Source organism: Staurois parvus, unplaced genomic scaffold (assembly GCF_062004578.1).
Source record: "Staurois parvus isolate SC_StPar_1 unplaced genomic scaffold, SC_StPar_1.0 ptg000230l, whole genome shotgun sequence".
Classification (NCBI taxonomy): Eukaryota; Metazoa; Chordata; class Amphibia; order Anura; family Ranidae; genus Staurois; species Staurois parvus.
In genome coordinates, this window is record NW_028318026.1 from 6,411,930 (window position 1) to 6,474,967 (window position 63,038).

Sequence of the window (63,038 nt, forward strand, 5' to 3'; positions counted from 1 at the left end):
AAAATTCTGGTAAGTATTTGATAGGAAAGCTTTTGTTATCTTCACACTTACATATGAAGAGTAAGAATTTGCATAATTGAGAGGTTGTTATTCAAATAAACGTTTGATGGAAACTTTGCCATCTCTGCAAAATACATTGGAGTCAACGGGAAAGGGACAATTAAGATATTTGGGGCCAGTGCAGTGTTCCAAAGTTTGTCTCTTTCCTCCCTTTCTTCTCTTCCTTCTTTCCTTCCCCTTGCCTTTCCTCCCCCCCCTTCCCATTTTAGTCTTTTCCCTTCCCCTCCACCCACTTCTCTTTTTGTTATTTTATTTTGGACTCTTCTGTTTTCTTCCTTTATTTCTTTGTTGACCCAGAAGGGTAACAGCACTGGTACTCATTTTTTCTTTTCTAATATTATTATGAGTTTCGCTTTGACATACCCGAAGGTAAAGGCTTCTCAGTGCCTTTGTCAAATTTGTATCTCCTCTAGATCTGACCTGCCGTCCTTTCCAATGCAACTCATCTGCATATGGACTCATGGACTATTGCAGTCTTGTGTGTTTTTTAGTATATTTGGTGCCAGTATAGGCGCACTGTGACCCTGTGGCAGGCGCAGCACCCTTTGGTGCCTAGTGCGCTGTGGCATTAGAAAAATTATGCAATTGCTGTTTCTTTGATTGATTAGACTGACTTTACTCTGTAATTCCTCCAATGCCGCTCTATGGATGCAGTAGGTTTAAAGAGCACACCAAATACTTTGGTTAACTTCTTTAATAACTTCAATCTTCTTCATATAACACTGCTTACAATGGCTTATTTCTTTCATATTACAATGGTTTCATTCGTATTACATTGGGTTGATTCGATAGATTGATAAATTCACTTGGATTTATAAATTCGATATATTCGATAAGTTCGTTCGTTCGAACTATTTGGCCTGCTCTGCCTCCATAAAGCTCTTCTGATCGGAACTGTCTGTTTCCTCTTCTGACTGGTGAGCATGTGTCTCTAGAAAATCCTAGCAGGAAGTTTTACACAGGCATAAATGTGAAACTGGCTGGGATTGGTTAAGGCTCTGTACAGTGTGAGGCTGTCTGTGATTGGCTCATCTTTAACTAACTCTTAAAGGCATATTTTTCTTTTCTGCTTCTGTTAACACAATTAATATAAAAATGTCATATAACAATCAAAGACATAAATTACAGCAATGATTCTGCTTTTGGCTTTAACATATGCAGATATATACTGTACTGAGATTATTGGCAGGTTTGGTATACACATATATGTGAACCATATTAACAACTTAGGACTGGTCTTAGTTGGCCAGCTACAGACCCCTCCTGCTGCACTTTGTGCAATTGTGTTATGTTCTGTACTAAGTTCTTGTAACTTTTGTAAACTTTCAATAAAAATGTATTGAACCAGGAAAAAAAAATATTTGGATGTTATTAAGGGTGCAATGGACTTTAAATGGCTCCTGAAGGTTACAAAAGCTTATTTTTATTTTCTTTAACCTGTTCTTGTACCAATAACAGCCCCTCCCTAGCCTCTTTGTTTCACTTTTTTTCCAAAGAAACAAAAATACAGACAGAGAAGAAAGTAAAATGAAATAAATAAAAAGTAACACTCAGTGGAATAAACTAAATTACCCTAAATACAGTGAAAATAGTAGTTTCATGGTCAATCAATTTAATAAAAAATGACTGTGCACATCCCTAATGAAGAGCAGCTTTAAAAATACTGTACATCCATCCTCAGTGTAGCAAATCAGAAGGAAGTGGTGAGATAGACAGATAATAATAATATAAAATGGCATCAGACCTTGCAGAGCCCTTTGTGACTCTGGGAACTGAATTCATGATACTTTTTTGCTCTTTTGTTGAATGGAGGGACTGTAGAATGGACTATTGTAGTCTTGTGTGTTTTTTTTTGTATATTTGGTACCAGTATAGGCACACTGTGACCACTCCTGCTGCACTTTGTTCAGTTGTGTTATGTTCTGTATTGAGTTCTTGTAACTTTTGTAAACTTTCAATAAAAATGTATTGAACCAGGAAAAAAAAATATTTGGATGTTATTAAGGGTGCAATGGACTTTAAATGGATCTTGAAGGTTTCAAAAGCTTAATTTTTATTATCTTTAACCTGTTCTTGTATCAATAACAGCCCCTCCTTAGCCTCTTTGTTTCACTTTTTTTTCCCAAAGAAACAAGAATACAGACAGAGAAGAAAGTAAAATGAAATAAAAAATAACACTCAGTGGAATAAACTAAATTATCCTAAATACAGTGAAAATAGTAATTTCATGGTCATTCAATTTCATAAAAAAATGACTGTGCGCATCCCTAATGAAGAGCAGCTTTAAAAATACTGTACATCCATCCTCAGTGCAGCAAACCAGAAGGAAGTGGTGAGATAGACAGATAATAATATAAAATGGCATCAGACCTTGCAGAGCCCTTTGTGACTCTGGGAACTGATTTCATGATACTTTTTTGCTCTTTTGTTGAATGGAGGGACTGTAGAATGCACTGATGTGGAAGCTTTTACAACACAAAGCAATAAAATTAACAGAAAATAACACAAGTCAGTTATATAAGAAAATAAATGGTACAAAAATCATTATAAACAAATCACTAGGATTTGCAATATACAGTAATCTTATTTAAAAAAAATTAAATGGATATAGCATGACATTTCAGCATGGCTATAAAAATCTGTACACATCTAAATAAAAAGGCTTTTTAGGAAAACACATATTCTCCAACTGGTATCATGTTTACTGGTGCCCTGCGGGAAATGTCCTCAGCTTGCTGCTCTCAGCCTAGTTAGTAGTTATATAAGTAATGGGGAACATCTATAGGAAAGATGCTCTGACTCTTCGTCCTCGGAGTGGCTGTACTGGACGATGATTTCTCTCCATGTAGCATGGTTCACTTCCATCCTCACTCAGCAGGCTGCGGAACTTGGAGAGCTGTGGAAAACATGTTCTTCATAACTATTAAATTGTTACACATTTTTAAAATAAAAACTTTAATGGTCTGCAGTCAGTAGAATTCATCATTTTAATGTATACATTTTGAAATTTTGTATCTCTTTATTTTATTCTATTAATATACAGTAAAATCTTTATTTTCCAAATAAACTCAGCAAACCAGAAGGACGTGGTGAGATAGACAGATAATAATATAAAATGGCATCAGACCTTGCAGAGCCCTTTGTGACTCTGGGAACTGAGGATACATTTTTGGAACTGGGATACATTTTGAAATTTTGTATCTCTTTATTTTATTCTATTAATATACAGTAAAATCTTTATTTTCCAAATAAACTCGTCATGAACTCTACACTCTTGACAGAAATTAACAGGGCATTGTGGGTTTTCTAAAGAAAGAGGAGTCTAGCAGGGTCTTTTTTTCTTTCACTGTGAGAAGGAAGGAAGAGGCGTGGGTCATTCCCCAAAACTATTCAGCTGTGTGTGTAATCTTTACTTCAGTTACCAAGGCCTTTAGGCAATAGTCTTTTTTCTAGCAAAGAACTTGGACTGTGAAGAAAAGAACTGGCAAACAGACATACTAAGTCTCTTCTGCATTAAATTTCTTTACCTGCCTATACATTGAGCTGCACACACGCAGCTCAGGTTACAATTTCGGCAATACCAAGAAGAATGAAATCCTGCACATGCGCAGGAGTGACATTATCTCAGCCCCGCCAATGGAAATGGCTGAGGATTGGTGACACAGAAGCCAGGAACTCCAGGACACCCCAGCAATGGAGAGAAGATGAGTATGGCTCCTCTTTACTTCTCCAGTATTGCCCAAATGTTTATGCCATTTTGGATACAGCAGGAAAGAGAGGTGCTGTAAGGTTTTGGATTTTTTTTTTTGCTCTGTAGGCCTTCCTGTCTTGGGGATGACCACAACCTCCATTTCTTGTATGGATGTCATGGGATTCAGGAAGTAAGAGAAATTTTAACTCTAACTCACTCTATGCAAAAGTATGAAAAATTGGTCAGAGTTAAAGGCTAATAAAAAAATCTATTATTATGGAACATATTCGTTTATGTCATGTGTAGTGACAAATAAGAGATTGCTGTGCTATACTGAGCTGTTATGGCTAATCCACACACTGTGCTGCAATGTACAGTAATGCACGTTGGTGTGCGGTTTATTGTGTAAGGCACCCTAACACACATTCCCAATGCTCCTGAGTTGCAGCACACTGAGACATGCATTAAAGCACCATTGTATGTTCATCAAACATGCTGTATGTCTGATCTCTGGTTCCCTTGCATGTGTTGGTATCCCATTTTCACAAATCAGCTGACTTAGCTCAACATAATGCATTAAATGCAACACAGTGGAGCCCTTTAGTGTCCATTGGCCCTTACTTTAAGTCCCAGGCAACTCCAGGTCACATGGTATGTAATAGTTACATTATTTTACTGAGCTGAGTCTGTTAGTTGCTCTCCATGAACAAGCAAGCAATGTAATCTTTTGTCTGCTGTGAGGAAGAATATCTTTATATCCAAATGATCCCTTGATGTATCTTGACTTGTCTCCTTGACTAGATGTGACTCTTTTAGTTTGACTAAACCTTAATCCCTATCTTTAGACATCCTAAGAGGCCTGTAATACAGCTTGTCAAAAGGCTTTGTCAAATGGACAACAGACAGTGTGGGTACGCTGTGATTGCATCTCAGAAGATCGTAACACAGAGCAAGCTCCAATCAAGCATAATCCTTCTATATGGACATTAAAGGCGTACCTGAAATATATCAGACTTACCTGTCTGGAGCTGATAGTTATGGGTTCCTTTAAAACTATCCATATGACACTCTCCAGCAGTGGTGGAACAGTAAGTGATCCTGGGTAGGTCCAGAAATCCTTGCAGCCAGGAAGTAAACTTGAAGGGTCATAGTTTGTAAAGGAAGACTGTTTGCTCTAATAAAGAGACATTCAAGTTGTCATTTGTCACCAATTATATACAAAATATCAGCATTCTATTGCTTAGAACATAGCATAGGGTTCACCATACTTTAAGGCTACTTTTAAAATAATCTGCAGCAAAAATGGATTTTTGATGTGTTTTTGCCATACTTTTACTGCGTTTGCAGTGCATTTTTTTTATAGGGCATGTGACTCCAAAACTGCAATGTGGGTTGCATTTTGCAGCATTTTCTATTGATTTCAATGGAGAGGTGTGTTTTTGGGGGGTTTTTTTTGGTGCACCAAACCTGCACCAAAAATGCAGCAAGCAGGATTTAAGAAAACGCAAAGGATCCACAACAGATCAGTGTGAAGCGTTCCATAGGAATACATGGTCACACATTTTTTGGGTCAGTGTTAAGTGGATCCACCTGCTAAGTGGGGGATCTGTCAGCTGATCCCTGCTAAGCAGGGGGATGACAGGTCCGTGTCCTCTCCGCAATGCAGAACAGACATAGACACAGCCCACTGTTTTCTATGGGGCTGTCAGAAGAAAACATGTTCACTAATACCCGCTGTTCCAAAGGGAGCTATGGATGGACACAATCAGACCGTCAGTGAGAAAGGGGCCTAAGATCATAATTTATGCAAAAGAGGCATTTATTACCTACAGTTATTCACAATTTCCCAAAGGACAAAGTCTAACCATTAAAGTATCCGAGCCATCAATATAGCTGATGTAGGCATTACTCATTCTCTATTTCACAAATGATGTGTAGTCAGTGTTGGTAAACTCCTTAGCCTTGCTGTTCACTTTATTTATTTTTTTATTACTCTTTTAAATTTTTATGAATTTTGTTTATAGTGCAAAAAGAAAGCATACATCTTAGGCTCGGTTCGCCCTGCCGCAACTTGGGATCTGACTTGTGAGACCGCAAGTTCCATGACATGTAAAATGACATGTTAGTCAATGAGAGCTGTCTTAATTAGCACTACTGGAGTTGTTCCAACTTTAGAAAAAGTTCCTGTACTACTTCAAGGTGACTTCTATTCGACTTAGACTCATAGACTTTGAAGGAAGTCGCCTTCAAGTCGAATCCTCATCTATAATGATGTAATTTGGATCCGACATTACAGGAAGATTACCAAGGCATGAAGTCACAATGGCACGAAATTCGTACATCAAGTTGCATCAAAGTCATACACAAGTCGCCAGCAAATCACCAGGAAGTCTCCTGTCAAAGTTGCGCCATAAGTCGCGTGGCTTTCAGTTTGCAGTAGTGTGAACCGAGCCTTGCTCTTGGATCAATAGCACACACTCTCGCTGTTCTGAGGTGGGTTGGCTAGGAATTGAATCAAGTGGGGTACTGGCCTAGTCGTTGCTGTAGCATCCAAAAATCAGGATGGCTGCACACCTAGACATAAAATACTAAAATTGACTTTATTGTAGCAAAAAATACACATAAAGAGCACTTGCAGATGGCAGACAAGAGGAAAAAAAGGTCAACATATTTCACACTTCAAAAGTGCTTTGTCTTACTCTTAAAACATACACAGAGACATGACACATTGGGGATTTATTTACTAAAGCTGGAGAGTGCAAAATCAGGCTCACTTCTGCATAGACACCAATCATCTAACCTCAGCTTGTTCAATTAAGCTTTGGCAATTAATCCTGGAAGCTGATTGGTTTCTATGCAAAAGTGAACCTGATTTTTCACTCTCCAGCTTTAGTAAATAAACTCCAGTTTTTTTACTTTAAACTATTCCCCCCCCAGCATTTCCCTGATTTTCCAAACAGTGGTTTACAATTTTGGTTTGTTTACATAGCTTGGGTTGAGGACCTAAATAAGAAATTAAATTTATACTATATCAGCTTGAGAATTTGTTTTATTTTCTTAGTTTTCCATGAATAATATATATATATATTTTTTTTTTTTTAACATTAATTTTAGTTTATATTAGGTCTCATGAAGTATTACAGAAGAACATCTGAACTGTGCAAAAACCAGCATGTGGGTGCGGCCACCTGATAGGTACCCAAGATTGAGTAAAGGTATACAAAAGCCAAGGAAGGTGGCACAAATTATTTTTAAAAAGAGAAAAGATAATAGAGGCACTCTACTCTCCACACTCTATAGACAATAGACCAGTATAATCTATAGTGCAGCTGCCCCTTTAAGTGTAATCATATGCACATATTAAACTATTTCATATACAGAAAGCAGGAGCTTGACACTGATTCACCTTTCTAAATAATCTCACACAAAAATTAAACTAAAAGTTGTGAAACAAATAAATCCCCACAATTTCAAAAAGTCCAAATCTACGCATTTTACAGCCTGAGAATGCCCATGCAACAAAACACCTTGAGGCGCAACTTAGTTGTCATTTTGCATACAAGCCTCCTGGAAGACCAAATACCTGAGCTACAGAGGAATCCACATAGCCTGAGCCTGTAAAATTGTATATTGATCTTCTAATTTAAAGGGGTCAATACCTTTTGGTGAGTGTGCATTTTTATCATCACCTGGTGAATTACATTTCTTCTTTCATTGGCTTGCATGGTGGTGTGGAGAAACACAAGGAGCAAGTGAAAACAAGTATAAGACATGTGGTGTGGGGACACACTTGGTTTGATATATAGACCTAATATGAGTTTGGACTTTTTTAAATTTTTGGGATTTACTTGTTTCACAACTTTTAGTTTAACCACTTAAGCTCCGGGAGGTTTTACCCCCTTCCCGACTGGAGCATTTTTTTTTTGCTATTTTGCACTACGCTACTTTAACTGGCAATATCTGGTCATGTAACACTGTACCCAAACATTCAAAAATTGTTTTCGTTTTGCTCACGCAAATAGAACTCTCTTTTGGTGATATTTGATCACCACTGGGTTTCTTTTTATTACATAGATGAAAAAAGGCTGAAAATGTTGAAAACAAAAACAAATATTTTCTACTTTCGGTTATAAAACGTATCCAATTAAAAGAAATTTAAAAAATCAAATGTCTGCTTAAATGTAAGCCAAAATGTATTCTGCTACATGTCTTTGGTAAAAAAAAAACGATACGTTTATATTAACTGGTTTCTGCAAAGGTTATAGCATCTACAAACTATGGTATATTTACTGAAATTGTTTTTTTTCTTATACTTTTAATGGCGGTGATCAGAAATTTATAGTGGGACTGTGATAGTGTGGCGGTCAATATGGCACTAGCTGACACTAGATGGGAGGTACACTAACTGACTAACTGACATCAATAGTGATACTAATACTGCACATTATCACTTTCCTAATGACACTGGCTGGGAAGGGGTAAACATCTAGGGGCAATCAATGGGTTAATTGTGTGCCTAATAAGTGTAATATGTGTTGTGTTTACTAATAGATGTGGCTAATTTTTCTCCCTGCTTTGCTGCTCTGTGTGGCTGGGACTTGCTGACCGTCTTGTGCCGTACCGAATCACAGGACAGATCAGTTAAGGGTTGCACTTTTATGTGAGATTATTTAAAAAGGTGAATCCGTGTCAAGCGCCTATTTTCTCTATATGGAACAATTATTATTTGGATAAGTAGTAGTGACAAATAACGTGGCAAACAGTGGCAAGGGCTTCACTTCACAGGTCCAAGCATTATGGCAAGGGAGCCTTAATATCTCAGGTGACTCGGGTACAATAGCTCTTAGCAATGTTGTTGGTACTTTAACAGTCTCGTCACTTAAGAGGACACTTTTATATGACTTTGAGCGATATTTATTAGCATTGCTCTAACTAAAGATGGCCACGCAGGTCAGCGGTGTCCATTTGGACCACCGCTCACTTGATGACATCTACTGTCAGGGCTCTGTCCGCAGCAGAGGTGCTCGGAGACCTGGCATTCCTGCCAGTACGTTGCATGGTTGCAGAAATGCACACTGGTGAACATCTATGCTAATTGGTGAATGGATGTGAGCTAGAACAGGCATGCTCCAGACAGCCTTTATAAGGAAGCCCATCACTCTCTCAAATTGCTGGTTGATCTCTGGCTCCCCAATACCTTTGTCCTGTGTTTTCCTTACTATTGTGATCTCCTGTTACCGACCAGCTTGTTGCTGGACTTGTCTTCTCTGTCTGTCTCCTGATGTGACCTCAGTTTGGCTAATAGAAATTCTCACTTGCTCTCCTGTGCACAACCCCGGCTTGACTAACGGATATTCTCACTTGCTCTCCTACGTATAACCCCAGCTTGGCTAAGGGATATTCTCACTTGCTCTCCTCTGTATGACCCAGTTTGGCTAACAGATATTCTCACTTGCACTCCTGTGTATGACCCCGGTTATCCATCTGACTACGTCTGCTCTAATCCCCTCCTGGTATCTGACCCTGGCTCCGAACCGACTACTCTGCGGTCCTCTGCTACTCTGAAGGCCTGCTAACTCTCATGGGCGCCATCTGTCTGCAGACACCATTCCAGTGAATCAACTGTGCTCCTGGGTGTACCTCTGACAAGCGTCCTCAGTCAGTTCATTATCTACAAGAACTCCTACTTTGTGCTTAACCCCTTCTGTCCCATCTTCAGGGGAGTCTGGAACTTAGCCGCAAAGGGAAGCCCTCTCTCCATTAGCCTCCAGCACCAGGTATATGATATCTAAGGAGGCTTCAGAGAAACAAAGCTCCTCTCAACCTCAATTCCCTCCTTACAATGGTCAGCTAAACAGTGCCACCTACAGAAGGGGGGATAAACGGCACCTACCTACAAGCTGTTCACCTGCTTGCAGCAAGAAGTGATTTTGAGATGATAAACTGAAGAGGGTCCATTCTGCAAAGCACAAGGCACAGGACATACTCGCATTTTATCTTGTATGTATGTGAATTAAATGTTGGAGGAGAACCTTTTTGTGAGATTAAATAACTTTACAACAATCCACTCACAGTACTGAACTGACTCACTGAAATACTAAATAAACGTTGTGGGTCAGATCTTAAAACAACTCTGTTACTAAAGTCTAAGTGCCAGTAAAACTGTTCCCTGCAAATAAGAAATAATTACTTAAAGGGTAACTCCACTTTTGTGTTAAAAATATAGAAAATAACACAATAATATAGCAAATAGAATTGATAAAAAAAATAGTAATTTATTGCAATTAAAAATTACATTTTAAATCTGAAGCCACTGTAGTTTTCCATATTCTAAGCAATGTGGCAACCTAGAAACATTCTGTACCCTGTTGATGTACAGAACGCCCCCAGAAATGTCAATTTCTGCTTATGTGATTGGCTCACATTTTCTCACAAGTCTGCACTAAGATACAAGTCAGATTTTAGGCATTATCTGTAACAGGAATTTCAGTTTAGATGGATTACCCCCCAAGGGTTAAATACTTTAAAAATGAAGCAGAGCCTGCAGATTTTCTTATTAGAACACTGATAGTGCACCAGCTGATTATAATAATCCAGCAAAATCTGTAAAAGGACATGGTAAAACAAGCAGCTATTTCTTCACAGTAACAAAAGGTAGGAATCTGATATAAAGTTTATATATAATTTATACATTGATCACCCAGAGGGGATTGGTTTTTTTTTATTTTTAAAGAGACACTGTCACCTAGGGCAAAGTGACACTGTCGCAGCAAAGAACCCCTACCAACCCCCAACTTTATACTCTCCTTGCCTCTTCTCCCTCAGCACTCCATTTTCCATTGCAGCAGGCACTGAAATCGGTGGTGGGGGCAATCAGGGGGAACAGTGACGTCACACCCTCAGTCATATGACAGTACTCGTGCCTAGTGATTGGCTACTAACATTATCACACTCTCCCATACTCTGAAGCATTGGTTAGTGCTGCTGATTTGTCCTGCAAGGGAAAGGTGACACTGTAGCTTTAGCTCTCTTGCTGTCAATGCCACAGAACATTTGTGTAATGTATAACAATTGCAAGCTAAAGATTCTTTAGAACCCAACATGGTTTACCACATTAAAGGATCATTGGAGAAGTGTGGGCCGAGCTCAACCTTTACAGCTTCTGTCTATACACATTGTCATAATATAATCCATTGCGATTGCCCAGCTTTGAGATTTAGATTACAGATTATGGCAGAAATTAAATAATGCATCAAAAAATATGGATTAAATGTTTAGGTCCTCTGATGACATCTAGTATATAGCCCAGAAACAGCTTCTATATGTAAAAGAAGCAATGTACCTTAGTGTTAATGGAATCAAATGCATCTGTAATTTTCTCCAAGTTTATGTTATGTTCCCCAATCTGAAGAAGAAAAAAAAATAGAAATAAATGTAGATTTGCTACATAGATTTAAGGGTGACTTTACAGAAATGAGTTGTCTTATGTCAATATTTCTAATGGCATTCATAGATAAGTATATGGAAATTCCAAGACTTCATAGTATCTAAATACAGTATATTTAAGGCTTTTACTGCCAATGGGTGTATGTAGTACATCATGTCAATGATGAAATCTAAAGCTGTTTGTTTTGTGGATAGTCAGGAGAAGAAGCTAGACAAATGAATCTGGGGTCTAGGAGACTTGCAGAACTTACGTGAAGCAAATGAATGTAGAACGGTTTTAACCAATATAAGTTTATTGCGCCTGGAGTTGGACTTTAAGGTATTTTCTCTACTATGTTCATAATATATTACCTAACATACAGATATTCACAAAATGGAGCATTTATGAATCTACAGTATATAATATGTAACACCCTCCTAGGTAGGTGCTAGGGTTAGATAGAATTAGTTGTTTTTTTGATAGGTACATTTAGTTGTCACTCTGTAGTCAGAATAGCTGTAAATATTTGTTAAGAAAAAACATAGTTAGCTCACTGTATTTGGTGAGCTGTGATCATTTAGTGAGGTCTGTTCTGTGTGTTCAGGTGCTGCCAGTCTGCCTAGCTTCCTTTAGAAGTTTCTGGATCATAGGTGTGGAGTTATGTAGATGGAAGCATGAATATTGATATAGCCTCAGCCTATCCCAGACAGAGCGGTTCTAAGTCATGCAGGGTACCTGTATATATTCAGTGATCACATGGGGCTCTAGGTTCTTTTCTGTCCAGGACTGATCCAGCCTGAGGGAGGAAATGTTGCCCTTCCAGGGAACAACTGCCATGCAGCCTCAGATGGACAACCTGAGTCCTGCTATGCTGACTGAGGGGCTGTCTACTGAACTGGTATTACAGAAGAAGGCATCTAACTGCTCTTGGGCCTTGCGAGTACAGACATCCCTAAAGGATCTAACCCTAGGTTTACACCTAAGCACTTTCCTCAGCATTTTGCAGGAATGCAGTACAGTCCATTTAACATGATTTCCTATGGGACATGTTCAAATATCTGCGTTTTCACCCAGTGTGTTTTTTGGAAAGGGTGAGGGAATCAAAATGTTGCATTTTTGTTTCTATAGACATCAACAGAAAGGCTGCGGAAAAGCATGTAGTGCGTTTTTGATGCATTTTGCATTTTAAATTTTACTAGCAACAGGAAAAAGAAAAAAAAATGCAAAATGCATCAAAACGCGTCATGCAATGCAGAAACGGCTCAAGCGCAACCTACATAGGTGTGAACCTAGCCTTAAAGACTGTGTGCTGTTTAACACCCTGTGGTGCTACAAAGTCACCTGCACGTCTAGTAAAAGGAACACAGGCTGGTGTTACAAAGAGTTTTGTTCACCTGGCCTACTTTTAAAGGGACACTGGAGCTCTAAAGAAGTTACTGCTACTACTACTACTTTTACTACTGCCATAAAGCTAAAGTCCAATGTTTGATTCAAGAAAGAACTCTGACATAGTTTGCCCTGAAGGTTGAAAGTCCTCAAGGGTAAATTGTTTCTATTTTTGGAGTATCCCACTCATCTTCCTCATCTCTATCAAAGTTCTCCAAAAATAAAAGCAACACCCCTAGACTGGTTATTGGAGAAATGTGTGAAGGAGCCTTTGTGCCTGGCTGTGGGAAAAAGTACTGGGGAGGACCTGGAAAGTATTCCTGTGGTTCCTACGGAAGTAGCGCTAGATAATTTATACACTGCTCAAAAATAAATAAAGGAACACTTTGAAAACACATCAGATCTCAATGGTGAAAAATCTCATGCTGGATATGTATACTGATATGGATTGGGTAATGTGTTAGGAACGTAAGGATGCCCCATCGTTTGATGGAAATGAAAATGATCAACCTGCAGAGCACTGAATTCAAAGACACCCTGAAAATCAAAGTGAAAAAATTATGCAGCAGGCTAGTCCATTTTGGTGAAAATTCATTGCAGCAACTCAAAATGGTACTCAGTAGTTTGTATGGCCCCCATGCGCTTGTCTGAAAACATAGAGGCATGCTCCTAATGAGACGATGGATGGTGTTCTGGGTTATTTCCTCCCAGATCTGAACCAGGGCATCACTGAGCTCCTGGACATTCAATTTTTGTTTTTGCAATCTGGCATCATCGGATGGACCAAAACATGATATCCCAGATGTGTTCTATTGGATTTAAGTCAGGCGAGTATGGGGGCCATTTATTGGTATCAATTCCTTCATCCTCCAGGAACTGTCTACATACTTTCTACACATGAGGCGGGGCATTGTCGTGCACCAGGATGAACTCAGGACCAGGGGTGGACTGGCAACTCATGGGGCCCCCGGGCAATAAGAGATAATGGGGCCCCCTGTGTCTCCACCTACACTAAAGCCAAAGCCACACCCACATAACACCCCACCTACATATTACAGCTCAGCTGCATAGAAAGGGCATTAAAAATAATAAAAAAAATAATAAAACAATGTTCATACCAAGCCCTTTGGGTCTGGTATGGGTTTTGAGGGTAACCCCCCACGGCAAAATTAAGAAAAAAATGGCATGGGTTCCTCCCCAAGATCCATACCAGACCCTTGTCTGATCATGCAGCCCGCCAAGTCAGGAAAGGAGAGGGACGAGCGAGCGCCCCCTCCCTCCTGAACCATACCAGGCCACAGGTCCTCACATGGGGGGTGCTTTGGGGAGGTTCCCCAAAAAAAGCACGCGTGTGGCCCCACCTCCTTGTGACATCATTAGCCCATTGTTTATATTGACCCATTGTTTATAGCGCAAAAACAAAAAAAAACACACAGGTGATCAAATACCACCGAAAGGAAGCTCTATTTGTGAGGAAAAAAAGGACATAAATTTAATTTATTTACAACATTGCATGACTGCGCAACTGTCAGTTAAAGTAACACAGCGCCGTATCGCAAACAATTGCCTGGTCAGGAAGGGGGGGGGGGGTAAATCCTCTGGAGGGCAAGTGGTTAGCTAAAAGCAGACCTTGACCCAATAGAACTTATTTGCATCTGGCTCTTTCCTCCCTCACTCAACCACAACTAGATTTAAAAAAAACATTTTTATATGTTTCTGACATTTTTGTAACAAAAAACAAAATGGTGTAGCGCCACTGTAATTAACCTATATCTTATCTATGTGTCAGTTATTTCCCGGTTATTAATAAAAACTTTAAACCTCAAACACAAAACAATTTTCCATGCATTAATAAAATTGTCCACCTGAAACACAATCTCTCGTGTCTTTCTTAACTTTCCTCCAACGTCACAACACAAGAGATTGTGTTTCACATGGACAATTTTTTTAATGCATGGAAAATTGTGTTTGAGGATTCAAGTTTTTTATTATTAATTGGGAGTTTGAGAATGACATAAGGTGTGGTCGGCTGCGATTATTATTATTCTATAAGGTTGGTTTAGCAGCACAAAAGGTTTTTCTTTGGTTAATTTATTTCTGACATTTTTTTCTGCAGCACAGCACTTCCTTCTTTCTTGCCTAAGCAAAAATGATGGTGAGCTCTCCAGTGCTTATGTCAGAAACTGTGTGCCGCCAGATTCCAAGCATGTGAAAATGTGCCACAAGACTTTGGGATCCAGTAGAGATTTGCAGCCCATCCAGAGTTTGAGGACTGTCTGGAAGAGACAGCCAGAGGCCTAAGCCCGAGGCTAGAGTAGCGGTGCTGCATGATAAAGCCAGGGAGCTGTTATGGATATTTGGTTTTTTGGAAAAGGAATGCTGAAATAGCCCTGAATGAAATGTATGTTTACTAAGGCTATGTTCACACTAGCTTTGTCAGCAGGCATCAGACAGGCATTTGGGTAGTGTTTTTAATGCTTCTCAAACGCCTATGAAAATTCTGCACATGGCAGCACACAGTGGTGTTCACATTGAAGCATTAGCATTGCGGCAAAACTGATGCCTCATGTTGAGTCAGGAGGAGTTGAAGCCTCCTGTTCAAGTCTATGGTGCCGGTCCCCAAACGCCTGGCAAGCGATTGCGTGGCATTTGCGAGGCGTTTGTGGTGTGGTTTTAACACTTGGCAAATGCCTATCAAAAGCCTCAAAAATGCACATAGGGCATTTGGGGAACTTTTGGGGAGTGTTAAAAACACTTTTCAAATGCCTCTCTAACACTATAGGGGCATTTGGCAAGAGTTAGAAATAAGTCAAGTGTGAACGAGCCCTTAAAGTGGGCAAGAACATGTTGGAGAGTGGCAGCATTCTTCAAAAAAAAGCAAAACTAAACCCTCCTATCCTTTTCAGCCAAGGAAACTGCCATCTTAGCCTCTGTTTGATCTGCCACTTCCATAGAGCTGCACATGTGATCAGTTATGATACCAGGCATTTAATGGTTTGACAGTTTGGTTGAAAGCACAAACAAATGTGACAGCATTCCTAGCACACTGGGGATGTAACTTTTTTTTTGAACTGTTATATGATGTGTTTAGTTCCACTTTAATGCTTCTCACCTGCAAATTCTACTGCACCATGTTATAACAGAGATACAGCAGCTTTGTCAGAGAGTGGTTTTGTTATGAATGTCTTTGACACAAAATCTGGCTACTATGTTTCCTACTGCTCCATCACTGCTTAGAGGTCCAAGGTGCATCATACCTTTAAAAACACTGCCACAACACCAAGACCGTCTGGTTTGTAAGCCGCATCAACAAAACTTGGGTACTTTTCTGAGTTCCAGTGGACAATGTGAAGCTGTAAAATACAAAAAACAAGTAAAAAAACAAATATGGTATATAATGGATTGGATTCTAATTTCTGTAATTAGTTCATCCTGTTGTGTAATTGTAACTGTTGGAACAAGAGTATTGTGCTTCACAAAGCTAGTAACCGTTTTTGTCTTTAGAAAAGATTCTATAAATAAAAAGGGATGTCTGTACATGTGGTAGATTTCCCATTGAATATAGACGACAGTGTACACATACACTGTTAAAGCGATTGACAAAAATGGACTACCGTATTTGCCGGCGTATAAGACGACTGGGCGTATAAGACGACCCCCCTACTTTTCCTGCTAAAATGTAGTGTTTGGGCTATACTCGCCATATAAGACTACCCCTCTTCCAATGCACACCAGTGGGAGGAATAGTGCCCCATCATTGGTATCAGTGGGAGGAATAGTGCCCCATCATTGGTATTAGTGGCAGGAATAGTGCCCCATCATTGTTATCAGTGGCAGGAATAGTGCCCCATCATTGGTATCAGTGGCAGGAATAGTGCCCCATCATTGGTATCAGTGGCAGGAATAGTGCCCAATCATTGGTATCAGTGGCAGGAATAGTGCCCCATCATTAGTATCAGTGGGGGGAATAGTGCCCCATCATTGGTGTCAGTGGGGGGGTGGAATAGTGCCCCATCATTGGTGTCAGTGGGGGGTGGAATAGTGCCCCATCATTGGTGTCAGTGGGGGGTGGAATAGTGCCCCATCATTGGTGTTAGTAGGGGGGAGGAATAGTGCCCCATCGTTGGTGTCAGTGGGAGGAATAGTGCCCCATCGTTGTTGTCAGTGGGAGGAATAGTGCTCCATCATTGGTATCAGTGACACCAATGATGGGGCACTATTCCTCCTACTGACACTTGCTGACCCTGTTCTCGTATGGTGCTGCTGCAGCCAGCATATGTGGTTGCAGCAGCACCTCTACATTGAACACTTACCTGCTGGTCCTGCACTCGATTTTCGCGGGGCCGCTTGGCTCCGCCCCCTCGCCGGTGATTGGCCGCCTGTGTGCCTTTCCTGAGCTACAGTTCTGGAGGCCAATCACCGATGAGGAGGCGGAGCCGAGCAGCCGCGCGAACATCCAGTGGCCAAACTGAAGGAGCAGCCGCGCTTCCTGGACCGGATCGTCGTGGGACCGGAGCCAGGTAAGAAACAGCAGCCCCTGCCCACCCCTGTACTTATTGTCCCTTCCGTTGGAGGGGGGGGGGGCGGCGGTGGCACCGCGCCGCCCCCCCTGAAAAGTGTCAGTATGCCGTATACCGGCGTATAAGACGACCCCCAACTTTTGAGAAGATTTTCAAGGGGTAAAAAGTCGTCTTATACGCTGGCAAATACGGTATATTAGAATTACATTCAGGTACAGTTGTCATGCCTCTGTGGTAGGGAGTTCTTGTAGATCGCCAACTCGGGGTTGCCCAGTTCGCAGAGTCTAAGCCCCAGCCTGCTTCTTCACCAAGGCCCCTGAAGGTGGGGAAATAAAACCCACAGAGTAGCAGGTGACGCCCATAGGTGAGCACAGCCAAACCATACATGTGAAAGGAGTCAGGGTAGGAAAAGCACTGCAGCAAGAAGATAAGAATGCACAGGCAAGAAACTGCACGCTAACTTGTGACAACAGTCTGCTTTCACCACTGCAATTGGTGCTCAACCAGAACAGTACTGCACCTAGGGAGGAAGTCAGTAGAAACCTGGTTTCTCTATGGTTTCCTAATCTCCTGAGGCAGCATTCCAGTTGCTTATGCTGCATCCATGTCAGGTCAGGTGGCCATCTTGGGTCAACAGAGCCTTTTTAGGTCCCTACTCCCAGGATTTGGCACGCATTCTGCAAAGAGGATAGTGCAGGAAAAGAGCACCCATCTGTAAGGGAAAGTGTTTAGTGGCAGTGTGAGGAAAGGGCTCACCACTGATGGTGCTGTGGCTCACCTGCTCTATGGGCTGCAGTACTGGGACTTACCAGCAAGTGCCTTTCAGCAGCCAGGATCTCACCTCCTGCAATCAAGCCTGATTGCAGGAGGTGTACTTAAACAGCAATTAGGCCTGTGATCAGTGCCTTGGTGTTTGTTCCCTTGAGCCTGTTATCTCCTGTTATCCTGTTTTCCTGAACCTGCTCCCTATTATCCGCTCCATGTCCTGTCTGCCTCCCTGTGACTCATGCTTGATCAACTGTGTATGACCCCGGCTAGCCCTGACTACTCTTTTGTTCCGCACATGTATATATTGGGTGAAGGTTTTTGTTATTTGGTTGTTGCTTGCACAGTGCGTTTTGTATACTGGTGTGTCTCACAATAAATTATATTACATCACTTCTGAAGTCTGTGTCAGTCCACACATCTCTGGTCATATCTGGTTTACTGACAGGCAGGGAGAAGTTCCAGATGAGTATTGACAGATGAGGTACATGCCATCCTACATCAGAATCCTCCTCATTGAGACCAGATTGGCCAGGCAACATTCCTCCCTCTAAGAGAGACGCTGCATCAGAGCCTGATGTATTCCCAAATTAAACAGACCTGTGAGTGTTTCCTGGTATGACTCTCTCCTGCTGGACCGTTTGTCAAGTTGACCCTGTTTCTTAATACAAGTTTTTGGTTATCTGCATCCAAACTGCTGCTGCACCTACCCACACTCTTAATTTTTGAGATAAGGGATTGCCAATTACCTGTGTTCATGTGGACTGAACATATAACATCAATAAGCATACATTGAAAGTGCCCATTGTGAGGATTTTATACAAAGAAGTTATTCTATTTTGGGTCAATAATTACAAGAACATTCACATATGTTGTAAAGTAATTACATTCGACAAAGATCTTTGTGGGTTTTAAAAGGTATGTATAGGTCCCCCCTCCCCCATCTACACCGCTAAATATCAAAAAGCCAACATGTCTTTAGGCAATCTTTCCATAGTAGGTAACCAAAGATGGTCCTTAGTACATAGAGCAGAGTGACTTCTTTCTGGGAATTCAAGCCTTTCCAGGTTCACTTTAGCTGGCATGCACAGGGGATAGGTTCCTCTCCCTATGGCCAGCTCACTGAGACAGAGATGTTACTGTTTCCCAGTTAGATACCACAGATCCATAGACTGAATGTCACTAGTCCCACACAACCTCTCAGCAAGTGTTAGAACCAGCAACCACAAGCTGTACACCGTCAACACAGGGCAGCTCCAGAAGCTGACCATTCAGGTTAAAGTTGAAGCCCATTTTTGCAGCAGGATGTCCATTATGCCTTTACTCCAACTGTATCCCAAAATGAAGAGTTATATCCAGTTGCCACTTGATTACTAATATACTCTTTACTGTACTGTATGTAACAAAATTTCAAAAGGGTTGCATCTCCTTTTCCTATGCATTCACCTGTTCTCCGTTAAAGAAATCATAGTGCTTGCAATGTTCCCTTTCAGGGAAATCTTCCTCCCCACTTAAGAGGTAAACAGTCTGCTTGCCTCCCAATCTTTTCCAAAGAGAAGTGCTGCTCCCACCGAATAGGAGCTTTAACAATTACATGCTATAGTTATTTTTGCTGTTCAACACAAAACAAAAACAAATGCCAGGCTACTGAAGCACCCCCTACCCGCCAGAGAGTCGGCAATGGGTGCTCCTCTGACAATGGTAGATCAAAGCCAAGGTGACCCTCCTAAGCGCTGGTCATATGACAGAGTCGATAGGAGGACTGCATCTGGGCTAATGAGTGGGTTTAGGGGAGGGGGGAATCCTTTCCTGGAGGTCTCTATTGGGAAGGGGAGAGGTAGTGTGTCTGTGATTGGGGTGTACTGAGAGGTCTGTATGGAGGTGGGGGGTCATTACTGAAGGGTCTGTGCGATGTGAGCATCTTCCTCTGCAGCATTCACCTGTGAGCCCAGGAAGTCTTGTCCATGACAATCTGGGCTTTTAGAAAGTAGGCTGAAAGAAACAGGAGGTCATTTAACATAGTAGAGGACTTGTGGCCAGCAGCACAGGCTACAAAGAGCAGCATTGGAGCATGGAGAGGGGGAACAGTACCCTGCAAACTTAAAAGTTGGCTTAACAATGTGAAATTGGATATTAAGCTTGCAGAACCATGGACCCTTTATCTTCTTACCTCAGCTGCATAGTCCGTACCATTCACCTTATGTTCAGCTCCATAATCATCACATGGTCCCCAATGAAAATGCAGCTGGCGTAGTCTGTAGGTTCCATGAAGTGGTCCACCCCTCAACACTAAAAGGAAATGATGGGATACATTTTTTCAGCACACATTTATATATTTGTAAAAATAATCTTTATCATTAAAAGTTATTAATATGTGAATCTAATCACAAAATATTGTATAAGCTTTAACATAGTATATCTTGATTTCAGCAAGGCATTTGATACAGTTCCACATAAGAATCTACTACAAAAGTTAGGACTTACATTTTGTCGTACTAACGCATCTGATGTTATTGTGGCGATCTCCCCACTGAACTATTGTGTTCTGATTGGGGATGCCGATTGGATGCTGGTTTTTCAGCATACCCTTACGACAGAAGCCGGTTGTGAGACCAGCTTAGGTCGGACGAGGAGTTGTACACACAGGCTGAAAGTTGACCAGTTCCTGCCAAACCAACCATTTTTGGCTGATTTTCAGCCTCTATGTACCCCGTACTATATATGTCTTTGTTGCTGATGATACAAAGGTGTGCAAAAGGGTTGATATCACTGGAGGTGTATGGAACACAATTTGGCATTGCTGGAAGTTTGGTCAAAACAGTGAAAACTGCAGCTCAATGTTTCTAAATCTAAAAGGGAAAAATAATTTCTTGAGAGAGTATAACATTCAGAGTACAGTGTTGGCCAGCACTACAGAGGAAAAAAGGTTTGGGGGTACCTATTTCAGATGATTGCAAAATGAACAAACAGTGTGGCCAGGCAGTGAGGCAAGCGAATTGAATTCTAGGATGCATTACTAGACGGGTCACCTGCAGGATGAAGGAGGTCCTGATTTCCCTATATAGATCTGTAGTAAGACCTCATTTAGAATACAGTGTCCAGTTCTGGAGACCTCACTTACAAAACGATATTGATAAAGTAGAACAAGTCCAGAGATGATTTACAAAAATGGTGAAAGGTCTGGGGGATATGCAATATCAGAAGAGACTTCAAGAACGTATGTACAGTCTGGAGGAAAGAAGGGAAAGGGGAGACATTACTGAAACCTTTAAATACATCATGTGGGTGAATAAGGTTCAAAAAGGCAGGATTTTCAATATGAAAGCAAGATAAAGAACACGGGACATGACCTTAAGCAAGCAAGTGGAAAGTTAAAAACTATTCATAGAAAGTGTTATTTTACTGAAAGGACAGTTGATGTTAGGAAAGGACTTCCACCAGAGGTAGTGAGTCCGCTAACAGTAAAAGGCTTCAAACATTCTTGGGATATACATAGATCTATACTCAGATACTCAGACAAAAAAAGTTAACTTAACCACTTGCCTACTGAGCACTTTACTCCCTTTGTGCCCAGGACAATTTTCAGCTTTCAGCGCTGTCGCACTTTGAATGACAATTGCGTGGTCATGCAATATTGTACCAATATGAAATTTTTATAATTTTTTTCACACAAATAGAGCTTTCTTTTGGTGGCATTTAATCACTTCTGGGTGTTTTATCTTTTGCACTAAAAACAAAAAAATAGCAAAAATGTGAAATAAAAAGGTTTTTCTTTGTTTCTATTATAAAATTTTGCAAACACTGATGTGTGTTGATGAGGCTGCACTGATAGGCAGTACTGATGGGCACTGGTAGGCACTGATAGGCAGCACTGATGAGGTGGCATGGATAGGCAGCACTGATAGGCTGCATTGATGAGGTGGCACTGATGAGGTGGTACTGGTGGGCATTGATGAGGAAGCAGTGATAATCCTGCACTGATATGCAGCAATGATGGGCACTGATAGGCAGCACTGATGGGCAGCGCTGACTGGCAGCACTGATGGGCACTGATGGGCGCAACTACTGGGCGACACTGTTGGGCAGCACTGATGGGTGGCACTGCTGAGCACTGGTGGGAGGCACTGATGGACACTGGTTGGAGGCACTGATGGGCACTGCTGGGTGGCACTGCTGGGCACTGATCATCAGGGCACTGATGATCAGTGTAGATGTCCTCTGAGTCATTTGCCCATTATTGGCAGTACTTTCCTCACGCTGTGACAGCGTGAGGAAAGGGCAACCGATAATCGGCAACTGTATTTACTCTGTGATCTGCTGTGTCATTGGACACAGCTGATCATGTGGCAAACGGCCGCTGTGATTACATACAGTATATTAAAAAAAACGGGCAGACTCGATGGACCACTAGGTCTTTTTTCTGCCATCACTTTTCTATGTTTCTATGTAACATATTAATGAGATTTCAAAAGCAGTTTCAATATTTTTTAATCAGGAGCCATTATTAAAGTAATATTGAATATTATTTTAATAATAATAATAATTTTTAGCTCAATTAACCATGCCAGACCAGCAATCTCCGCCTGCTCATATATATCGTCCAAAATATCAAATGTCAGCAACAAGGTGCAAAATAAAATTCTTCTTTATTGTATGCAATGAGTAAATTATTCCATAGAGCAATAAACACTAATGCGTTTAAGTAAAAAAAAGATCTTATTCATAGAATTTTTCTTTTTTTGACTGAAACGCATTAACGTTTATTGTTTAATGGAAAATTTTACTCTTTGCATACAAAAAAGAAGAATTTTATTTTTTACTTTGTTGCCAACATTCGATATTTTGGACGTTATATATGAGCAAGTGGAGACTGCTGGTCTGGCATGGTCAATTGAGCTTTAGCCTGAGAAATGCATGATCAGGTTGTAGCATTTAGCTTTAGTTTTGGAACTACATTATTAAAATAATACTTGGTGACCTCTTTGCATACAGCTTGCCTGTCACCCAGTCCTGGCACTGGGTGCCAGTCTATATAATGATTCACTGATGAATACCTAGAAGCCTTAAAACATGTGTTTACCCCAACATTTCCTGATATATGTCTGCTGTACCATGTTCTTGGATGAAAAAGTATCCTGTTCTCTTTGTACTGCTTCCTTTGTGTGAAATGCCTGGTGATCCTGCAAGTCCCTCTGCTTTACTATTAAAAACCGAACATATTATGCATGAAATTACAGTGTGGTAAGTTTTCTGGCTGTGCTGGGAACTCAGCCTGCTCTCATCCAATAACCAGATGTCTGCTAATTTGCCACCCCCGCACAGCCATTCACTGGGATAACCTGTGTACTGCAGTTGCTCCTCCTCTAGCTTGCTGAGCTCTTTATGCATCTGAGAACAAAGGGTATGTGACCATTTGTGGGTATGTGAATCCGCTACTTGTCTCCTGATTTAGTAAGTGACCTATTGTTGCTTGTGGTTTGGATGTACCATCCTTCTCCCCCTTCTCTATCTTCCCCTTCATTGGGATTGTCTTTCTTTGTTCTTTGGAATATGATATAATTTGACTTGGGACATTGGGAGGGGCTTTGGATATGGATGCTCATTCGAGACCACTCTGTTGACTTCCTATGTGGGTGCTGTTACCCCGCATCACCGTCTATGTCGATATGTGAGTTTGCGGAGAACAGTTTTCATTTTGTAAGGTTTACGGTGTTTTGTGAAACTTATACTGTATGATTAATGATTTATGTGTGTATATACTGTGTATATATATATATATATATATATATATATATATATATATTTTTGTTTTTGTTTTTTTCCTTAGCTAAGGCATCTGATCTCCACGCCTCCAATTTATGGGTCCTGAAGAAGCTAACAAGCAAAACTCGTCGACCTTTGGAGGATATTATGCTATAGAAGATTATTGCATTACTATTTGAACTGGTTAGCCATGTATTGTTTTCATACAATGTCATTGCAAGATGTATTTCAAATAAATAGGTACATTTATAAATACGAGTCTGTCTGATATTGTACCAGTAAAGTCCCATTATGTTCCTTTTTTCCTTTTTCTGAATGGTATGTGACCATTTATAAAAAGGTATTTATATTTGTTTATATGTATACACAAATGTTTGGCCTTTCATTTCTATTTTGAACTGAAAGAGTTGATTTGCATAGTGAGATATTTTACATATAATTTAATTTGTTTCTTTTTATCTAACTGAAGTTCTTACTTGCTGTCTGGGTTTCTTCCTCTCCCAATTACATCATAAGAAAGTGAGGGTCCCAGAGAACAATAAAGATTTCTAACCCATTCCATTTTATCCAGTGGCTGGATATTCAGATTCTTTCTGTAGACCGTAGACTCTTTTATAATATGGAAATATTTTTAGTACATGTCCTTCAATAGAATCCACACAAGTTCTGGGATGCCAACCAAAAAAAAAACCCAAAAAACAACAACTTGTTTTGGAAATTGGAATCAAATACGGTATATCTTTGCAATTGGTCTTTTATTTCTTGAGAATAATTTATTTGCAAAATAATAATTGAAATAACAATGTAGGACTTTGTGCTGCATATACAAAATATATAACTTTATGCTATGTTTTAGCAATTTGAAAATCTGCAGCTCAATTCCGTACAATAAGAATATTGAATTTTCTTTGTTGTAATAAATTCAGGTATAGAACAGAAATGTGATAGAAGACAGGAAAGACATTTGCACAGGTCTACACCTTGTGTTTGGCTTGTATACAGTATGCTGCCCTCTTGGAGTACATTATTGTTTTCTTTTGTCTAATATTTAGTGCTGGAACCTCTGGAACCAGCACATACACTGCTAACTTCCACTATGCAGATATAAATGGAAAACAATGTTAGTATATGGGATGTGCTGATGATTAAGTAATACATATAACAAGACATTGCTGTGCTATAGTCATTTCTATCAAATAGAAAAATCTTCCACTTTGTGCAGATACTGACTGAGCTGTCTGCCAAAGAGATTGAAGTTGGAGGTGTCAAGACAGGAAATTTTATGGGAGGCCAGTGAGTGATTTCGACACCTGCACCCACACAATACATCAATGTACATGGGTGTTGGTGTTTTGGACATGGATATGCCAATCATGTTTGAAGAATCTGGAATGCAAAGCTTAGACTGGATTATAGGGAGCAGTGTATTCCTGATATATTGTTGCTTTTTTATCTCAGATCATGTCACATACGTCAAATGCTTCCCACACGCAAGTCACGCTAAAAAGCATTTAGGCCCCTTGATTATGACTCATTTATCAGTCTTATGCCCACATACACTGACCTTATAGTAGAACTAAATGCAAAACTATTTTTTTTCCATTTTCGGTAGAGTTAGGCTAGGTCAGTGGTCGGCAAGCCGCGGCTCGCGAGCCACATGCGGTTCTTTACACAGTTTAATGCGGCTCTTCTGTGTGCCGGGCGCCCGCTCCCCTCCCTCCTCTCGGACGGCCGCCCCAAAAGTCAGGACTCTGCAGCTAGCCCAGCAATGGGCAAACTACGGCCCGGCGGACCTTTTAATCCGGCCCGCGGAGCGTGGCAAACATTGGCTGTCAGGATGTAGGCGGGGCAGCGTGACGAACTCCTCTCCTCTCACAGTCCGCCCTGAAGACCGGAACGGCGCGGGAACACGGCGAGAGGAACGCGCAGAGCAAAGGTAAGTGAATTGACACAATATGGGGAATGAATTACTATAGGGGGGATGAATTACTATAGGGGGGATGAATTACTATGGGGGATGAATTACTATAGGGAGGATGAATTACTATATGGGGGATGAATTACTATAGGGGGATTAATTACTATGGGGGATGAATTACTATATGGGGGATGAATTACTATGGGGGATGAATTACTATATGGGGGATGAATTACTATGGGGGATGAATTACTATATGGGGGATGAATTACTATATGGGGGATGAATTACTATGGGGGATGAATTACTATATGGGGGATGAATTACTATGGGGGATGAATTACTATATGGGGGATGAATTACTATGGGGGATGAATTACTATATGGGGGATGAATTACTATGGGGGATGAATTACTATATGGGGGATGTATTTTCAGTTTTAAAAATGTGGCTCTCAAAATAAATTTCAATCGTGGTTTTGGCGAGATTTGGCTCAGTTGAAAAAAAAGGTTGCCCACCACTGGGCTAGGTGTATAGAATAACATTAATTATCTTGTTACAATGGCATCTGAAAGTGGGTGGGATATCTTAGGCAGCAAATGAAGTTGATGTGCTGAAAAAATGGGCGTAAAAAACGTAAAGATTTGATCGACTTTGACAAAGGCCAAATTATTATAGATAGATGACTGGGTGTCAGGCAGGGCATTCTAGTAGACAAGATGGCTCCTCTGGATGGACTTCTGTGCATCTTTACAGGCTAATCCATGTTGCTTCTCGTGGACATAGAAATTGGGCACATGTTCATGAATATGCGTGCGCACAATGGTGTGCATCGGCAGGCTCATGTGCTCTTGTGACTAGGGGCGGACTGACCATTTGGAAACTCGGGCACTGCCCGAGGGCCCGGGGTCAGTAGGGGGCCCCATGAGATGCCCTTGGTACCTTTTTCATAGGCTTTTTTGAGTGTGGGCAAGGACACAGGGGCCCCATGATCCCCTATTGCCCGGGGGCCCCATGAGTTGTTAGTCCGCCCCTGCTTGTGACAGTGCGCCACTGCGCAGGATCATTGCTAATTTATCTTCAGCCTTCGGTGTATCCTGAGATCCTGAGATTCTATATCCTGTCTCCAGTTGCTGACCCAGCTTGCATAGTTGCCAACATTCCCAAAAAAATGTTTAAGGACATCTTTTTTTTGCCGTGTGTCCAACAAGCCATTGTAGGTGGAGCATGTACTTTAATTAGGGGTGGGGTATTCATTTAAAACAGGTGTTGCCCTACAAGAAGCATATCATTAACAAATTCATTTATTTGTTGCAGCCATATGTAGTGCCTTCTACCCTATACCATTTCTCAGATATTTGGGAACTACAAGTCCCAGCATTGTCATTTATTACATACGAGAGACAATTTCGGGAGTAGGTGCACTTTTGTTAATAGTGTTGGTAATCTGAGGAACTACAAGTCCCTGGGTGGTGAGATAAACTTAATGCTGAAAATTTCTGTGACGTTGCAGACCTGGGACAATTTTGTCTTCTTTAGTGTTGAGTAACTACAACACCCAGGATACCCATATGATTATTTTGCACACATATGTTCCCAAAAGGGAAAATGAAAAAAATACCAAAACAAAAACTGCATATAAAGCACTTCAAATACCTTGCAAACTTGTGACTTGTAACCTGAATATATTCAGTTCACCACTTATGCAAGTCTCACTCCACCACAACTCTTGTGCTCTTACCTTATAGTTAGACCTAATTGATATTAGGCCATAAGCACAATCCCTTTTAGGTGGGGGTCTTATATGTCACAGATGTACTCCTTGCTCAGGTACCCAGGTACTCCTTAATCCTCCTCAGCAATTAATAAAATAACTGTTTCCTGGCTCCATTTGTTTAGATGCAGGGGGACCGCTGCAGAAAGGAGACTATTTTTCCATTTTCGGGTGCGGAGGAGTAATCTTCATGCAGCGGCTCCAAATAGAAAAACAAAACTCCCAACCTCTTCTATAGCTATCCGCAGATTGATATTAAAGAGGACGGGACTTTAGTTTATCTATTGGGGGCTGCTTCATGAAGATTACTCCTCCGCACCTGAAAATGGAAAAATGGTCTGCTTTCTCCAGTGGTCCCCCCTACAGCTAAAGAAATGGAGCCAGTGAAAGTTTTTAATTTTTTTAATTCCGGGACACAGGCCGGGACTGAGCAATGGTGGGACAGAATCCAAAAAATCAGGACTGTGTCGGGCAATCTGTGACTGTTGGCAAGTATGGGCTTGTCTCCCTGCATTGACCTCCCTGCATTGACCTCAGCTTGTTTTCTGACCACCGCTTCTGTCTGCTCCTTCTGCTACTGTTCCACTGATTGGTTCCTGACCCGGCTTGTATCCTGACCACACTTCTGCCTGTGCCCCTAAACCTGATCTGTCCTGCCAATGTATGACCCAGCCTGCCTGACAGTGCTATTCTGGACCACAGACCAATAAAACAAGGTTGCCTGGTCTGATGAATCACGTTTTCTCTTACATTGTGTGGATGGCCAGGTGTGTGTGCATCGCTTACCTGGGAAAGCGATGACACCAGGAAGTAATATGAACAAAAATAAAGCCAACAGAGGTAGTGTGATGCTTTGGGCAATGTTTTGCTGGGAAACCTTAGGTCCTGTCATTCGTATGGATGTTACTAGACATGTACCACTTACCTAAGCATTGTTGCTAACCAAGAAGCCCCTTCATTGAAACTGTATTCCCTGATGGCAGTGGCATCTTTCAGCAGGATAAAGTGCCCTGCCACACTGAAAAAATGGTTCCAGAATGGTTTGAGGAACACAACAAGTTTGAGGTGTTGACTCGACCTACAAATTCTCCAGATCTTAATTCAGTTGAGCATTTGAGGGATGTGCTGGAAAAACAAGTCCAGTGCATGGAGGCCTCATATCTGCTCTGCTATGATGGCTTGGTGCCAGATACCACTGCATACCTTCAGAGGTTTAGTGGTATCCATGCCTTGATGGATCAGAGCTGTTTTAGCTGCAACAGGGGGACCTACTCAATATTAGGTAGGTGGTCGTAATGTTATGGTGGGTGGTCACAATGGTAATGACTGAACGTCCAAGATTCACACAGTTTTCTTATTGGATTTAATTGGAAATCCTGGGTGAAGGTTGTGTGAATCTTGTGTAAAAACATAATTTTATAAATAGACCCCTTAAATTGAACCAAAACCTTAAGAATAGGTCTTGTCTAAGATAGATCTCCAGCTAAACAATAAATCCTACAGTTGAAAAATTCATATGTGAACTGTTATATATGCCAAAATATCTGTGACAGATTTCACATCCTGTAGTCATTGTCAGTTCTGCCACGCTTCATAGCCAAAAAGAAAGTCTCTATTTCCTATTAAAATTCTGTAGCTTCCTTTGTTTCCTGCTTATTGAATCATGAAAGACCATCATTATATCATGAGAACCCACCTGGGCTCCCTGTAAGCTGTCCAAGCACCCAATGACATTAATATTATTATTATTATTATTATACAGTATTTATAAAGCATGGTCTCTTTAATACAAAATTCTCTTTGGGAGCAGCCAAGTTGAGTGATAAATGTACTGCAGTGTCCAGGCACAGTGTCAGTGACATAGTTCCATGCAGCTTCAGCTAAATTGTTAGAGGTTTGAATAGTTTCTGTGTTTCATAATTTGTTCTAGAGCATCTTGATTTTTTTTTTGTGTGAATAATTACAAGTAAAGTCATTTTTTTAAATCCAATTCTAGCTTGATATTTTTAACTGCATATTTTGTATTGCTCCCACTAATGGTGTGGAATATGGTGATATTTTACAAATATTTTACATTGTACAACTAGTACAAAAAATATACTGTACGTATAATAAAGCTCTTGTAGTAATGACTTTTGAACACTAGATGGCAATAGTATCAGCTATATTTTTGTTCTTTTGAACAACAGTAACTATGAATAAAGTACATACAATTCAAACATTCATTTTATTTTTAATCCAGGTTCCCAGCTTTCCATATGGCATTTTCTTAGCACAATGAGGAAGGGGTACAGATAATAATAAATGGTCATATCAACCAAATTACATAGCTCCCAACTGTTCGTTTTCAAGGGACTGTTCCTGATTTCAAGGGGCTGTTCCTGATTTGGAACACAGTCCCTCTATCCCTCTCTCCTCATCTGTCCCTCATTTTGGTCTGATCTATATAGTTGTACACAAAATGCACTTTTTATCTTTAAAAAAGTTTTTCCTGGTGCTAAACCTTTCATCCAATTTCTAAATTGCTGCATTTGTAAATTCCAAAAGCCAATGTAAGGAAAAGTAGTGGTATAAAAAGCACTATAACTAATCGTTTTTTTAAAATTCTCCTTTAAGAGAGCATGACGGGATGTGTCCTATACCTACATACTTTTGCTAATAGTGAAATTTCCCGGCTCTTTGCTGTGCCCGGGGAGCCATACCTGTACAGCCTGCCATGCAAGTGAATGGCTGTATGTGGCTGTACTTTAATGCCAGTGCTTAAAGACAAGCATCATTCAGGGAGGAAGTACAGGTATGTCCCCTCAGAAGCGTTCCTCGTGCGCACGATGCAATCTGTGACCGAGATCACAGATTAGGGTGCAGGGACACTGTGATTCACTAATCACAGTGATCACATTACCAATAGTAAACAACAGCTGTCATTCATGACACCATCGTTTTCTAATGTCATTTCTATCATTAGTCACAGTAATCACATGGTATAGGGCCAATCAAAGTGGCTCTTTATCATATGATAGCTGTGTCCAATCACAATAATCACGGTAGTACTCATTGGCTGCATGTTTGCAGCTGAACAGTGTCAGAAATTATTGCTTATACAGTATAGCCACCATGACATTATAAGCAATCACAGTATACATTTAAAAAAAAATACAAATCACCCCTCCCAGAGTAGTACAGTATCACTGGTGGTGGCAAGTGAAAACAAAACAACAACAACAAAAAAAAACAACAACAAATATCTCTCTCTCTCTCTCTCTATATATATATATATATATATATATATATATATCAGCAATTCTCAACTAGGGTGCCGTGAAGAGTCCCCAGTGGTGCTGCAGCAAAATGGCAAAAAAATTCCCCAATCCATCCAAAATACATTTTTCTCGCCAATAGTTACCCTATTTTCTTTACAGCGGTACTGGTCCACTGAGTCAAATCAGGTGTCACATGCACTCAGGAAGCCCCGCGGGCATCCCGCTCGCATCTTGCCAACCGATGTCATCATCGGTTTTTAAAAGCCATCCCAGTGACTTTCTGGGAGGCATGCAGGGCTTGCTGTTTGCTCTCTACTATGCGGTGGTGGAAGGCGCCATTCTGTCAGCAGCTGGGGTGCCACATGCTGGTGTGAGAGGGCAGAAAAACACATGGGGAGAAGTATATATACTGTATATATAAAATCTTTTTTTGGTTTGTTCGCTATGTGGTGTCAATTACTTTCTAAATGATGTGCTGCACTTCCTTTTATTTTGTATGCTGCTTAAACATTGCCTGTAATGCGAATGAAAAACACAGGTAACCTGCGCTCCACCAACACTGTGGTCAAACTTCAGCAGGGCAATGTGTAAGCAGAATACAAAAGAAAAAGTAGTGCAGCACATTTATAAAGTAATGAAAACCACCTAGCAAATTATGTATATATATATATATATATATATATATATATATATATATATATAATATTTTTTTTTTTTTTTTGCTAGGTGGTTTTCATTACTTTACACCCCAGTCAAACCAATTCAACTTTAAAATCACTGGAAGTCGCATGATTTCAAAGTCGGATGGCATTCCAACTTGAGTTGCAACTTGCAAGACATCTGCAGCTTGCAAGACACAGATGTCTATGCAAGTCACACCTAAAGTAGTGCAGGCACCAAGTTGGAATTGCACCAATATGACATGACATGATATGTTGTACGTGTGGACAATAGGGTGTGACTTGCCATACGATTTGCAAGTTGCATGGCATGGCAAATCGCATGCCAAGTCGCACCCAGTGTGACCAGGGTCTTATAAATGTTGTGCTGCACTTCTTTTTATTTTAGTATTCTGCTTACACATTGCCCTGCTGCAGATTGCCCACAGTGTGCATGCAGCACAGGGTACCCGTGTTTTTGTGCACGTTACCTACGGTAAAATTTTGATTGGTGTGCCCTGGGATTCTGCCAAATTTTACAGGGTGCTTTGGTTGAAAAAAGGTTGAAAAACACACACACACACACACACACACACACACACAAACACACACATATATATATATATATATATATATATATATATATACACAGTATCTCACAGAAGGGAGTACACCTCTCACATTTTTGTAAATATTTTATTCTATCGTTTCATGTGACAACACTGAAGAAATGACACTTTGCTACAATGTGACCTAGTGAGTGTACAGCTTGTATAACAGTGCAAATTTTCTGTTCTCTCAAAATAACTCAACACACAGCCATTAATGTCTAAACCGCTGGCAACAAAAGTGAGTACACCCCTAAGTGACAAGGTCCAAATTGGGCCCAATTAGCCATTTTCCCTCCCCGGTGTCATGTGACTTGTTAGTGTTACAAGGTCTCAGGTGCAAATGGGGAGCAGGTGTGTTAAATTTGGTGCTATCGCTTTCACTCTCTCATACTGGTCACTGGAAGTTCAATATGGCACCTCATGGCAAATAACTCTCTGAGGATCTGAAAAAAAGAATTGCTGCTCTATATAAAGATGGCCTAGGCTATAAGAAGATTGTTAAGACCCTGAAACTGATCTGCAGCACGGTGGCCAAGACCATATAGCAGTTTAACAGGACAGGTTCCACTCAGAACAGGTCTTGCCATGGTCGACCAAAGAAGTTGAGTGCACATGCTCAGTGTCATATCCAGAGGTTGTCTTTGAGAAATAGATGTATGAGTGCTGCCAGCATTGCTGCAGAAGTTGAAGGGGTGGGGGGTCAGCCTGTCAGTGCTCAGACCATACGCCGCACACTGCATCAAATTGGTCTGCATGGCTGTCATCCCAGAAGGAAGCCTCTTCTAAAGATGATGCACAAGAAAGCCCGCAAACAGTTTGCTGAAGACAAGCAGACTAAGGATATGGATTACTGGAACCATGTCCTGTGGTCTGATGAGACCAAGATAAACTGATTTGGTTCAGATGCTGTCAAGCGTGTGTGGCGGCAACCAGGTGAGGAGTACAAAGACAAGTGTGTCTTGCCTACAGTCAAGCATGGTGGTGGGAGTGTCATGGTCTGGGGCTGCATGAGTACTGCCGGCACTGGGGAGCTACAGTTCATTGAGGGAACTATGAATGCCAACATGTACTGTGACATACTGAAGCAGAGCATGATCCCCTCCTTTGGAGACCGGGCCGCAGGGCACTATTCCAACATGATAACGACCCCAAACACACCTCCAAGATGACCACTGCCTTGCTAAAGAAGCTGAGGGTAAAGGTGATGGACTGGCCAAGCATGTCTCCAGACCTAAACCCTATTGAGCATCTGTGGGGCATCCTCAAATGGAAGGTGGAGGAGCGCAAGTTCTCTAACATCCAGCAGCTCTGTGATGTCATCATGGAGAAGTGGAAGAGGACTTCAGTGGCAACCTGTGAAGCTCTGGTGAACTCCATGCCCAAGAGGGTTAAGGCAGTGCTGGAAAATAATGGTGTCCACACAAAACATTGACACTTTGGGCCAATGTTGTTGCCAGCAGTTTAGACATGAATAACTGTGTGTGGAGCAGGGGCGGACTGACAACTCATGGGGCCCCCGGGCAATAGGAGATCATGGGGCCCCTGTGTTCTTGCCCAAACTCAAAAAAGCCTATGAAAAAGGTACCAGGTACAATCTCAGTGTGCATGAACCCTTACAGTATGCTCCCTTCTCACATAATGTGCACTTTTGGCATGTGCAGACCAGGGATTATAAATTCAGATCTTACCACTGAGGTAACTGATGCATAAGAAAAAATGTTCCAGTACATATCAGACACAAGTTTTCAGTGGGTGGACACTTTAAATGAAAATCAGATATAAATCAATTTGTAATGTATGTTTTCAGTGTGTATTTATAGCTTGCTGTTGCTATTTTATGCAACTTAAAATGTTACTAAACCCAGGACCCTGAAGTCTATATATCTGGTCTCCCACAATACACAGAACATGGAAATGAAATTATTTTAGTGAATATAAACTGCTAAATACCTTTTCTCATCAGCAGTATATTGCAGTCTTGTGTCTTCTATCAGTGTCCAGCAGAGCATTGATTAAAGGTTGTAGGAGGAGTTTTCATTATCCTTTGACTATCCTATGAGGCTGCATGACCTATGACCCTCTGTCTGGACAGTGCTGATTGGCCCTGTGCTGATCACATGTGTGACGGGAGTCACTTTGGGTGGGGGGAGCCCATGGAACACAGCTCACGGAGAGGTGGGGAGACCCCTGTCTCAGCTTCCCATATCCCTCTTATGTGTAAGTCACCCTGTGTCTCTTAGGGGCACAGGGTGACTAATGGACGCTGAAAATGCAGTTGGAATTACTTCAGATGTGACAGTAATATTTATCAGCTATATGAAGACTATTCCTGGTTGTTGATTCTGAACTAGACATGTGAATTGAAGGAGCCGGACTGTCTGCTCTTTAGTGAGATCCTAATTCAACCAACCATTGTCTAGGTGTGAATTCCCATTCACCTTTTGTTTGGAGTGTTAAGTCTATTTCTGTATATAGCTGGGTTTGCATATGATCATGTGATCAGTCTCAGTGTGTATTGTATAAAAAGCCTGTTTGGTGTTATGTGATTGCATCAAATTGTTCTATTGCCTGTCTTGCTTGGGAGCAAACTATTTTGGGATGCATGTGTTTGTGTATTGGCTTGGTGGGGGGTGTCTGCTGATGTGTCTCTGGTTGCTAGATTTGGTTTGCCCCGCCCTGTGTCCTTATGCAGGGAGGTGGGTTGTTCCCTTGAATGTTTATATCTTGTGTCTGTGTTAAAATAAAGCAGTTTATTTCCTGGTTTCTTTCAAGTCTGGTGTTGTCTAATCTCAGATGGCCAGCGGTGGTGTCCGTGGATCTGTGTTCAGACAGGGAAGCGGAAGTCTAACGGAAATACCCTAGTGCAGTTGGGGTCCGGTTCCGTTACAACATGCACCTTCACCAAATCAAAAAAAATTCTCTAGCAATACACATCAAACTGAGCATGTGCAGAGTGCCTCCTAGGGCTCTGTACTATCAGCAGATAAATTGGGGACTGTGGAAGAAGGAGAGGATCACAGTAGACAGGATCAAACAGACTCATTACACAATGTGAAATATTAACCCCTTAGGTTCCACAGTGAGTATAAAAAGCATGCTTTACTGCATATACAAACTGATTTTACTTAGTGATGCACCAATATATTGGCCACAAATAGGGTTATCAGCGTGTCATTGACTTCTGTGCAAAAATCGTGTCCTATTGACTCCAAAGCAAAATCATGTCCCATTGAGTCCAATGCAAAATCACGTCCTATTGACTCCACTGCAAAATCACTTCCCATCAACTCCAATGCAAAATCACCCCCTATTGACTTCAATGCAAAATCGCATCCTATTGACTCCAATGCAAAATCACGTCCTTTTGACTCCAATGTAAAAACGTCCCCTATTGACTTGATTGCAAAAACACTATTTAAATTTTTTAATCACATATACACTATATTGCCAAAAGTATTGGGACACCCTTCCAAACCATTGGATTCAGGTGTTCCAATCACCTCCATGGCAGCAGGTGTACAAAATCAAGCACCTAGGCATGCAGACTGCTTCTACAAACATTTGTGAATGGGTCACTCTCACAAAAGTGGTAGGCCACGTAAAATGACAGAGCGGGGTCAGCGCATGCTGAAGCCACAGTGCGCAGAAGTCGCCAACTGTCTGCAGAGTCAATAGCTAAAGACCTCCAAACTTACTCCCAAAGTAGAGAGCTTCATGGAATGGGTTTCAATGGCTGAGCAGCTGCATCCAAGCCATACATCACCAAGTGCAATGCAAAATGGTGTAAAGCACGCTGCCACTGGACTTTAGAGCAGTGGAGACATGTTCTCTGGAGTGACCAATCGTGCTTCTCTGTCTGGCAATCCAATGTACGTGTCTGGGTTTGGCAGTTGCCAGGAGAACGGTAGTTGCCTGACTGCATTGTGCCAAGTATAAAGTTTGGTGGAGAGGGGAATATGGTGTGGGGTTTTGGTTTACAGGGGCTGGCCTTGGCATGAGCATACCAAGACATTTTGGACAATTTTATGCTCCCAACTTTGTGGGAACAGTTTGGGGGTGGCCCCTTCCTGTTCCAACATGATTGCACACCGGTGCACGAAGTAAGGTCCATAAAGACATGGATGAGTGAGTTTGGGGTGAAAGAACTTGACTGGCTTGCACAGAGTCCTGACCTCAACCTGAAAGAACACCTTTCAGATACATTAGAGCGGAGACTGCGAGCCAGGGCTTCTCGTCCGATATCAGTGCCTGACCTAATAAATGCACTTCTGGAAGAATGGTCAAACATTTCCATAGACACACCTTGTGGACAGCCTTCCCAGAAGAGTTGAAGCTGGTATAGCTGCAGAGAGTTGGCCAACTCAATATTGAACTCTACGGACTAAGACTGGGATGCCATTAAAGTTCATGTGTGTGGAAAGGCAGGCATCCTGATACTTTCAGCAATATAGTATGTATTTCTATATATATTTTTTCCCATTGTAAGACTTCTCCTCATCTCCTTTTTTTGTGACAACAAATGTTCCCCTCATTTTCTGTACCTGAGACAATTGACACCAGTAAAAATAAAGGGGATGAAACCCCCATCAGGGATACAGACAACCATAATCCGATTTTTCTCAGTCCATACGCAGGCTATGTTCCCAGTAAAGAAGCAGCAATGGTAAAGAAGCAGCATCAGATTGATGACGTCCCATCCTTCTTCTAGGGTAAATGGAGCTATACAGGGATTGCAACAGACTAAGAGTCCATGTGAATGAGGCTAAGTGCTCGTTCACAGAGACCTGTACAGCATAGAAAAATCAAACTTTTTATACTGCGCATATGTGACAAAATGGACAAAAAACTGATTCATTTATGTCCATTGATTGATTTATCATTCAATATTCAGTCATTACATGATGGCATTATCGTTTGCTCTCACAACTGAGTGTTTGTTATTTGAAAAGAAGTTTGAACTCTTTTTTGGCTAGTTTATGATTATCATAAGATTTTACTGCTTTTGTGAACTTTAAAAGGTAATATTGCCTAGGGAATTCACCCTTGTCTTGTGTAAGCTGATGATCCATCTCAGTACTGAGGGTCCCACACCACCACCTTCTCTTCTGTCATCAGGAAATTAGTTGTCTCTTCCTGGCTTGTGCAGCCAACCTATGATGACTCACAGAAGTGCCTGTGCAGTGCAATGGAGTTTTCCTGCCCCATGCAGTGGAAACTTATCCTAAACCTCCTAGAAAGTATGATGTCAATATCTCAGGAGGCTTCAGGCAAGAGGAAGGGGAAGGGGATGGAAATCAAGCCCAAATTGTGGGGCCTTGACCTGCTGAAAAGGTACTTTAACTCCTCAAAAAAATGTAATAACTGATTTTATAATGAGAGGGAGGGGAAGAAAATCATGGAAAGTCATAGATGGGGGTGAATGTCTGCTTTAAGGGGCATATTTATAAAACAGTGAATCTGATATTCATTGCAGGAGAATCCCCAAGTTATAAGTGATTAATTCACCACCAGTGAATGATTGGTGAAAGGCACATTTGCTTTATACATATGCCCCTCATGGCAGCCATATAATTATATAATTTTTTGTTCAGCCTGCAGGCGGAACAAGTCTATCCAATTCCTCCATCCACACTATACAATGTAGATGGATGAATCTCCCACTGCAGCTATTACATATTGACAGCTGAACCCATTTGGCCAGCAAGTTTTTGACCGGCTCCTTCAGTTTTTCAATTGAGAGGTATTGGGATGGAGGCAGCCCACAGGAACATCAGATGGTTCCTAATGAACCAGTTGAAATTTGAACAGTGTATGGCCTGCTTTAGTGACCCATGCAAGTGAATCTAAAGAACTCTAAAGAACTAGAGAAACACTTACCTGGAATTCACAGCCTGGATCATTTCAGGCAAGGCTAATAAGAGAATGTGTTATGTCTGTCTTAGTTCTCTTATCTGACAGTACAATTAAGCTTCAATGGTACATAAAATAAATGATAGATTAGAAATAAAGTTATTGATTGATGCTTTTTTTTATGGTATTATTAGAATCCAAGAAGATACAGAGTGGCCAACAGTCAAGGATGAAATGTGCTGGTTTAATCTGCTAAATGATGACGTATAATTGTGTCCTTATTACTGACGCAACTTTCATTATGCTTGTAAATCACTATCAAATGCAATACACCTTTATGAATGGATTATCCTTAGGGAAGTTTAATAGTATCAGGTAGTGAAATATTATCAAGGTCAGGCTGAAGTAATTTGTAAAGAATGGAAAAGTCATGAACCTGTGTATACTGGTGTACACATGATACAAGGCACAGTATACTTGGCCAGTACAGCTTTTTAAGGAGTGGCATGCTTGCGAGTGGCTGCCCATTAAAAGTTTAGATGGGTGTTCTCTGTGACTGTATGGGGTTTATTTACTAAAGCTGAAGAGCGCAAAATCTGGTCTACTTCTGCATAGAAACTAATCAGCTTCTTTTTCAGCTTGTTCAATTAAGCTTTGGCAATGAAACCTGGAAGCTGATTAGTATCTATGCAGAAGTGAGCCTGATTTTGCACTCTCCAGCTTTAGTAAATAAACACCTATATTTCCTATCCTGACACTAACCTCTCTTACACCAATACCCAGCCTGGATCAATAATACTTTACTGCCTGACATGACTGACAGTCTGACTTCTGCTTGCTACATGCAAAAACTACATGTAGCCTAGCAGCCTAACTAGAGGAGGGCGCTAGAAATATAAAAAGTGCTTCCTTGGCTGGATCATGCCCACATGTCTGACCATCATTTTATTGTGGCCTACGGCAGCACAAGAAGTAAATACACCAAAACAATAAACCAAAAAAGATTTCTCCTGCGCTCCGGGACCCAGGCTGGTGGCGAGTAGATGGAATTAAAACCTCCAGAGAAGCAACCACCGGAGTATCCAAGGTCGTGCAGCTCCAAACCAAGGCTGGGGGAGCCCGAACAAACTGCAAAGTAAAACAAGAAGCGCACCAACCTTGTGCATTACCTCAGTAACAAAAATTTATTAAATGAAGGAAAGGTACTCACAAACAGCGAATAAAAATAGGCATGTAAGTCCACCAAGGGACTTCAAAGGTGCGAGGCCAGCGCGAATCCCATCATGGGTATAGGTACTCAGTCCAGCTGACGCGTTTCGAAGGTCTCTGAGGAAGAAGGCATGACCTTCGAAATGCGTCAAATTTTTGTTACTGAGGTAATGCACAAGGTTGGTGCGCTTCTTGTTGTTTTACTTTGCACTAAATACACCAAAGACAGCATTTAAAACCTGGCAGAAGTCCAAACCCTACACTTCTATCTACTTAAATTATATCTATCATTATTTTCTCAGGAAACATTGTCTTAATTATCCCTACATGTGTTTTTTTCTGTTATCAAGAGTTTAAATAATGATTCTTTGATCCTTCAGCTTTATTTAACTAATCATTAAACTTGTATGAAAAACTCTTTGTTGCCTTTAGTATTGCATCAAATGCCCAGAAAGAAGACACATTTATCAACTGACAAACTTCCACAATCAGTATCAGGAGTCCAGATTGGCCCCAGAGCTACTGCCTCTAATCACTAATAGTTTTTGCAAGCCATGCTGTTGGTCTTATTTAGTAAAGCTGTTCAAACACAATGTGCAATGTGAGGTGAACTATAGCAACCAATCAAAATCCACTTTGTTGCTAACAGACCACTTAAGGAACATCTAAGCTATTACCAACTGAGCTGCTACTTCAATGACCACTACAACTAATGAGCACTACTCAGTACACCTATTATACCTTTCTGATGTCTTCAACACAGTTGACCACCCACTGCTCCTCAAAAAAAAAACCCCTTTCCCTTGGCCTTCAAGACTCTGCTCTTTCAAGGTTCTCCTCCTACCTATGTAAGCGCTCCTTCAGTATCAACTACAGCTTAACCTTCCCCTTTTCCTTTCTCTGTACGGGCCCCCAAGGCTTCATCCTTGGACAACCTCCTATTTATTTTTTACCAAATGAATAAAAATTTAAAATATTAACACCTTACAAAGCCATCCACAAATCTGATCCCAGTTCTGTCACCAACAATGTCTCAAAATGTTAACCACACCATCCTTTTCGCTCCTCCCAAGACCTTCTGCTCTCTAGCTCCTGTGTCACCTAAGCCCACGTTCATGTCCATGACTTCTGCAGAGCCTCTCTCATCCTTAGGAACTCCCTAACCCAACCTGCATGGCTATCTCTTAAACTATTTACCTTTAGACAATCCCTGAAAACTCAAGTCTTCAAGCAATCCCATGTTGCTTCAAACAACTGAATTTTACTTTCTCGAACAATTCACCCCCCCAGTTATTACCTTTTTTATCACTTGACCTTCCTTTTAGATTGTAAGCTCTCACGAGCAGGGCCCTGCTAACCGTCTTGTAATATTTTCTCCTTTTATTTTGTCAAGAACTGTGTAAACTGTTGGCGTTATATAAATCCTGTATAATAATAATTAGTTGCTGCACTTTACATATAGCCACTGCATATTTTACTTCTATGTTATTAAATCTTACCTCGTAACATAAGTCATGTTTTATGATCCATAACTACTACATTTGGGTTTTTGTAGGTTAAGGTAATAGAGGCTTTTATACCCAAAGGTCCTAGTCACAATATAATAGTGAAATTAAAAATAAAAATCGAACCTGATTTATCCTCTCCGTCATCAAATTCCACAGTGAAAGTGTGTCCACTGTTAATGATAACTTTTGCAGAAGGTGGATAATAGCTGAAATGGAGAGGCATCAGACTGGGGTCATAGTCGGCATCTTTTGTTATAATGTCAATAGGTGATTGACGGTCTCCATTGGCAAGGGGAAACAATTCATGCCACACCTCTGGGCCTGTGATTTAAACAAAAAAATTATTACAGTGTCACTGAAGATGGCAACATAAAAATTATTATCAAATCTTTCGGATCAATGAATAAGGCTCTGCTTTAACACCCTGGTCACATCAATCCTGACTTTGAAATCGTGCGACTTAGACTGAAGCTGCACGATTTCACAGTTGGGTGACCTGCCGATTTGAGGTGCGATTTGCATAGACATCTGACACAGATGTCTATGCAGATCGCACCAAAAGTAGTGCATGCACGATTTTGGAAATTGGTGCGGCTCCCGACCAAGTCGGAACCACACCGATATGACCTCTGTAATTGCAGACAATAGTCTGCGACTTGCCATGTGATTTGCAAGTTTCAGGGCATGCAAATTGCATGCCAAGTCGCACCCGATGTGACTAGGGTGTAAAGCACAATTGAACATCTAAATCAGCTAAATACATTCCAGGAGCATTAAACCAAAAGGTGTTCAATGCCTTACATTTCTTTTTCCTTCCAAAGAAGCCATCCAACCTGAAACTAAATCATGCATGTGAGGAGGTGTAGTGTGGCAGCAGTAAACACAGCAGAGTCCAGTTGCAGGTAAAAGAACTTGTATTAAAGTCAAAGTTAAACTTTACAAACTGCCTGCTGGGAAGACACTCCATCCGGGAACACTCACAGATTGTAATGGCAATGTGGAACAAAGCAAGTTTCAGGTATGCTGACAGTGTCTGTCTTGGAGGGCGGAATGCTACCTTACCGGTCTGTACCAAAATGGGAATATTCCAGGAAGGATGGAGTGTCCCTATCCTGCGCCTACTTGTCAGGAACCTTTTCCTTCAGTTATTCACTATCCCTGACAGACGGGTGACCTGTAACTACCATATCCACTCGCAAAATGCACGCCAAGCCCAGGACGGATTTTAAGATTGCCACCAGAGCATGCCTCAAGATTGCCACCAGAGTCACATGGGGCAGCATCATCCAGCCGCATCACTTCCTTGGTGCCCTAGGAAACCATAGAGGAGCATGTTCTTCTTGACTTCCTCTCCCTCTGCAATGCTGCTGTGGTTGAGCGCCATCTGCAGTGGAGGAAATAGACTGCACCTGCTTACACACACAGAGGAGGGACCTCTGGCTAATTCTTGAAAAAGCAGGTGCAGGGTGAGTAAAAACAATTGTCCCCTGCCAACAGTGGGAACCTTGCTGTGTGGAAGCAGTGGTCTCTCTGCAGAGGTCCAACATGTCCCCTGCTGAATCAGAATCAAAGCTCTCCATTCAATGGGGGAGAATAAGCTTTGCTGACTGCTGAGCTATAGATGGGACCTCTGCAATGAGACCACTGCTTTTGCATAGAGAGCAAGGGTCTCACTGTACAGGGGACAGGCTTTTCTACTCAGGCTGTGGCTGCTTTTTAAAAAAGGCAAACTGTAAGACACTGAACACTTTTTGTTTTGGTGCACCTAGAATGTATTTAGCTAATTTAAACAGAAAGTTTAACAGATCTTAAAGCTGACCTCTCAGCACAAAAACTTTTCAAAAATATTTAACCATATTTCTCATTAGCCACAAAGGATATAAATCCACTGTGTGTGCACTAAACACTGTTGTAATGTTACCTTGTGAAAGTAGCAGAGACATCATCATGGTGCTGTACATAAACTGTACAGAGAGCTGAGCTGCGGGAGGGACCCAGCAAACTCCACCCAGTACTGGAAAACTACAGGAAGGGGCTGAGACAAGACCAGTCACCCTGCACAAGCAGAGAAAGCAGCAGTGACCGGTCTTTATTACAGGAAGCTCCTGCAAAGGAGACATTTTTCACACTAGATTGTTGCACAGAGCACACCAAGATTTAAGTGAAATATGCATGCCTCATGTATTTAGTTGATATTTGGTTATCCAGGATTTAAGCTGTAACCCCTTCCAACCTAGCCCCGGAGTTCCTTTAATAGGGTCTGTATGTCTGGGGGGGGGCTGGAAGGATCATCGATCATGTGACCGCTATGATTGGCTGTCATAGTGGTCACATGACCAAGAGCCTGTCTTGCTGGCTACTCCTTGTTGGTTGGAACCAAGAGCTGTCTTGGACGGGTTGGTCTATGTGCTGGCAGCGAGTAGCACTCTATGGCCACCCAGTGATGCATACAGTATGTTCTGCATGTGGCCATTGAAGCCCACCCTTTTGTTGCCACACATACAATACTCATGTGGCCAGCAACATGTTAAAGATACCCTGAACCCGACAGCTATTTAAGCAGTCAATGTTTCTGCTATTGATTCCATTATGCAGAAGTCACTCCTCTGTGTGAGTCCTATGATCTAGCTTCACTTTATTACTGGGAGCTTGACTTCTGCCCTGCCCAGCTACTGTCCAGGAACCAGCATGCAGCCAATCACAATGAAGGTGAACACAATTTATTGATGAAATCTGCCAATCAATGTATAAATCCTTAACATATACAATTAGATCCAGCATATGAAACATGCAGTAACATAGTGTGTTTGCACAGATTCAATAGGTAGACATGAAATGTTAATTCTCTCAATCACAATGGAAGAGATAAATGCAGTGTATGGATTGTGATGAAGAGGAGCACTGCCTGTCACTTGCACTGCAATCTAATCTGTTATTCAGTACATTGCGTCTTCTGAACACCCAGCAAATCAGTGTGACGTTATTATCTAGGGGCAGTAAAGTAAAGCTGGATATGCTGATTAATGTTAGAAATGTTTCAGAACTTATCTGTGCGACCTTCTCAGCTGAACTGATACAGCTCAATATCTCATGACTCAAATGACATAAAACCTTCACAGATTGTTTAAAGCTGAACTCTAGACGGAATAAAAAATGAATGCAGCTATGTAAACATTATTACATACTTCAAAGCATTTTTACTGCAAGCATTGTAAGAGAATTCCACCTGGAATCATAGCTGAACTAGGGTGAAGAAAAAGTAGTAAAGGGAGACAATCAGTTGTCATTTGCTGACAAGAAGCATGCTGATAGAAGAAAGCAGAGTGACAGAGAGATGAGCTCATCCCTGTGCTGCTTCTTCTTTCACTGTCCATTCACAAGCTTGGGCGATTCCAGGATAACCTGGGCTCAGAGGAAGTGGGTTGAATGATATTGACCATCAGATTGACATCTAATGGCAGAAAAAGTACTGCAGGGGAAATCTCTAGATTGCAATAATAGTGGGTTTTGTTATTTTATATTTTAATAGGTTATTCATTATTTTTCTGTAATTTTCTTTCGTTTTTGGCTGGAGTTCCACTTTAATGTTATTGATTTGTTTTTGTTTTTTTTTTTAATGCTACATAGAGTGAATGTGTTATATAAACATTCTTAAAGTTATCTTGCGCTTTTCACCTGCCAGGCATAAAACAAGTTAATTTTCATTCTTCTGTTCCCAGCAGCACATACTTGTTTTCACTTTGCGCTCCACCTCTTCATTTGGTTGGCAGATGCTGAAGAAGCCCACCTTGTGTAAGTTATGAGTTACTCAGGTAGTAGCTTACATGGGGCCATGGGCCCTTTTCATGTGACAGTGCTGCTTGTCTCATGGAGTGAGTCAGTATTATTTACTTTGATCCTGCAGCTGTGGCAGGAGTAGGAAGGAAAGGTGAGTACTTACTGCTGTGGAGGGGGCACTAAGGAAAAACCTTTTACTTTGCCCTGCAAAGCTAAACTTGATGTTTCTGATTTACTTACATGCTGGTGGAATTTTACTCATCAGCTTTGTATAACTTTCTTCTGGACTTCCCAGTTCAGTCACCCTAGTTATTAATATTCAGTATATCTAAAGCCCAAACCTTTTTCTTAGTTTTAAACAATATCAAAAAGATGTGATATAATATGGATTGCTCCACATCTAAAACTAAGAATATAAATACCAAATAAATACCAAATAAAAATTGGATTTTCTGTGGTGCCAAAATCTCAGGAATTAAATCACAACTCAAGATCCTAAAAATACTTCCATATTATTGTGTACAAAAGGATGAAAATGGAATAAAACCAAATAGCTAGATATACAGTACTATTTGTCCTAGTGGCCATAGTCACCACGACAGAAAGTAAGGAGAAACAAATGTTGCTGGAAACAGAATAGAGTGGAAATCTTCCAGTGAGTACACTGATTCAAGTGAGAGTTGTCTTAAATTGGGTTTCCTCTTTCTTATAGCTGTGTATCCAGGACAGGCAAGGGAAATCTCCCAACCAGGGGCGAAGTGACCATTTGGAAACTCGGGCACTGCCCGAGGGTCCGGGGTCAGTAGGGGGCCCCATGAGATGCTCCTGGTACCTTTTTCATAGGCTTTTTTGAGTTTGGGAAAGGACACAGGGGCCCCATGATCCCCTATTGCCCGGGGGCCCCATGAGTTGTCAGTCCTCCCCTGCTCCCAACATTCACTACGCTATCCAATACCTAAATAAAAAATGTGTTTAAGATATACAGCACTATGAGAGGCCATTCACAGCTTAAAGTGATTGTAAAGGGATTTTTTTTAAATAACTAACATGGTATACTTACCTTCTCTGTTCAATGGTTTTGCACAGAGCAGCTCCGATCTGCCTGTTCTATGGTTCCCCGCTGATGCCCTTGGCTCCTCCCCCTCTTCTGAGTGCCCCCATAGCAAGCCACTTACTATAGGGGCACTCATGCAGGCTCACTCCTAAGCCACCTTCTGTGTGCCCATTGACACACACAGTGCAGCTCAGCCCCACCCCACTCAACCCCCTGCACCCTGGTTGTGATTGACAGCAGCAAGATCCAGTGGCTCCCAGGGCTTCTTCTGAGACAGTGAAGAGCACTAGATCGACATCAGGCTCAGGTAATGGGGGGGAGGAGCTGTAGACAGAAGGCTTTTTACCTTAATGCATATAATGGATTAGGGTAAAAAAATAAAAAAAACTTCTGCCTTTAGAACCAATTTCAAATTCAGGTGTGATTCATTAGCACGTTGTGTCACACATTAACGTGTTTTGTTAAGGCTGCCAATTCGTGTGAATGGGCTGCCAGCGCACCAGAATACACAAAAAACATGTACCAGTACCATTTTTAGCAAAGCAGTCATTCACAATACAGTAGTGCAGTACCATGCACTGCAGTGCACTGCAACACACGTGTATTGTGGAGAAGTGTTAGGGGGCCATTTGAAATGAATGACACCCTACATTACATGCATTGTCACAAAGCAAAGATGTGACCGGACCCCAAAAGAAGGTCCCAGTCTCTCTGCTGCAGGATGACTGAGACTCCTCTTATTGTTATAAGGAATGCAGGCCTCCATGGCTAGAGGCTAGAAATGGGTGTCCCTGAAATGTTTAACATCTTTATACATAAAATGACAATAGTTTGGTAAACTGACAATTTTAGCCCCCGGCAGAACTACACAATAGCATGTAATCCTTTGCTGCAGTCAGCATATAAAAAATCCAGCTCAACTAAGTGACATCACTGCTTGACATGGGTGAGGCCAGTCATAGTCAGCTTGGGGATTTAACTCTGCCCCAGTAACTGTATAGCTACCTAATCCTTTTTGGGTGGATTTATAGTGATTTCTCCAAAATACTGCTTTGATTAATCATTAGCGGAGGAATTCTGACACACATTGGTGGTATTGAGAACTCTGAAGTGAAGAAAGACATGTGTACAGGAGCAACAGGTATAGTCTAGTCTAGTCTAGTAAAGATAGCCATACACGGATAGATTTATCTTGTTCAAATTGCAGTTTGAACGAGAGACATCTAATGGATTCCGCCATCTAAGCTAAAGAGCATGAATGTAGGAAGGCTATTGTACAAGGAGTGACAATTTAGTTCTCTGAATGCCCACGATGTAAGACTTTGTGTGGAGTCACATAACCATTCGCACCCAAGTGTGTTCTCACATGTTCTATATCACACTTGCCTGGGTCACAGACCGGTTGACTCAGTCTTTTCAGAGTAGTAGAAGCAATAACACGTGTGTGCGCTGAGCTGTTTCCACAAAATGAGTGACAGGAATTCGGAACAACAAATAACATCAAATTTTGCATGAACATTGGCCAAGGTGCAAGTGAAACTTTAGATCTGTGACAACAAGCTTATGATGAACAGTCCATGAAGAAATCAAGTGTGCTTGAATGGCATAGGCAGTTTAGGGAAGGGCAGGAAGATGTCCAGGATGATGCAAAAGTGGGCAACCAAAACACAAAGGACAGATGCAAAGGAGGACAGAGTGCGAACTCTCCTACATTCGAGATTGAGTGTGCAGATGATGGTTGAAGAATTGAACATGAACAGGGAAACAGATTCTAATGGAGGATTTGGGCATGAGAAAGATTTCCACAAATATGGTGCCTCTAATCTTAACAGAAAATTAGAAAGAACATTGTCTTCAAATTCATACGATCTTTTGAAGAATGCAGAAGTATTTGATTGTTTTTCTTATAAAGTGCATTCTGGGAATGCAGTTATCACACCTCATATTCTGACAGCCAGCACTTAGGGCGGAGCTTGATTGATGTGACGTCATTACGTTTTTGGCTGCCAGCTACTGCGCATGTGCTGAGTAGCCAGGCTCGTTTATGTGATTGCTGTTATGCTGTTGATGCTGGTGTCGGCTGGGACACCTCTTGAATAAGTGCAATGAGTACCTAATAAAGGAATTGGTTTTTATAAAATTGCACCATGAAGTCTTTCTGTTTCTCTCGAGTGCTTGGCATTTCCCCCCATGGATACGTTTGAAGGTGGTCCTTTATCTATTGGAGAAGTGGATTTTCGATTAACTACAAAGTTTTTCATCCTGTTATTTCGATCGATGAGGATCGCTGTGTTGCAGAGTTTCCGTTTCTGAAGATATATTTATGGATGATCTGCCATTATATTATCAAGGTTTTTTGGTGAAATTTTTCATATTTAGACACTTTTTTTGCACAAAAGTTTTTTGCACTTAAAAGTTTTTTTATATATTTTTTTGTGGTATTGGCATATATATATTTTTTTCTGGACTTATGATTTGATGATTTCTTTATATATATTTATATATTTATACACATTTACTAGCGCAAATTATTTATTTATTGGTACACTTTTTATATATGGTGATTTTTTGCAGCTGGTACACTATTAGTAAGTTATATAATTTTGACCATAGGCGCTATTATTAATTTTTCTTATAGCCAGCACTTAGTAACTGTGTCTGATTCAACAATTCCCCCCCCCCCCCCCCCTCCGGCTTCTTCAGCAAAAAAGTCAATCGAAATATGGACTTTTGTTGAGATGGGTGAGGCCAACAAGGCCATCCACAGCTCAAGCTCAAGAAATTGAAGCCATGTATGCCAGGATTAAAGTGGTATTAACGGCATACATTTTTTCCAAATCAGATGAATACATAACTCACATGAATTTGTGTTTTTTTTTGTTTTGTTTTTTTTAAAACAAAAAAAACTCAGATGCATGTAAGTTGTTATTTTTATCTGATCAGGCTGCACTCCGATAATGTAATATTCAGGTTTTTTTTTTTTACACAAAGCCACAAGAAGTCACATTCTAACAAGAAAACCACACTTTAACACATTTCACCCATCAGGGCTTCATCATAGAGATCAGCTTGGGAGCGGAGGATAACTTTACACACTGTTCTGTGTTGTGCTGCGTTTCTGTAAATGCAGCATGTCCTATTTAAATGTGTTTAAGCTGTAGGTAAATCATATACAATAAAAAAGATAGTATATGTAAAGAAAATCGATACAATAAAACTATTCACATTCTTCATAAAAACCAACTCATAAAATATATTGATTTTTACTATTATCAGCAAAACCAGAAAAGTAAACATTTAATTTACTGTCCTGGTTTAATCGACTGTCCTGTACTGAAGATATCTTTTACCGCATATTGTGTACTTAAGGTCAGTCACATGGGCTTATCAATTCACAACAGAGCAGCACTACATCAGTTGATAATACAATGTGTAGAGTTCAAACCGTAAAGAATTAGAACATTTTAAATTAGCTGTAATATTGTCATTGTCACAGAAATGCACGCATTTAAACTTCAAAATCTTCCAGCAGAAGCAAAAGCATGTTCTCCGTTTTTGAAGTAATAAGTAACAGTAAATAAAAAATAATTATTATTTTTTCAGCAGAAACATCACATTAGATACAGAATTGTATCATGCCATGCTAAACAAGTGTTCAGTTACTTACCTTGAAAAAAAAGTGATGTCAGTTTGTGGGCGGGGCCAGTTAGTTGGTACTAGAGATGTGCACAACGGTAACATTTGTTTTGCTTCAGATTCAGTAAATAAATAATTTTGCTAGTGATATTCTTCATGTTATAATTATTCATTTTTAGAATTTGTTTTGTACATTCGGATTCATTAAGTATATTCATTGTTCCGAATCGATTAGTATTTTTGGAAATTATTTCAGAAGATTGGCTGTATTCATTTTAACGTGTTGCTTTGTTGTTTTGGGAGATTACTTATGCACCTGAGTCATCCCTGCTAGTCTAACCCACAAATGGAATGAGATAATTGGACGATGATGACTGGCATTGCATACCTCTGAAAGTAATGAATGTAACCAAATGAATTTCAGATCCATTCCTTATGTTATGATTTGGAGATTCTGATGGATCCATTTCCATCCAACTCAAACACAATAGGTAGGAATCATCTCATTTCACTTTTATACCTTACTGTATTTATTGCAATGTTTCCATTTCGTATGAAGTGCAATACTTCTAATAAAGAAAAATGTTAGTACAAAAAGAATCATGATTATTCAAGAGCCAAAGACTAATCTTGCTGCTCTCATCCAAATAAAACGAAAGGATCTGAATCAATCTGAACCAATTGTTATGTCGTTACGTTATTTTGGATGCTTCAAACATTACCAAAAGTCCCAAACTATCGCATCATGTCATCCGAATGAAACAAATGAATACAAATTAATTAACCAGTTTGTTACAGTTTATTTCAGATTGTTTTGAAATTCATTACTATTGTAATTTCGTCTGAATTTCAATTCTTAAAGAAGTAAATTGCACATGTCTAGTTGGTACCTGATATGGAAGAATGACTTGACTTGCAGCACAGTGGCTAAATGGTTAGCACTTCCGCCTGGCAGTACTAGGGTCGCATGTTCTCACTGTGCCTGCGTGGGTTTCCTCCAGGTACTCCGGTTTCCTCCCACACTCCAAAGACATGCTGGTAGGTGAATTGGCTCCTGTCTATAATGTCCCTAGTATGTGTATGTATGAATGTGAGTTAGGGATCTTAGATTGTACGCCCCTTGAGGGTTAGGGACTGATCTGAATGTACAATATATATGTAAAGCAATGTGTAAAATTGAAAGCACTATATAAGTACCTGAAATAAATAAATAAAATAAATGACGCACAGAAACAAAGTAAAAGCAAAGTGGCACAATTATTGCTTGGTTAAAGTGAAACTTCAGGCTAAGGAATTAAAATTGGTGGACAGGCAGGATTTTTAAAGTAGAAGAGATATGCTTTGTCTCTTCTGAATTAAGGCTACTTACCTACCTATCCGCCCTTGCACAGCGAGCCTCGAATCTGACTGAATTGACTGAACTCCTGCACATGCGTGGGAGTAACATCATCCACGACCAATTAGTGACAGTGGCCGGCGTTTGAGACCCGGCAGCCACACACCCGAAGATGTCAGCGACCAGACGTGGAGCTTGGGGACACCACATCACTGAGGTGAGTATTGTTCCACTTTAAGTGAAGGTAACAAATAACACATGGAGAATAGCAGACAGATACTTGGCTTAAAGCCCTAACAGGAATTATGTGTTATCATCCCAGTGGTCACACTGACAGCAAAGAAAAAACATTTTTCAACCTCTCCTCGCTCCAACATAAAAGTGCTTTTTGTTTGAAACACTTGCTTCATTTCCTGTCCTGGTGACAACACAAGAACTAAGGGCAAATCAGGCAACTGGAAAATGTGACAGTGGATAGTTTTTTTCCTGTTGTATTAAAGCCTACGTTTAATTCAATTAAACAAAAAAACATCACAAGGAGCTGTAGTTTAATTCAATAATAAGTGTCCCTTGTGCTGGTGGCTGCTGTATTACTTCAATTATCTGCCCAACCCCCATACCCCATCAATGAAAAGCCCTCTATGAATGGATGAGGTGGACCTTTCATTCATCCACATGTTCTCCATTCATAGAGTGCTTTTCATTGATTGAAACAATAGTACAGCTTTTATCAGTTAAAGAGGCTGGTGGAAAGGATGGGCACAGTTGGCACTTTTGACGAGTGCCTGTGACACATGTAATAGCTATTTGGGGCCTATAATAATTTTTACCTTCATGAACATTATGGTGAACTTTTGATAGATATCTACTGTAAGTTCTAAAGAAATTCCAGGAAATGGACATTTTGAGAACTGTTGTAATAAAAGGGGTATGTGACAAATAACTGTGGGGGATGCCACTTCAAAGGACTCGATTGAGGTGAGGGGGAAGGAAGGCAGATGGGACTTCCTGTCTTTTTTTTAACAGCTGGTGACCTAAACTGACCAGTGTCTTGAGCCCACCCATTAGAGGTTAAGATATGTGGAAGGATATGTGGAAGGATGCGACTTTACCTGGGTGGGTGAGTCTAGGAGTGGTCTTTTGCAAAGAGTAACACCAAAGCAAGACCCCTCTCTCTCGAAGCCCAGTCATCAGGATGCCTGCGTAATGTACCATCATTATTCTATGTTTCTTTCCTGTAACTTTCCTGTAGTTGTCTCTATGTATTGGTAACATTCTGTATTTGCATTGTAATATCACTACTTTAACCCCTGGTTCACATATACGCAGCGGTGCGGGCCGCATTTTGCGCGGGCACGAGAGCCCATTCATTTGAATGGACTCCCGTGCCCAGTGACATGCAGGGAAGTCGTCCCTGCACTTCTTCTGAAAATGCAGCCCACACAGGAACCTCGGTTCCCAGTACAGTTGCGTTTTCCAGAACTAATGGCACCCGCCCGAGGGTCTGCATTCCTCTGTGCGGGTGGTGCGGCTGCACAGATTTTCATGCGGATCTGCAGTGGCACCACCAGCACAGATGTGACCCAAGTCTTAAAGTTATACCAGCAACATTATATTTTGTTATAATGGATTAATAGCAAGCTTTTTTTCTGTGTAAATAAATTAGATCTTTATTTTTGCACAGTTGTTTTCATTTGGTATTAACATTATTGGTAATAGCCACGTGAGGATTGGCTAAATTCATGTATAGACAAAAGGTTGTAATCATTTATTATATTTATCATCAAGTGAATAAGTGAGGTGGCAGAACCGCCAAAACGCATGTCCAGTGGCTGTAATAACTGCAGAATAAGAACAATTACTGATATGGGCATGTGTGTGAATGCCTACACTAAGCAGCCAGCAGCACAAGGGACATTTCTCAGTCAATGTAAGTCCTATCCCGTAAGCTTATTAAAACTTTTATTTTTTTATTTTTTATCACGGGACTTATTATTTATTTTATGTATATAAATAAATATATATATATTTTTTTTTTTTTGGGGGGGGATATCACTATAATTTTGTAGTCATATATATGTTTTTTATTTTTATTTTTTATTTTTTTTATTTTGTGCACATTATGTTTATATAACAGGAATGCCAATGAAGACAGAAAATGACACACATGATTGTTAACATGATTGTTAAATAGAGTTTAATGTGCTGCATATGTGATGCACCGCTGTTAATCACTGTAACTAAGGGTAATAATATTTAACGCATGTTTAACATAGAAGGGAAAGTGGCAGCTAGTTAATATAATACAATTAAGAAATCTGGTTAGCATCATCTGGCGCTATTTAGTGATTATATAATTATTCTATTTGGATGGTCAGTTATAACCAAACAATTATTAAAAAAATAGCTGAAAAAAACTTAAAACTAAAAAAACAGTTTAGCTGAAATTGAGCTATCATGGCCTTTTCACACCACTGCATTGTGATTAACACAACGCAAAGTAACGCACATTACATGCCTTGCTGTGCTGCTGTGCCAATCATCATGAATGGCACCCCAAAAACTCAAGTGCACCATAGCACGGTACAACCCCTTTTTCATATGTTTTGTGCTGCGTTTTAGCCTATTCATTTTGAAAGGGTTGGTTAACATATAATAACGAGTGTGTTGTAGTGTGCATGGGCCCCCAGTGTTATCCAGTGGCCGTATTCAGGAACACCACTAGAGTTTCAAGATTTGTCCTTAAAAATTTTTTGTATCAAGAAATGTTTCTGTTTACATATCTAGCAATTGCAAAAAACAAAAAAAAATTTCTGTATATAAAATTTGGTGTGCTGCTTTACCAAAAAAATTAATTTTTACTTATATGACAAGTATAGGGGGCTGAATTACCCATTGTGGTCATATCTCTTGAGGACCACAAAGGTGAGTTGTTCTTAAAATTTCTGCATTTGTTTCAAATGAAATCAGAATCAAGATCTGTGTACAGCTGTTTATTTATGCAGGATTTGTTATTCTGTGCTGCAATAATATGGATTGAATAAGAGAGATTTCTTGTGTGTTTCTTAATTTATTGAGGTGTTGAATGTGAGGTCTTTCCTTTAGCTTGCAGATAGGTGAGCTTTTGCACAGGGGAATCAATAAGAGGTGACAGTAGTGGGAAAGCAAAGCTCCCTTTCACACTGGGCAGACGGTGTTGGATGAAAGGTCCGTGTCTGCTCAGTTTATGCCAAGTGGACATGGACCAAGCCCGCTCTGCTCTATGGGTGGCTGGCAGCAAATGGACTTCCTGTTCATCTACACCCAACTGCCCTCTGATCCGATCTGCCTAGACCGTGGGGGACGGATCCCCTTCTTTTTTTTTTTAGTGGACTGTATCGGATTAGAGGTAGGCAGGTGTAAATGGACACAAGTCTGTTTACACCCGTCAGTCTATAGAAGTGAATGGCCATCTGATCAGTACACATGTGCACACCAGAAAATGTTGTTGTTTTCCTTTAGGTTGCACTTGTTAGGTAGAAAGTTTGCTTATCTGTTTTTGTTGTGTTGATCCATTACGTTTCCTCGGGATTCATTTTGTATATTCGTTATACCAGGTAGATTCCAAAGGTTATATAATCCACCCGATATAACTTTGAATGGATCCGAATTCATTGTGAATAGCTGTGGTTGTTAAGGAGTGGGCAGCCGCTGTGTCCTGAACAACTATGACTACATGACAAGACATGGTTACAAAAATGTTGTAAAACAACGTGAGGGTCCCCCCCCCCCCCAATCATACCAGGTCCTTTTGGTCTGGTATGGATTTTGAGGGGAACCCCACGCCATAATAAAAAATAAATGGCATGCCCCCCCCCCCCAAAATCCACACCAGACCCCTAACTGGCCATGCAGCCTGGCAGGCCAGGAAAGAGTGGAGACAAAGGAACATCCACCTCCTCTTGAATCACATCAGGTCACATGCCCTCATCTCCCCCAAAGCACCTTGTCCCCATGTCAAAAGGTGCCAGGGGCCTCTTCCCCACAACCCTGGGTGGTAGTTGTGGGGGTCCGTGGGCGAGGGGGTTATTGGAATCTGGTAAAGGTCTGGTATAGATTTTGTGGGGGATTCCACTGCATTCTTTTTTAACTGTTGGCATGAGGTTCCCCTCAAAATCCATACTAGATCCAAAAGGCCTAGTATGGATTAAGGGGACCCCCATGTTGTGGTTTTTTTCTTTTATTTAACCAACACTTCTTTTGTTTACATTCTGCTGGGGAATCTCACTGACTACAGATGAGTGATGGGTGTTAAGGACATGGCAGTCATCCACTCCTTAACAACCAGCTACAGTCACAAAGAATTTGAATGTTATTGAATATATTTGAAAATGTGATGTCATCTGAGTGAAACGAAAAATGAATATATTCCCTTTTTTTTGCTTGAACTTTTTTCGGATTCGTTGTCATTCGTTTTTATGTCCATTTGGAAACTCAGATGCATCCACATCTTCGAAAATGAAACTTGCACCTGAAAAATGAATGGCAACTAGCTGAATCGGACATGTCTACCGATCATGTTTCTCTGTATATTCTGTCTGCTTCACTGTATTATTATAATTTTCTGTTTTGATGGGGGAATTGTTTATTAAACCCAATACATTTTTACCAAATACATAAAATGTTATGTATAGATGCTATACAAGGTGTATAGTGTTTTTAAGTCAATGTTACTTGTGACAGTTTTAGATATCCTTCTTCTATGGCAGAGGGTCCCTTAAAATAACTTTCAAGTGTTGTCAGTCTTGTTGCATAGTGTTTTAGGAGACAGTTACCACTAACCCAGCACTGCACAGTTAAATGAAATTCTGTCTACTTTTACGCTTTCATAGTGCAGAACGTAAATATGATTTGCAGCTAATCTAAATAATAAATGGATGACACTGACTTTGCTAAAGCACTGTACATCATAAACATATGCCACTTATTTTCTTTTAATAAACACTATTTTCACATTTTCATAATTTTTGCATCCTACTGCTACTGATTTTCTCTGGCCTCTTTGCAGCCACTTCCTACATGCAAATGCTCTATTGGTGGCTGCATGTCATTGCTAAAGTTGATAATTCAAGAATATGCTCATGCAATGATCATTGTCACAATAGAATCATTACTGATATCACATTATAACAACCCTGCAGAGCAGTTGGGAGACACACAATCCATTGTCACCCCATAACAGGAAGTGTCTGGACAAGGACTTTTAAGGCAGGATCACCGGGTTATTATTTTTAGTAAAAGCTTTAGATTTAGAAATATTTAAAAAATTACTTTTAAAATTGCCTAGACATGTTAAAGGCAATATGGGAGTTTAGAGACTGAATTTAGATCTACTTTAAATTTTAATCAGTAGGCTATAGATGATGTGGTTGTGGTTGCAGGAAAGAAAATTGTTTGATTCCCCCATCAACACAACACCAGTGTTGATGGGGGAATCCCTCCTGCAGCACTATTGTGTTTTCCCAGCAAGAGGGGGGGGAGTGGAATGTGTGCGGGGAGAACACAGTGATTGTTGCTAGCGCATCCTAAAATTCTGACATGCTGGTTGTACCCAAGTCAATTGATGGATCGACTTGGATACAATCAGCCTGCTGACACATGGATCGAATCTTGGCTGATTCCTGCTGAACTGGCTGAGTTTCAAACATCTATGGCCGGCTCTTTTAATCCACTATTAACCTACACTGTACAGTCATTGAACTTGCCTCTACTCAAATATTAAGCCTGGTACACACTTTGAGAGTATCAGACGAATGATCATCCTTTTTCTTTTTGTTTTTGCATGCTAGTCTCATATCAAAAAAAATGAATAGGTGTACTAGAGTTCCAAAAAATCTCTTAAAACAAATACAACTTCATGAGATGATGTAATATATTGTATTGTATTGTAATGTATTCTTTGCGCATGCGTGGTCTTGGTCACTAGATTTTTTTTATGGAAGAATACTGTAATGATTAAACAAAAATCGTTCATTCTGTTATATTACAGGATAATTTTTTGTACTTGTCCCTTCAGATAATTTTGCATGAACTGTCATGATCGTCTCTCCAAAGCTGTGTACTAATGATCAGATTATCGGATGCTCCAAAAACATTTTTTTTTCCTGTCCAATTTTCTAATTGTATGTATTAGGCTTTAGGGTCCATTTACACCAGATGCGGTTGGACTGCGCTGAGCGGTTATTCCAGCGAAGTCCCAATGCATGACAAGATAAAATGCCTTGTCTCCTGTGTGCCGGATTCACAGCACTGTATTGAGGTGGTGTGTGGGCATGGTGTGCTGAAAAAGAGTAATGCAAGCACTACTTTTTTGCAGTGCAGTGCGAGGCACTGCCTTGCACTATGCAGCAGCCAATTGAACTTAAAGAAATGTCTGTGTGACATTTCAAAAAAGTTTGTTTAAAAAAAAAAAGGAACGGAGCAGTACAGAGCGGTGATTTGCGATGGACCTCACCACACACCAGCCGCTGCGTTATACAACTGTTGTGAATGGATCCGTAGAGAACAATGGGCATATGGTAAAAACTTTCCCAACATTAATCATCAATCACGTTCCTAAGCTTGAATGGCCAGATTTAATGGTTTTACACAGTCAGATTTAAATCAATATGCTGCAAACGACGGGGGGTGATTTACTAAAACTGACAAACACAGAATCTGGTGTAGGTGTGCGTAGTAACCAATCAGCTTCTAGGTTTTATTGTCAAGGCGTAATTGAACAAGCTGAAGTTAGAAGCTGATTGGTCGCAATGCATACCTGCTCCAGATTCTATGTGCACCAGTTTTAGTAAATCTCCCGCAAAGTGTTCATCAACATGAGCCATATGTCAAAATGTATTAGAAAAATGAACATTTGATAACCCTACCTAATGCATTGCATGCCTCAACTGGAGATCAGTAAATCAAAGCAGCAATCTAAGTAAATCTTACCATTGTGGTCTGCGTACCCCCAGTTGTTCATACTTCTGCAGATTTCTCTGCAATCACCCCTAGAACAAAGTCTCTGAAGTTTATAGCAAGAATCAGAATCTAGAAATGAGTCTCAGTCACTTGATCCTATTTGTTCAGTTGAATTCCTAACGGAAGAGGTCAGGGATGCAGTCCTTGCTCCTTTTCGCAGTCAGCAGATCTTCACAGCATGCTGGTTAGTGGGAAGTGGCTGTCTAAGCTGTTGAGTAATGTGCAGTGCTTCTATCTGTGCCTGCCCATACTGGATGTCAATACAGGGACTACAGATAAGGAGGCCACAAAGAAAAAAAAAGAGGGCACACTTTAGTTATAAGTAACCTCCTTTCACTTTAAGCAACATTATTTCCTTTAAATTTATACATTTTTTTATAATGTGTCAACACTTTATTGACATTGCATAACTGTAGTAAGTGCTGTGCAATTACAATTTACAATTATTATGTCAAGCTACAACATTTACCTGAGCCTCTAAATGTCAACATGGTTATTATGAGTACTTTGTATTTTGGCTATAAAACAGATCGTAGACATCAGTGTCAGAGCAGCAGATGTGATTAAAGAATGTTCTTTTTTTTAAGTTTTAAAATGTAAAATGCTTCACTGGTACGGAGGGAAATCTAATAATCCTTGCCAGCTCTGTATATATCCAGAGGCCATATAAGCAGGTAAAATAGAAACACAAGATAGAGCACTGGATGGCACAGATAAAAGCACATTTTAATGAATTAAATTGATAAAATTGCACTTACAATAAAGTGGCTCGATCGGTGCATGTCACCAGGTAAACTCCCAATGGAACACCAGGTCACACCACCTACAGATGTTGGCAATGTTCTTGGTAGGTAGTCATCAACAGCAAAGATGTGAATAGGAATTGTAGCCTCTGGAATAGACACTACAGAAATCACGGGGTGGAAATATACAAAACTGTCTCCAAAGTGTGGCAAAAGTGGACCAAACTTGTACCTGAATATAAGTACTTTCACTAACATGGCCCAAGCCCCTTCATCGGAGATCTTAGTAGAGGTACTTATCTATCCAAGGTAAAAGGTTGGCCCTGTTTGCTGATATAGGAAGGCTGATGTCAGATGGCGATTTTTTTTCATGCTCAATGTCACTATTTGGCATATGACCCTCTGCTACGGCTGTATTTGGCACCCGAAGGGGAGTCTGAAACAGCTTAGGCCATCAAACCACAGGGGGAACAAATAGCCTAGCTTCATGATAAAAGTTAAGTCCACTTTAAAAGAATATGAAGTTGATTTACAAAAACTGAAGAGTGCAAAATCTGGTGCAGCTGTGCATGGTAGCCAATCAGCTTCTAACTTCAGCTTATACAATTAAGCTTAGACAAAAAAAACTGTAAGCTGATTGGTTTCTGTACAGAGATGCATCAGTTTTAGTTTCAATCAACCCATATGTGTTGTAGGCAAATATCTTTCTGGTCTGAAGGTATTACTGCTTCTCAATCTCAGTAAGACCAGTGGATGTTTTTGATGCTGTTCTTTGGGGGAGTCTTGCGGATTTTTTTTTTCTGCCTCTAAACGCCCCTGCATATTAGCCTATGTGTCCATGCACACATACAGTAAGTGTTTAGAGGAGTTTAGAAGCAGGGGTGTTTACAGGCAGAAAAAAACACCACCAGTGTGTCCAGGAGCAGTGGGGTTTTGGCACGAAAAACACTTGATGTGTGTTAACGTGTCTAAATGCGCGTTAATGCCAAGCGTGTTTAGCAATTAGGCGATAATTCATTTCAATGGCTAGAATAAATAAAATGGCCAGTGCAATTAATTAACCACCTCCCATCAAGCTGTTGTATATAAATGGCAGGACGTTGGCACTGCAGGGTTGGGTGGCCATTTATAAACGGCCTCCCCGCACCCTGCTTGTGCGCGCTCCCTGGGAGCGCGCAGCACCGCGATCCGGTGCCCGCTGTGTCCTCCGGACACAGTGAAACACCGATCGTCGGACGGGACCTCTGTACGAGGTCCCGATCATGTGATCGCTGATTGGCCAATCAGTGATCACATGCAAAGTAGTAAGCAAGATATCACTTGTGACATCATTGCTTACTACGTGTGAAATCTGTGAATGATCACAGAGGTCACATGGTACAAAGCTATTCACAACAGCCTTGTACCATATGACAAGCTGTGACCAATCACAGCTCACTCAGTAGTTCTCAATGGCTGCAAGAATGCAGACAGAGAGAAAGAGAAATGATTGCTTTTACATCCTATATGGGTGTAAAAGCAATCAGTGTAAAAAAAAAAAAACAAAAAAAAAACATCACCCCCCACAAGTAGCACAGTGTCACCATGGTGATACTGTACTGCTAGGGTGACAGTATGTTAAAAAAATAAATAATAATAATAATATTAAAAAAAAAAAATGAAAAAAATGTTTAAAAATTATACTTTTCGGTTATAAACTAATTTGGCTTTTTTTTTTTTTTACTAAAAAGATAACGGAATACATTTTGGCCAGGATTTATGATGAAATATTAATTATTTGCAAAATTTTATAAGAAAAACTTTTTTTCAAAATTTTTGGACTTTTTAATTTACATAGCAAAAAAAATAAAAATCCCAGTGGTGAATAAATACCACCAAAATAAAGTTTTATCTGTCCCAAAAAAATGGTAAAAAATTTTTAGGGTACAGTGTTGCATGACCGCACAATTGTCATCCAAAGTGTGATAGCGGTGAAAGCTGAAAATTGCCCTGGACAGGAAGGGGGTAAAAGTTTCTGGACAGGAAGTGGTTAACACCCAAGGGCTTTCCACACCAGGAGGAAAGGTGTCTAGAAAAGATGACAAAAACATCCAGCGTGTACGAGGCCTGAATCTCAATCTTAGTTTTTGTAATGCCAGTCGTAGGTTGCTGAATGAAAACATTATTGCAGAGATTTTGTCACTGGATTACACAAGTAACATAAGAATCTAATCAGTGTTTAAAGTGACCCTGTCAGTGCAAGGTCACTGGTATACAATACCATTTCTGTAAAAGAAGATGCAATATACTTACCTTTCTGGAGGCCTGTATGTGAAAATGTCACCACTTTGCTGCTCCCCAGTCCAGTCAATGCAGTTGTGTGGAATACCTGCTTCCCGGCTGCATGGTTTGGTTCTTCCCGTTGGCTCCTGTAATGACCTACACACTGGTGGGAGAGACAACAGCATGCAGAGGGGAAATAGGAATTTGAAAAACTCAAAGTGTCAAATACCTTAATCAGCCGAGTAGCAGTGAGTAGTGAGGTTTTAATACATGGGCCACTGGAAAGGTAGGTATATAGCCTCTTCTTTTACAAGTATTGTATACAAGTGATCCAGCAGTGGCAGGGTCATTTCAACTTGCTGGAATTTATTCAATATTGAAATGAAATAACTTATTAGACTCAGGTGGAATGTGATTCAAATTTGGATAGAATGACTCTCTATATGAGCAGTAATTCCAGACACATTTTAAAATAATACATCATAACATATACATAGTAATAGTCTTCTGATCGGAATTATTTGAGAAAAAAAATCACATGAATGTAGGATGCCTGAAAATCCCTAAATCAAGGAAAGTTGGAGATTTAATGAAAAGGAGTCACACAATTAAAGCTTTCAGACAAGAACATGTGACTTGTCCTGCACAACTGAGTAGTTTAAATTCAGCAGCTTATGCTGGTTAAGAATGAAGTCCATACCCTTCAAGCATTACAGCATACCATACTCTTAAAGCATGTAAAAATATGGCAGTACAGATATGCCCTATGTACAGTGGGTATAGAAAAGTATCACCCTCCTTTAAAATAATCTCATTTTATTGCTTTGCAGCTTGAAATTAAGACAGACACAGTTTTTTTTTTATTCAGCTGTACTCACTAACTCATTTATAACTTCCAAATGAAAAATAGAATCACTAAGTTAGAAAAAGGATCACCCCCTGCTGACTTGTAAACTCAATCAGGTGTAGCTAATCACCTTCTTAATGGCACACAAAGGCTTTTGACTTTCAGCTGTGATCAACTGTGGTCATTTTGATTAGCTGAGGATGAAAAGAGCTTTCCTGTAGCATTTCAGTCCCTGTAGTACAACTGAAGCAAACAATCAATTATGGGTGGCAAGGCACTGTCAAAAGATCTCTGGGATAAAGTTATGACAGGCACAAGTCAGGAGATGGATGCAAAAAAAAATCAAAGGCTTTATCAATGCCTAGAAGCACAGTGAAGTCTGTTATTAAGAAATGGAAGGTATTTGGTACAATACAGACATTCCCCGGATCCGGACGTTGCTCCAAACTGGATGAAGGAGCCAGGAGGAAACTGGCCAGAGAAGCTACCAAGAGGCCTACAGCAACTCTGAAGCAGTCGCAGGAATTTATGACAACAAATGGTAAAATTGTGTGCATGTGACAACAATATCACAAATTCTCCACAAATGTGGCTTGTAGGGGAGTGTTGCAAGAAGAAAGCCACTCCTCAAAAAAGGCCACATGCAGTCACGAATGAGCTTTGCCAAAACACACCTTGAAGATTCTGAGGCCACATGGAAAAAGGTGTTATGGTCAGATGAGACTAAAATTGAATTATTTGGCCTCTACACTAAACGATATGTCTGCCGGAAATTCAATACAGCTCACCATCCAAATAACACCATTCCTACAGTAAAGCATGGAGGTGGTAATATCCTGCTACGGGGGGGGGAAGGGGGGGGGGCGGGGGGATGAGGCAAAATACCATCAAGTTCTTGAAGAAAATTTGCCAAAAGGTTGTCCATGGGAAAAATGTTTACCTTCCAACATGACAATGACCCAAAGCACACAGCAAAAATGACCACACAGTGGTTGAAGGAGAAAAAGGCAAATGTCCTTGCATGGCCCAGTCAGAGCCCAGACTTAAACCCCATTGAAAATCTGTGGAATGACTTGAAGACTGCAGCCCACAAACGGTAACCATCAAATTTAACTGAACTTGAGCAGTTATGCAAAGAAGAGTGGGCAAATATTTCAAAGTTAGTAGAGACATATCCCAAAAGACTAAAGGCTGAAATTAAAGCAAAAGGTGGTTCAGCAAAATACTGACACAAGGGGGTGATCCTTTTTCCAACTATGATTCTGTTTTTGAATTTGACATGTTTATGTTATATCTTTAACTTGGATATTATAAGTTGCACTGAGTAAATACTGCTGGATAAAACTAATATGGTGCCTGTTTTCATTTCAGGCTGCAAAGCAACAAAATGTGATTATTTTAAAGGGGGTGATGCCCTTTCTATACCCACTGTATATTTACAGTTTAATGGCAGTGCAGATATGATGTAAATGGTGTACAAACCTGCCCTTCTCACATCACTACTAGTCCTTTGACAGACAGCTTATGTCCCACTGCTGCAGCTGTGTTTAGAAGTTAAGTGTCAGGTGTTCCCAGCACTGTCCTTGATGTAATCCTTATTTTTTTAAGATCGCTGCTAAGGGCTCTACATGTCTGGAGGGATACCAACAGCCCAGAGTGCCAGGAAGAAGATAGGTCTAGGGCCTGTCAGAATTAAATAAAAATTAAATATATCACCTTGTTCTTCTACCCCCTAGACTTAATGAGCATTTAACACTTGTAGGGTGTATGTGGGGGCAGTGGAAAGGTAATTTATGCACAATTCTTGGAGTTGGATTTTACAATATTGACATATTTTCAAGGCCTCTTTCATACAGGCTGTTGAAGATTAGTAAAAACAGGCAGTTCAATTGCAGTTTTACCGCCACCCCAACCACCCACCTAAAGCTTACAATACAGCTGGAGGGGGTGGTTCATGTCACTTGATTAACAGTTGCAGCACAT

The 63,038-nt window shown here is 40.6% G+C and overlaps 1 protein-coding gene across 1 annotated transcript; it reads right to left on the reverse strand.

Moving 5' to 3' along the window:
- Positions 1 to 739: 739 nt before the first annotated feature.
- On the reverse strand, positions 740 to 58,570 carry LOC149460446 (carbonic anhydrase 13-like). The gene is made up of 7 exons (XM_089679717.1): positions 57,174 to 58,570; positions 40,525 to 40,722; positions 20,019 to 20,137; positions 15,821 to 15,916; positions 11,094 to 11,156; positions 4,770 to 4,925; positions 740 to 2,956 (listed from the first exon to the last, which is right to left on the reverse strand). Exons 1-7 carry the CDS (start codon positions 57,202 to 57,204, stop codon positions 2,840 to 2,842), a joined length of 780 nt encoding a protein of 259 aa, XP_089535843.1. The 5' UTR covers positions 57,205 to 58,570; the 3' UTR covers positions 740 to 2,839.
- Between the last annotated feature and the right edge of the window lie 4,468 nt (positions 58,571 to 63,038).

What these genes read in the sequence shown, in the direction of transcription:
- LOC149460446 (XM_089679717.1), bottom strand. Translation starts at nt 57,204, where the DNA reads ATGAACAACTGGGGGTACGCAGACCACAATG. An exon ending in TTGATTCCATTAACACTAAG is followed by an intron (nt 4,926 to 11,093) that starts GTACATTGCTTC and finishes TCTCTTTATTAG; the next exon opens with AGCAAACAGTCTTCCTTTAC. An exon ending in TAACTATCAGCTCCAGACAG is followed by an intron (nt 2,957 to 4,769) that starts GTAAGTCTGATA and finishes TGTTTTCCACAG; the next exon opens with CTCTCCAAGTTCCGCAGCCT.